Source organism: Heterodontus francisci, chromosome 29, assembly GCF_036365525.1.
Source record: "Heterodontus francisci isolate sHetFra1 chromosome 29, sHetFra1.hap1, whole genome shotgun sequence".
Classification (NCBI taxonomy): Eukaryota; Metazoa; Chordata; class Chondrichthyes; order Heterodontiformes; family Heterodontidae; genus Heterodontus; species Heterodontus francisci.
This window is the reverse complement of record NC_090399.1, coordinates 53,479,861-53,550,004: the sequence shown is the minus strand read 5'-3', so window position 1 is coordinate 53,550,004 and position 70,144 is coordinate 53,479,861. Positions and strand designations below refer to the sequence as shown.

The window sequence follows — 70,144 nt, the reverse complement described above, 5'->3', positions numbered from 1 at the left end:
CCTGGGTTCCTGGAGCGAATTCAGTCACTGAATGTAGTCAAACAACAGGCTGAGATTATAGCAAAAGTTACCAGGAAAGAGGATCTGTTACCAGAGGAATGGAAACAATATCAAGCTGAAAAGGAAAGGAAAAGGAGTAGAAAAGGATTTAAAGGAATGATATCTGATGTGTGCCAATGGATCAATCATAAAACCAATCAGATTGAAAAATCAATTGAAAATTAATATTATCTGGCTATTTCCAACGTGGAGGCAGATGTTTCACTCAGTTGATAAACTAATCTCTTTTTCTACTTCACTGATCTAAATAACTCCATCCAGCTGTTTCCAATATAAAAGCAGATGTTCCCTCAGTTAATAAACAAATCCCTAATTCTAATTCACTGATCTATCCATCCTCATCCTCTTGACCTGTCTGCCTTTAACATCGTTGACCCACACCATCCTCCTCATGTCTGTCCTCTGACATGCAGCTGGGTGGAACTTTCTTCACCTGGTTTCATTCTTATCACCTGCAATAGCTTCTCTTCCAGCTCGTGCACATGTACATGTGGATTCCACCAAGGATCAAGTCTTAGATCACTCCCATTTCTCATCTACATGCTGGCCCTCAGCGACATCATCAGAAAACATGATCTGGTTCCAATCTACGCTGACGACTCCAGCTCAATCTCACCACCACCTTCCTCTAACCCTCCACTGTCTCTGATTTTTCACATTGCTTGTCCAAAATCCAGGGCTGGAGGAGTAGAAATGTCCTCCCATTTTGAATGTTGGGAAGATTGAAGCTATTGATTTTTTGACTTTGGTCCCAGCTCCAATGTCTGTTGCCTAGTTACTGCCTCCATTCCTCTCCCTGGCCACCGCCTGAGTCTAAACCAGATGTTTCATAACCTCGGTGTCATATTTGGCCCTAAGATGAGCTTCTGATTCCAGATCAATCACTAAGACTGTCTAGTTCCACCTCCAGAGCATTGTCCGTCTCAAACTCTGTCACGACTCTTCTGCTGCTGAAACCCTCATCCATGACTTTGTTACCTCCAGACTCAACTATTCCAATACTGTCCTGGCTAGTCTCCCACCTTACACCTTCTGTCAACCTGAACTCATCCAAAACATTCTGATGAAGGGTCACTGACCTGAAACGTTAACTATGCTTCTCTCTCCACAGATGCTGCCAGACCTGCTGTGTATTTACAGCATTCCTTGTTTTTATTTCATCCAAAACACTACTGCCCGTGTCCTAACTCACACCAAATCCCGTTCATCCATCACCCCTGTGCTCACTAATCTACATCGGCTCCCGGTTCAACAATGACTCAATTTTAAAATTGCCTTCCTTGTTTTTAAATCCCTTCATGACCTTCCCTAGCTCGATAACTTCCCACCACCCTCCGAGATCTCTCTGCCCCTTTATTCTGGCATCTTGTGATTCCCCAACTTTAATCACTCCACTATTCCCAGCTGTGTTTACAGCTGCCAAAGCTCTAAGCTCTGCAATTTCCTCCCTAAACTTCTCCATCTCTCCATCTCTCCTCCTTTAAACACTCCTTAAAACCTACCTCTTTGGCCAAACTTTAGTTCACCAGTGCTAATATCTCCTCATATAAAATAAAAACAAGAAATGCTGGAACCACTCAGCAGGTCTGGCAGCATCTGTGAAAAGAGAAGCAGAGTTAACGTTTCGGGTCAGTGACCCTTCTTCGGAACTGACAAATATTAGAAAAGTCACAGGTTATAAGCAAGTGAGGTGGGGGTGGGTCAAGAGATAACAAAGGAGGTCTAGATTGGACCAGGCCGCATGGCTGACCAAAAGGTCATGGAGCAAAGGCAAACAATATGTTAATGGTGTGTTGAAAGACAAAGCATTAGTACAGATTAGGTGTTAATACACTGAATATTGAACAGCAGCAAGTGCAAACCTGAAAAAAAACAGTGGGTAAGCAAACTGAACAAACTAAGATGAAATGAAATAAATGCAAAAAAAATATTGTAAAAAATGTGAAAAAGAATGTAAAAAAAAAGGAAGAAAAAATAACTAAAAATGAAAGTAAAATGGGGGGCTGTCATGCTCTGAAATTATTGAACTCAATGTTCAGTCCGGCAGGCTGTAGTGTGCCTAATCGGTAGATGAGATGCTAATATCTCCTTATGTGGCCTGGTGGCGAATTCTGTTTGATAACAATCTGTGAAATATCTTGGGACATTTTACTCTGTTCAGGATGCTGTACATTTTGGAAGTTAGAATGAGAAGACAGAATATGATGTACGGGGTTTAGGAACAAAGAGGATTATTGCAGGATTATCCCACATGAGCTGCTTTGTTATTGGGCCTAACATTAATTACTTATCAGGATTGTAGAGCAGGCAAGAGTCAGAGAACCACCTTGGGCAATGGCCACCTCAATATGGTAGAGTTTAAGGTTAGATTTGTTGCTGATGTGAGACGTGGGGGGGGGGCGAATGTTCACAAATCTTTGAGGGTGGCAGGACAAGTTGAAAAGCTGTTAAACAAGCATGTGGTATCCTTGGTTTTATTAATATTGAAATCAGTGCAAAAGCAAGGCAGTTACACTAACCCTTTATTAAACACTGGTTAGGCCTCAGCTGGAATATTATGTTCACTTCTAGGGACCAGATTTTAGGAAGGATGTCATGGCCTTGGAGAGAGTGCAGAAGAGATTTACAGGAAATATCCCAGTGATAACTTCAGTTACATGGAAAGACTGGAGATGTTGGGATTGTTCTCCTTACAGCACAGGAGGTCAAGAGGAGAATTGATAGACGTGTTAAAATAAGGAAAAACTGTTCCCTGAAGCAGAAGGGTTACTAACAAGAGAATGCAGATTCAAGGTGATTGGCTAAAGAACCAGAGACAAAATGAGGAAACATTGTTTTTCTACAGTGAGTTATTGTGATCTGGAATGCACTGCCTGAAAGGATGGTGGAAGCAGATTCAATAGTAACATTCAAAAGGGAATTTGTTAAATATTTGAAGGAAAAGTTATTCGCAGGACTCTGTGGAAAGAGAAGGGGAGTGGGATTAATTGGATATTTCTATCAAAGAGCTGGCAGAGGCAGCTTTTCTGTGCTGTATCATTCTATGATATAAATGCAAGTTGTTATTCTAAATAACTCCATCCAGCTGTTTCCAATATATGAAGAACAGATGTTCCCTCAGTTGATAAACTAATCCTGAATTCTCACTGAGTGTTTCAAATCCCTCTATCCCGTTGTTTCCAACACCGGGAACAGATGATCCCTCAGTTGATCAATTAATCCTTCATTAATTTCAATCCCGCTGCTTCTAAAATAGAGGCTGATTTCCCCCCAGTTAATCAATTAATGTCTTATTATACATTACTGATTGAACTAACTCCACCCAGATATTCCAATATCGAGAGCTGATGTACACGTTTATTTTTAATGAAGGAACAGGTTTTATAAATTGTAGCACGGTCAAAAAATCAAGACTAAAAGGAACTTGGAGAATTATTATACAGTTACCGGACTATGACCGACATAATGCTTATTGAGATTTGAAATCTAAATCAATCACTAAATTGAAAAGAAGGCAAAACTTCTCTAAATGTAGTTGAGCCCAGCCTGAGTGTGGAGCTGCTGTGATAAATGCCACCCCACTTGTTCTTTTCCATGGTCAGTGTGAGAGAGAAGTTTTAGTATCAGGTTACCTTTACACTGAGTTGTTTCCATATTTGGGACGACTTTGACTCTTTGTGTCTACAGTCATCCAATGGGGGAGGTCAGCTGATAGCAAAGTACAGAGCATCCAAGATGGCAGGTACCTGAGGTGTCAGAACAAGATAGTGTTGGTGTTCTGTTCAAAATGTCTCCAAATAACAGAGGTGGAATAAAATATTCCTTGTGCTTTTTCACCAGATGAAGCCAGATGGACACTGTGCTTGCAAAGACTTCTTGTCCCTCTCCTGCACAGTTACCTCTGATGTTCCCCAAGGATCTATCCTTGTCCCCCTCCTATTTCTCATCTACATTCTGCCCCTCGGTGATACCATCCAAAAGCACAACGAAGGTTTCCACATGTACACTAACGACACCCAACTCTACCCTACCATCACCTCTCTCGACTCCTCCACTGTTGCTATATTATTAGACTGCTTATCCAACATCAATACTGGAGGTGTAGAAATGTCCTCCAATTAAATATTACATATACTGAAGCTATTGTCTTCAGACTGCTCTCCAAATTCCATTCCCTCGTGACTGACTATATCCCTCTCCCTGGCAATTCTCTGAGACTAAACCAGACTGTTCACAACCTTGATATACTGACCCCGAGATGAGTTTCTGAGCATGTATCTGTCCTATCACTAAGATCACCTATTTTCATCTCCCAAACCATCATGCGACTTTGCCCCTGTCTCAGCTCATCTGCTCCTGGAACACTTATTCATGCTTTTGTTGTGTGACTATTCCAACACCCTTCAGGCCGGCGTCCAACATTCTACCCTCTGTAAACCTGAGGTCATCCAAAACTCTGCTGCTCGTGTTCTTACTCAAACCAAGCCCTATTCCCCTATCATCCCTGTTCTCGTTGGCCTGCCTTGGCTCCCAGTCAATCTACACCTCGATTTTAAAATTCTCATCTTTGTTTTCAAATCCATTCATGGTCTCACCCCTCCTCATCTCTGTAATCTCCTCCAGCCCAAAACCATCCAATATCTGCATTCCTCTCATCTGGCCTCTTGTGCATCCTCGATTTTAATTGTTCCACCATTGGTGGTCATGCCTTCAGTTGTGTCATGGCCACATGGTGAGATTTGAGTTGTTCCCTCTGTTCAACTCCCACCTGACCACAGCATGTGTGTTTTGTATTAAGGTTTAACCCCTTGGTGTTTTATTTGTCAAATGAATAGACAGTGACATATTTTCTTGTAGGTTTAAAACAGAAAATCAATTATTTATTGAGCAATCTGCCTTATCCCAAAATTATCGCAAACATATCCACTCATGCATGCACTAGCACACAAACACACACATACACACAAGCGGGAGAAAGGGATGAGTGAATTTTCTTGGAAATCAATTTCTCGTTGGTTGCAGGCCTGAGGTGATTGTAGATTTCTCTCTTGATTGAAAGTTGAGGTGAAGACGATGGATCACTTGCTGTTCATAGCTATATAGTGTCGATGCAGAATTCTACAGCAAGCCTTCTGGTTTGCTGAAAACAAGCTTCTGGATGCACCTTCCTTGGTGTCCCTCCCTAGGCTGCTTTTTAAGTAAAACTGCGTTACTTCTTGCATCTGGGTAGGAGATGCTTTCATCTCTGCCCCGTGGTCATCGCACAATGGCCCGAGATGTGATTACTTCATACTTTCTTTATCTCAGAAGAAGATATTCAATTCTGGAATATTTTAGGATGGGTATAGGATGGTGCAATCGACATCTCTTAGCTTTGAAGATTTTCTATTATTCATGTTAACTTGAATATACAAAGGCCAAGTGCTTTATTTCTTCAGTCACTATTTTGGAGAATGGTCACTTTTTAAAAGCAAGGTCCATTTTTTAAAAGACAAAATCAGTTTTTAAAACTCTTCAGATTGTGTCCATAATTTGTATCATTGCACTTCTTGTGTGTGTAACAGTTACCTAGGCTCTAAGTTCTGAAATTCCCTCCCTAGACCTCTCCACCACCCTAACTCACTTTCCTCATTTAAGACTCTCCTTAAAACCTATGTCTTTGACCAAGATTTCAGCCATCAGCTGTAATATCACCTTCTGTGGTTTGGTGTCTTAATATTGCTTTATAACGGTCTTGTGAAGTGTCTTGGGAGATTTTATTATGTTAACGATGCTATATAAATATAATTTGTTATTGGTTAGTATATTAATTACATTTTGTGGAGTACAATATTGCAGAGGTATTAGCAGCTATAAAATGTGCCATTAGGGAGTAGCATTCATAAGAACATAACATAAGAAATGGGAGTAGGAGTGGGCTGTACAGTGCATTGAGCCTGCTCCGCCATTCAATATGATCATGGCTGATCTTGGGTTTCAACTCCAATTTTCCACCCGCTCCCCATATCCCTTGATCCTCTGAGAGACCAAAAATCTGTCTATCCCAGCCTTAAATATATTCAATGACGGTGCACCCACTGGGGTAGAGAATTCCAATGATTCACAGCACTTTGTGTGAAGACATTTCTCCTTATCTCAGTCCTAAATGATCCACCACTTATCCCCTGTGTTTTTGATTCCCCTCCCAGGGGAAACAATGTCTCAGTATTTACCCTGTCAATCCCTTTAGAATCTGAAAATTTTCAATGAGTTTCCCTCTCATTCTTCTAAACTCCAGAGAATAAGATCCAATTTACTCAGACTCTCATCATAGAACAACCCTCTCATCCCATGGACCAATCTAATAAACCTTCTCTGTATGGCCTCCAAATGCAAGTATATCCTTCCAGAGACCAAATTGAACACAGTATTCCAGATGTGGTCTCAGCAAAGCCCTGTTCAATTGGAGCAAGACTTCTTTATTCCTGTACTCCAATCCCCTTGCAATAAAGGCCAACATGCCATTTGCCTTCCTAATTGCTCACTGTACCTACATGCTAACTTTCTGTGTTCCTTGCATGAGTACACTCAAGTCTGTCTGAACATCAACATTTACAAGTTTCACACCTTTTAAAAAAATATGCTTCTCTTTCGATTCTTACAACCAAAGTGAATAACCTCACCCTTTCCCACATTATACTCAATCTTCCACTTTGTTACCCACTCACTTCAACTGTCTATATCTGTTTGCAGCTTCTCTGTGTCCTCCTCACAGCCTGTATTGCCACCTAGCTTTGTATCATCAGCAAACTTAAATATATTGCTCTGTCTTTTGTCTGAGTCATTAATATAGATTGTAAATAGCTGAGGCCCCAGCAGTGATCCTTGCGCCACTCCACTAGTCAGAGCTTGCCAACCTGAAAAAGCCCCATTTATCCCTACTCTCTGCTTCCTGTCGGTTAACCGATCCTCTAACCATGCTGATACATTACCCCCAACTCCATGAACCCTTATCTCTTGTATGATCCTTTTGTGTGACACCTTATTGAAAGCTTTTTGGAAATTCAAGTATACTACATCTACTGGTTCCCCTTTTTCTATCCTCCTAGTTACATCCTCAAAAACCACTAATAAATTTGTCAAACAGGATTTCCCTTCCGTAAATCCATGTTGACTTGTTTGAATCATACTATGCTTTTCTAAGTGAATTGGCAAGACTTCCTTAATAATAGATTCCAGCACTTTTCCAATGACTGATAACATGCTAACTAGCCTGTAGTTCCCTGTGTCTTCTCTCCCTCCTATCTGCACTGGGACTATTCTAGAATCCAGGGAATTTTGGAAAATCATAACCAATGCATCCACTATCTCTGCAGCTATTTCTTTTAAAACCGTAGGATGTCGGCCATGAGGTCCTGGGGATTTGTTGGATTTTAGTCCTTTAAATTTCTCCAATACTATTTCTCTGCTGATATAAATTACCTTAATTTCCTCAATCTTATTAGCCGCTAGGTTAACCTTTGCTTCTGGTATGTAATTGTGTCTTGTACTGTGAAGGCAGACACAAAATATTTGCTTAATGTCTGCCATTTTCTCATTTCCCATGATAATTTCTCCTGTCTCTGCTTCTAAGGGACCAATGTTTAATTTAGAAATACGGCACTCAAACAGCCCCTTCGGCCCACCGAGTCTGTGCCCACCATCAACCACCCATTTATACTAATCCTACACTAATCCCATATTCCTACCTCATCCCCACCTGTCCCTATATTTCCCTACCACCTACCTATACTAGGGGCAATTTATAATGGCCAATTTACCTACCAACCTGCAAGTCTTTGGCTTGTGGGAGGAAACCAGGGCACCCGGAGAAAACCCACGCAGACACAGGGAGAACTTGCAAACTCCACACAGGCAGTACCCAGAATTGAACCCGGATCGCTGGAGCTGTGAGGCTGTGGTGCTAACCACTGCGCCACTGTGCCGCCCCATTTTCTTTTTTATACATTTGTAAAAGCTCTGACAATCTGCTTTTATATTCCTGGCTACTTTACTCTCATACTCCATTTTTTTCCCTTTTTACCAACTTTCTGGTGGCTCTTTTCTGGTTTCTAAACACTCACAATTCTCAGACTTACTATTCTTTGCAACATTTTAAGCCGCTTTTAATCTAAAATTATTCTTAATCTCCTTAAGTAAACCACAGATGGATCTTTCTGGCTGAGTTTTTGTTTTCAATAGAATGTATTTTTGTTGAACAGTTTGAATTGTTCCTTTAAATGTTTCCCACTGTTTATTTACTGCCAGACCTTTTAATCTATTTACCCAATCAACCTTAGACAGCTTTCCCGCCGTACCTACGCAACTGGATTTGTTTAAAATTCTTGTTTGCGATTAGGGTATGCCATTTTCAAACTTAATGTGGAATTCAATTGTATTATGATCACTATTTGCCAAGGTGGATCTTTTATTATGACATTACTAATTAACCCTGCCTCATTGCACAATACTGTCACTGGACTAGTAATCCAGAGATAAAAACAAGAAATGCTGGAACCACACAGCAGGTCTGGCAGCATCTGTGGAAAGAGAAGCAGAGTTAACGTTTCGGGTCAGTGACACTTTTTCGGAACTGACAAATATTAAAAATGTCACAGGGTATAAGCAAGTGAGGTGGGGGTGGGGCAAGAGATAACAAAGGAGAAGGTGTAGATTGGACAAGGCCACATAGCTGACCAAAAGGTCATGGAGCAAAGGCAAACAATATGTTAATGGTGTGTTGAAAGACAAAGCATTAGTGCAGAATAGGTGTTAACGGACTGAATATTGAACAACAGCAAGTGCAGACATGAAAAAAAAACAGTGGGTAAGCAAACTGAACAAACTAAGATGAAATGAAATAAATGCAAAATAAAGGTTGTAAAAAATGTAAAAAAGGAAAAAAGAAAAAACAACTAAAAATGAAAGTAAAACGGGGGACCCGTCATGCTCTGAAATTATTGAACTCAATGTTCAGTCCAGCAGGCTGTAGTGTGCCTAATCGGTAAATGAGATGCTGTTCCTCGAGCTTGCGTTGATGTTCACTGGAACACTGCAGCAAGCCCAGGATAGAGATGTGAGCATGAGAGCAGGGGGGAGTGTTGAAATGGCAAGCAACTGAAAGCTCAGGGTCCTGCTTGCGGACCGAGACCAGAGACCCAGGTCAATGCTCTGGGGACGCATGTTCAACTCCCACTATGGCTGGAATTTAAATTCAATTAATAACAAAAATCTGGAATAGAAATCTAGTGTCAGTAATTTGTTATGAAACTATCATCGATTGTCAGAAAAACCCACCTAGTTCACTAATGTCCTTTAGGGGAGGAAATCTGCTGTCCTTACCTGGCCTGGTCTACATGTGACAGTAAACCCACAACAATGTGGTTGACTCTTAACTTCCCTCTGAAACGGCCTAGCAAGCCATTCAGTTGTCAAGGGCAATTGGGGATGGGCAACATATTCTGCCCTTTCCAGTGATGCTCACATCCCAGGAAAGAACAAAACAATACTAGATTTCAAATAGCTTTATCCCTAGTTGGATCCATAACATATTGCTCTTTTTGAAATATTGTGTACCCTGGAATATTTATTTCCCAAACTTGGTCACCTTTTAGCCATGTCTCTGTAATGGCGATCAGATCTGAACCATTTATCTCTATTTGTGTCATTAGTTCATCTGTCTTACTGTGGTGCTGTGGTAAATGCTCACAAGAGACATGCAAATAAAATGTGAATGAAAGGTAGAAGGTGATAGATGACGTAACAGGGTAAAAATTAAACCAGAGGAGGGTATTCTCCGGACAAGATAATTACAGTTGGTTGCTTTGGGAGGGGGAGAGGTGATAACAGGAGTATTCGGAACAGGAATATCAATTTGGAAAAGGGTAGATGTGGAGACTATCAAAAAGCATGTGTGTCATTACGAATACACATGTCATTATGAACTTGTTTGGGCCAAACTGGTCAATGTCCCAATCATAAACACAATAATGAACTAGCAGGGGAAGAACTGTATAGTGTCTATAACAGGTAGGTAGGTGGTAGTGAATATGGGATTACTGCAGGTTTAGTATAAATGGGTGGTTGTTGGTCGGCACAGACTCGGTGGGCTGAAGGGCCTGTTTCAGTGCTGTATCTCTAAATAAAAATAAAAATATAAATAAACATGCCCAACTTTGTCAAGTTTTTCACTTAGATGCAAGATAAGATAAGTGAGAAGTTATACAAGTGAAACCAGCAAAGGGAATAGGATGGGAACCATTTCTACAACATATGAAGCAGACATGCTATTGTTCATTGATCAGGCACTGTGATTTTGGATGCCTGGTGATATTGCAGGTACTTGAAAGGACTATGATATTGTGTGGTGACCAATGACACACTTAATATCAGAACATAACATGCTCGACTGTCTTGAATATTTGTTTTAACTCTCACTACCCCAGGATTGTTGAATCTCATGTTATTACTCCCATTCCAGTATATGAGACTGAGTATGAAACAGACGATCCAACATCAGATATTCCAGACTTTCTTTAAAATAACTCACTGGTCAGGAAAGAAATAGGATTGCGTGGAATATTCTGAACATTATTATTGTCTGTTAACTTCAATGGAGGGTGATACTGGGGGATATAAAACCAGATTTGTGTTCGATCACGTCAGTTTCCTTATTTGCAGGTTAGTTTACAATTGTCCCAATACCATTTGGTAACTTGACCCTAAATTTGACCAGTCTAATGTAATGGGAAGATAAACATCTCATCACAATTACCAAGAATATGGAGACAGTGAAACATAACATAAACTAATTATTAACCAATCTTTAAGGGTATACGGATAGTTAAAATGATCATTGTTATTATTGCTTTGATTAGATTATGCTGTTGCTGTTATTTGTTAAAACGTATAAAGCAGAGATTTGATAGAGTCGATACACGATGGAGAATTGTCATGCAAATCTTAATCTAATGTTAGAAGGTCATTTGCTAATCAAATGCCTGTAGATGTACAATGATTGTTTAATTAAATATGTGAGCAGGTTCACACACATTTGTTCCAAGATCAGGAATCATGTTCTGGGAGAAGCAATGAATGTCTCATGAAGAAAGCATCATCAGTGGGAATATCATCTGGATTCATACCCACTAGAGAAGGGGCTGCAGCATTCAGGATATCTGGAATTTGTGAGCCTGGTCACTTCTACATTTTTACAATTTATTAATGGAAAGAGAAAATTCTGTAAGTTGCCAAACAGACAGTCTGTTCAGATAATCGTCCACTGTAGACTTCTGTATGTGAATTAAAAAAAAAAGCAGAAAACAAAATTAATAGGACAACAGTAAGATAACAGGAAAAGACTCAATTTTCATAGTCAGGGGAGACAAGGCGAAGAAAAAGAAAACTTCCTAAAGGATACTGATCAGACAATCTCTAAACTGTATACAAAGGAGAACAAACTGTTTTTTCTGAGTAGAGGCAACAGGGAGAACACAATTCAGACAAGGCAACAAGTCGCGGTAACAAAGCAAGGCAATGAGGAGAAGCCGAAGATGAAGACTAGGTGGACCACTTGGGTAGATGCTCTCAGACTCTCTCTTTCAGAACAAGATCAACTGCATTCTGAACCGTATTCTGCTGTTGTGAGCAATTTTGTTTAGAGTTGCTACTTATTGTTGTTTGACAAACGAATAAAGTGATTAATAATCTTATTACCAGGCTGTATGGTTGTTGGTTCCAGTCAAGGTTAGAACCAGTTAATGAGGTTATTTCCCTAGATATCGGGGCGAGCCAAAGTAACACATGATAATCTTGAGTTTTAATATAGAGAACCAATTTGACATATTGATAAGCTAATCCCTAATTCTGGTTTAAAGAACTCTGTCCAGCTGTTTCCAATATGGAAGCAGATGTTCCCCCAGTTGTTACATGAATCCAAATACCACGGCACTGATTTAACTAACTCGATCCAGCTGTTTCCAATATAGAGGGCAGATGTTCTCTCAGTTGATAGAATAATCCCTAATGCGACTTTACTGTTTGAACTAACACCATCCAGATGTTTCCAATATGGGGAGCAGATGTTCACTGGCCGATCTTGTGTAGCGTCGTTCACTGTTTGCCACTGTTTGATAATGGTGATGTTACTTGTTGGAAGTAATATCAAGGCTGTTGATTTAGTAACTGAATGGGGCCAATTTCCTGTATAAAGCAGGACAAGCATATGTATTTGTGGAGTGAACTGAGTCAAGACGTGGAATCTCTGGGTGTCTCCTCCATGAACACTGTTTGACGGTTGGCATGCAGAATAACCCGCTACACCGGAAATTGATGTTCAGATTGAAAATTTCCATTTCACTGTTGGACTGTACACAGAACAGTTCATGCTGCAAGCCACTGACCTTTGAGCTAATGGTATTATGAAGACCAATGACCTATGAACTGTCAGTGAACTGTACAGCATCCAATTTAATCAGGTCATTTGTTTATGGGCTCATCACCAGATTGTGAATGGCTTTAAATAGTGGAGGCATCGGGCATTGGTGTTCTTAATTAGAATTGAGGAGATCCAACCCAACACATAGGAATAGGAATAGGCCATTCAGCCCCTCAAGCCTGTTCCACCTTTCACTTAGAACATGTCTAAATTGCAACTTAACTCCATCTTCCTGTCTTGGCTCCACAAGCCTCAATGGCTTTACCTAACAAAAATGAAAAGTGAGAAGCTGAGGCCCCAGCACAGATCCATGGAGGGGTCTCTGGTCACATCCTGTTAACTGGAGTACATACCCTTAATCCTACTCTCTGTCCTGACTCCTAACCAATTCCCTATCCAAGCCAATAGGTTGCCACCAATTCCATCCACTCTCATTTGAGTTAGCGATTTCTTATGTGGAAGCCTAATGAATGTCTTCTGGAAGTCCAGAGAAATAATATCCATAGACAGTCCTTCATTTTCTATGTTAGTTACATCTTCAAAAAATGTAAGTCAGTTCATTAGTCATGACTTACCCTTTATACAGCCCTGCTGACTCTCTCTGATCAGCTCATATTTATCCAAATGCTCAATCCCTCTGTCCCGAATAACAGATGCTAGTAACTTCCCTACACCTGACAGTAGACTAATGCACCTATAATTTCCTACTTTATCTCTTTTACCCTCTTAAATACTGGAGTGACATCACAAATTTTCCAATCTAAGAGGTGAATTCCTGAAAGAAGAGAGTATTGGAAGATGATGACTGGAGCATCTGCAATCTCTGCACCTGCATCATTTAATACCCTGACGTGGAAACCATTAGGTCTGACAGACTGCTGAAAACAGAGATATTTTGTCAAATCTTCTCATCTTGCACTCATCAAGACAAGTTGCAAGAATACCAACGTATGGAAAGCAACAAATTTATACTATATGAGAAGCGAGAGCTGATTGGTTTGCAAGTGGACTCTGATTGGTAGTGGCCATGAAGAATGCAGCAGTTATGGTGACTGACAGTTACCTGCCAAGTTTTGTTCGAAATTTAAACCAGGCAAAGCTTGGTAGTTAACTGTCAGTCACCATAACCGGTTCATGTCGGGGCAGCGAAGTGGCACTGCCATTGCGCGCTGTGTGTTTTCCTGCCATAATCACTTTGTGGGCAAAGTCTCCCGATCGCGGGCAGAAAGGCCGTGCTGCTGGCAGTGAAGGTGGCATGGCTGATGTCCAACGCTGTGCACACAGCAGCCTGCAGTTGATTTTCCCTTCAGGGAAAGCCTCAGAATAAAAAAGAGGAAATCATTTAAAGGGAAAGGTCCAGCCAAGGATACCTGCAGACAGGTAATTTGGCACTGTGACTACCAAATATTCGTCATTGAATTGTAAAGCCCAAGACCTCCTCCATGAATTCCAACTCTTCAGGTAACACATGGAATTGTATTTCCTGGATCTTGCTGGCACTGAGCTGGACAAGCAGGTGATCAAAATAAAAATTGCAGTGGGCAACAAGGAGCTACATTGTATCAACACTTTGGGATTATCTGAAGCAGACCAGCAGCAGCCAGCGAGACTCTGGACTAGACTAGAGGACCAGATGATGGACAACATCAGTTTTCGAATCCATCTACTTGAACTATTGGCGTACAGGCAGCAATCGAAGGAGACCAGTGATCAATTCATAAGCAGATGCTGCAAAAATGGATAAGTCTGATTTTTCAGAAGTGGAGTTATCCGAAAGTTGTCATTGCATTTACCCCGATATAAACTTTTCAGAAAGAGCTATGAGGCAAAGAAAGCTGGTATGATATAGAAAGCTTCCTGAGAAAAGGCAGGGAATTTGAGGACATTGCCACAAGTATGCACTGCATATGAGCACTTGGAACAATGCCCATAGGCGAAGTAACCAGATCAGCTCAGCAAAGCAAGATATGTGGCATGTGCGGACTGGTACACCAACTGAGTAACTGTCCCACTTAAATGGACAAGTGCCAGGTGTGTGGCAATGAAAGGCACTGGGCAAGCCTGTGCAGGGGGTCTGGTACTGGAAAGCTGACCAGAAGTCACAGCGAACCACAACCTGACAAGAAACAAACACCACCTTGTAAGAGAAACAGGGATACATTCATAAGAGGCCAATCCAAACACAGATATGTCCACGAGATCGACATGGATGAGTGTAACATAGAGACCACTGATAGTGAGCAACCTTTTCACACAGTAACAATTGCCCACCAGATGGACTCAGTTATTCAGCAGGAAGCATTCACCATCATTGATGTCATTTACCCAGAGAAAGCGGGACAGCACAAACTGCGACTCAAGATTGATATGGGAGTAAGTGCAAATATTTTGCCACTGAGAATACTGAAGAACATGTACCTAGCAAGATGGAAAGCCCTAATTCAACCGACAAACGCGAGATTCACTGAGTACAATGGTACCCCAATTTAGTGTACGGAAACGCTAAAGCTGGAACATACGTATGGAAACTCTTCCGGTCAGAACAAACATTCTGCATTGTTGATATGAACAGTCCAGTACTTGCAGAGCTACCGGCATGTAGTGTTATGGTCCTGTGGTCTATTTTCTCCAGGGAAAATGTGGTGTGTCTTTAAGGCTGGAAAAGGAGCCATACTGCTTTAAGAACCAACAGGCCTCAAGAGTTAGAGGAAATGCATTTTGGTTGTCGTTGGATACAACCATATGGAGAGAGAACCAACCACTTTCAGAGAATGCATCCTGGTTACCCGGCAACAGCCATTCTAAGACTGGGATGCAAAGGGTGCATTCTCATTACCTTGGAGACAGCCACTTGGACTGAGCATAAAGCGATACATTTGTTACAATTCAATTTTGAACTGGCTGACTTACTACTTTCTTCCAATTTAAGATGTTGGACTATTGCATTAGTTATCTCTACTTTTTTAGCACATGATTTCCATTCAAACTGAATTGTGCTGCCAAATCTTTTAGTTTAAACTTAGTTAAAGTTTTCAAGTCACTGAGGGGCACATTCTCCTTTCCCAGAGTGGCTGCAGCAACTGTGAATGCCATTCCTATGGTGTAGACGCTACGCTTTTACACTAGGAACCTGGTGCTTTTTTTTCTTCTCATTATTTATCCCCTCACAATTAACATTATAAGCTTTGGACTTTGATCCTACAAGAGCCCCCAGTTAATATGTTCTGATCAAGGCGGGAAAAATGTATTGTTAATTCAGTTTATCAAAGACTGTTCATCAACCTCGCCTGGAGAGACTTTGAGTGGCATCTGACTATTCGACTCTGGGACACCTCACTGTCCCGAAAACATCCTACCAGAACGTGACAAGCTGATTTATTTTTATTATTCCTTCTATTCCTAAGAAACAGCTGGAAACCGAATCTTTTTTTCCCCCTGGTTAGGCTTTTTTTAATGTATTTATGTGTCACAGCATATCAATAAAGAGAATAATAAAGTCATGTTGTCTAAAGATGTTAAATGAGTCATCAAACAGAAATACAAGGAAGTTGTAGCATTCAGTCAAGATAGGATAGGCCAGAAGAAGTTAAAGATAGAGAAGGCAAAAACCTTCTGGCTTACAGCACTCAGCAGATCCAAGATAAAGAGGTTGCGCGACTGAACCAGCCGGATCGAGATTTGGAGCTGTGCCACAAACATACGACCTCTCTGTTACAGCAGCAGCAGGTCTCTACCCTAAACACTGGTGCAGCCATGGTTGACACTCAGGAATCTAAAAGCCAGTTGAAACAGCAGAAGGAGGAGAATGAATGTTTAAAAGGAGATTTGGCAGACGCTAGGGGAGCACTCAGAGAAATGATGAGCAGACCTCAACGGGAAGCAGATCACTCTCAATGCTGCCTTCAAATTTATGAATTGCAGGGAAAATTGGGGAGACAATGGGCAATTGTGTCTGCAGCAACTGTGGGAGGCACTGTCCTGGCCCCCTATGAGGACGGTAGTTAGAACATAGATTGGGGAGAGCTGGAGTGGGAAGCTGAGAGTTATCAGATTGAGGATTGAAGATTGAAGATTGAAAGGCAACTGGCAGACCTGGGTGGAATTGCATCCTAAGCGGGACGTGTAAAAGAGAGCGTGGGGCTCGAGGCCCTCACTTACCTGAAGACAGGAGCAGTGGCTGGCTCTGTGTCTCTGAGCTGGAGCCCGCTGTAACTCGAAATAAAGACTTACAGAGACATCACAGGAAATCTGGAAGGTGACTGGTTGGGTAAGTAACAGCTGTTACTGTATTTAAATAATTCAAAAAAAGGGGAAAGTTTTTTTTGTGAAAAAATCTCAAGTGATAAGGTGAGTACTACTAAAGTGTTCTTTGAAAATTTAGTGTCATTTATTAAGGACTTAGATTGTAGTAGGAAGTATTGGAGTAGAACAAGGCCCCTAGTGTAATTAGAATTTTTAATTAAGGGAGTAACTACTTGATCTAAGGCTAAGTCATGGCAGGAGATCTCGCACCCGTGATATGCTCGTCCTGCACTTTGTGGGAAATCAGGGACGCTTCTAGTGTCCCTGACAACCATGTGTGCAGGAAGTGTATCCATCTGCAGCTACTGGCTCTCCGCATTACAGAGCTGGAGCTGCGGGTGGATTTACTGTGGAGCATCTGCGATGCTGAGGACGTGGATGGCATGTTTAGAGAGGTGGTCACATGCAGGTAACTGCTGCACAGGCACAAGAGGGATGGGTGACCACCAGGAGGAGTAGTAGGTGCAGGCAGGTAGTGCAGAGTCCCCTGTGGCCATCCCCCTTTCAAACAGATATACCACTTTGGATACTGTTGGGGGGGATGGCATCCTAGGGGAAAGCAGCAACAGCCAAGTTGACGGCACCATGGATGGCTGTGCTGCACAGCATGGCAGGAAAAGGGGTAGAAGAGCTATAATGATAGCGGTATCTATCGTAAGGCGTACAGATAGGTGTTTCTGTGGCCGCAAATGAGACACGAGGATGTTATGTTGCCTCCCTGGTGCTAGGGTCAAGGATGTCACGGAGCGGCTGCAGGATATTCTGAAGGGAGAGGGTGAGCAGTCAGAGATCGTGGTACACATTGGTACCAACGACATAGGTAGGAAGAGGGATGAGGTCCTGCAACAGGAATTTAGGGAACTAAGTAGCAGATTAAAAAGCAGGACCTCAAAGGTTGTAATCTCTGGATTACTCCCGGTGCCACGTGCTGGTGAGGAATAGGAGGATAGAGTAGATGAATGCGTGGCTGAGGAGATGGTGCAGGAGGGAGGGCTTTAGTTTCCTGGACCACTGGGTCTGTTTCTGGCAAAAGTTGGACCTGTACAAGTTGGACAGGCGACACCTGAACCGGAATGGGACCAACATCCTTGCTGGGAGCTCTGTTAGGGGGGTGGGGGGTAAAACTAATTTAGCAGGAGAATGGGATACAGAGTGGAGGTACAGTGGGGGATGATACACAGTCAAATATAGAAGAGAAACTGAGTCATTCTGGAGGGCAGAGCAAATATAGACCTGTTAAGGCACAAATGGAAAATGCAAGGCTGGATTGCATTTATTTTAATGCAAGGAGTCTTACTAGTAAGGCAGATGAATTAAGGGCATTGATTAGCACATGGGATTATGATATTATTGCTATCACAGAGATATGGATGAGGGAGGGGCAAGACTGGCAACTCAATTTTGGAGGGTATAGAATATTCAGGTGTGACAGGGGAGGGGGCAAAATAGGAGGTGGCATTACACTGTTGATCAAGGAGTCAATTACTGCAGTAAGGAGGGATGATATCTTAGACGGTTCCTCAAATGAGGCCATATGAGTAGAACTTAAAAACAAAAATGGGGCAGTCACTTGGCTGGGAGTGTACTATAGGCCTCCAAACAGTCAGGGAGAAATAGAGGAGCAGAAATGTAGGCAAATCGCAGACAGGTGTAAAAATAATAGGGTAATAATAGTAGGGGATTTCAACGTCCCCAATATCAACTGGGATAGTCTTAGTGCAAAAGGCTTAAAGGGGGCGGAATTCTTGAAATGCACACAGGAGAGTTTTTTGAGCCAGTACGTAGAAAGTCTTACAAGAGAAGGGGCAGTACTGGACCTAATCCTAGGGAATGCAGCTGGACAAGTGGTAGAAGTGTCAGTGGGGGATCATTTGGGGATAGTGACCATTACTGTGTAAGATTTAAGGTAGTTATGGAAAAGGACAAAGACGGACCAGAAATAAAGGTACTGAATTGGGGGAAGGTCGATTTCAATATGATAAAACTGGATCTGGCCAAAGTGAACTGGGAGCAGCTACTTGTAGGAAGGTCTACATCAAACCAGTGGGAGTTATTCAAAGAGGAAATAGTGAAGGTTCAGAGCCAACATGTACCCATTCAGTTGAAGGGTAGGACCAACAAGTCCAGAGAACCCTGGATGTCAAGGGATAAAATAAAAGAAAATAAAAGGAGGCTTATGGCAGACTCAGAGTGCTGAAAACAACGGGGGCACTAGAGGAGTATAGAAAGTGTAGGGGGGTACTTAAAAAAGTAATTAGGAGACCGAAGAGGGGACATGAAAAAAGATTGGCGGGCAAGATAAAGGAAAATTCTAAGGCGTTTTATAAGTATTTTAAGGGCAAGAGGATAACCAGGGAAAGAGTAGGGCCCATTAGAGACCAAAGTGGCAATCTGTGTGTGGAGCTAGAGGACATAGGTGAGGTTTTAAATGATTACTTTTCATATGTGTTCACTATGGAAAAGGATGATATAGGTGTAGAGATCAGGGAGGGGGATTGTGATATACTTGAACAAATTAGAATTGAAAGAAAGGAAGTATTGGAAGTTTTAGTGGGCTTAGAAATGGATAAATCCCCAGGCCCAGATGAGAAGTATCCCAGGCTGTTATGTGAGGCAAGGGAGGACATAGCAGGGGCTCTGACACAAATTTTCAGATCCTCTCTGGCCACGGGAGAGGTACCAGAGGACTGGAGGACAGCGCATGTGGTACCATTATTCAAGAAGGGTAGCAGGGATAAACCAGGTAATTACAGGCCGGTGAATCTAACATCAGTGCTTGGGAAACTATTGGAAAAAATTCTGAGGGACAGTATTAATCTCCACTTGGAAAGGCAGGGATTAATCAGGGATATTCGGCATGGCTTTGTCAGGGGGAGATTGTGTCTAACTAACTTGATTGATTTTTTCGAGGAGGTGACTAGATGTGTAGATGAGGGTAAAGCAGTTGATGTCGTCTACATGGACTTCAGTAAGGCTTGTGATAAGATCCCACATGGGAGATTGGTTAAGAAGGTAAGAGCACATGGGAACCAGGGCAATTTGACAAATTGGATCCAAAATTGGCTTCGTGGCAGGAGGCAGAGTGTGATGGTCGAAGGTTGTTTTTGCGAGTGGAAACCTGTGACCAGTGGTGAATCGGTGCTGGGACCCTTGCTGCTTGTAGTGTACATTAATGATTTAGATGTGAATATAGGAGGTATGATCAGTAAGTTCACAGATGACACAAAAATTGGTGGTGTCTTAAGTAGTGAGGAGGAAAGCCTTACATTACAGGACGATACAGATGGGCTGGTAAGATGGGCGGAGCAGTGGCAAATGGAATTTAATCCTGAGACGTGTGAGGTGATGCATTTTGGGGGGATTAACAAGGCAAGGGAATATACACTGGATGGTAGGAACCTAGGAAGTACAGAGGGACAGAGGATCAGAGGGACCTTGGTGTACTTGTCCATAGATCACTGAAGGCAGCAGCACAAGTAGACAAGGTGGTTAGGAAGGCACATGGGATACTTCCCTTTATTAGCTGAGGCATACAATATAAGAGCAGGGAGGTTATGACGGAGCTGTATAAAACGCCAGTTAGGCCACAGCTGGAGTACTGTGTACAGTTCTGGGCACCACACAATAGGAAGGATGTGATTGCACTGGAGAGGGTGCAGAGGAGATTCATCAGGATGTTGCCTGGGCTGGAGCATTTCAGCTATGAGGAGAGACTGAAAAGGCTAGGGTTGTTTTCCATGGAGCAGAGAAGGCTGAGGGGGGACATGATTGAGGCATACAAAATTATGAGGGGCATTGATAGATTAGACAGGAATAAGCTTTTTCCGTTAGTGGAGGGGTCAATAACCAGGGGGCATAGATTTAAGGTAAGGGGCAGGAGGTTTAGAGGGGATCTGAGGAAACATTTTTTCACCCAGAGGGTGGTTGGAATCTGGAACGCATTGCCTGAAGGGCTGGTAGAGGCAGGAACCCTCACAACATTTAAGAAGTATTTAGATGAGTAGATTAGATTAGATTAGAGATACAGCACTGAAACAGGCCCTTCGGCCCACCGAGTCTGTGCCGAACATCAACCACCCATTTATACTAATCCTACATTCCTACCAAACATCCCCACCTGTCTCTATATTTCCCTACCACCTACCTATACTAGTGACAATTTATAATGGCCAATTTACCTATCAACCTGCAAGTCTTTTGGCTTGTGGGAGGAAACCGGAGCTCCCGGAGAAAACCCACGCAGACACAGGGAGAACTTGCAAACTCCACACAGGCTTGAAACGTCATAGCATATAAGGCTACAGGCCAAGTGCTGGAAAATTAGATTAGAATAGTTTGGTGCTTGATGGCGGCACAGACTTGATGGGCCGAAGGGCCTGTTTCTGTGCTGTATAACTCTATCACTCTAAAGGGTGACAACTTAAGAAGTTTTTTGTGAAACTTAAAGTGAGTAAAATAAAGTTAGTGCCTTTTGATCGAATGTGTGAATGTTGGAAGCTTCGACAAATGAATGTCCTTATCTGTGTAGCTTGTGTTCTGTTGAGCCAACAGTCAGTAACCCTTTCTAATCTGGCTTTAATGTTGAAAGCATGAGTCTGTACTTGTTCTATTTTCACACATGCATATTTTTGTGGGAACCTGGAATCATGTTTTGGTTGTGAACTAGTTGAATCTGTATGTATTCCTTGGAATGGGAATGGGAATTTAACACAGATTTTTGGTACCTTGAATTCATAACCCATTACAGGAATCATTTTTTCTATGTTGTTTGGAATTGAATAAGTATGAAAGTGATTGCCGAGTGTGTTCATTTCAAGGTAAGATTGTACACCCAAAAATGGGATATAAAAGCTGAATTACATTTTTAAAAATTCTGATGTAATTTTTGATTTTGATTTTCAAAGTTGGTTTTGAAACTGTGAAAAGGCAATGAACAATGTTGTAAGAGGTAAGCTTCAGCCTTGAAAGCCGAAAGATGCCTGGCAGAAATCCAATTTAAATTTTAAAACAATGCTTTAATTGGACCAAAGTTTAAAACCTGCTCTTGCTGTTTTTTGTAGTTTAAATTAAAGACATGACTGTGTAAGGAGCAAATGGAATTGGCTATTGGTTTAAGGGAGAGAAGGATAAATAAAGGAGATATGGGAAAGATTCTGTCTGATTAAAGTTTGTGTGAGAAGCTGGTGTTAAGTCTTCTGTTGCAAGAATGTTAAATAGCTTTTTCTTTAGCTTTTGGTTTTATTACAGTCATTTGAAAAGGCACCTGAAGAAAGAACAAGAAAAATGACGTAATTTACCTTTTCTTAAGAAAAGCACGTGCTATTCTGTTCTGTGTGTAGTTAATAAGTATTATAAGTTAAATCTGAATTAAGTTTAAATTGGTAAGGTTAATGGACCTGTTAAGTGGGAAAAACAATAATTTTGTTGGTGGCCACAATGAACTTTCAATTTATTATGTCAAGATTTGAGGGAGTCTTTAATTCCAAATATAAGGTTCACTCATATAACATTGGCAGTTTTGAACTTTAAATGTTTATTGTTATGAATTGGATTTCAGAATCATCCTGGTTGTATCAAAAAAATACTTTGATTTGAAACTTCTTACAAAAGATCTTAAAAAGTTTGCAAACAATTGTAGTTTAATCTAAAATGCTGTGTTCCCTCATGGAGATGATTTCCTTTGAAGTTGATAATGTTACTAATGACTTTATTGTTTTCAAACCCTACGGAGACCAAAAGAATTGGGGAGAAAAGTGGAGTTTAGTTCTTTTTCGATCTGGAATTTTTCTGTTAGAAAAAGTTATGTAAAGTGACGCATCTGAGAATGTTTTGCTCCACCCCATTGGAGACAAGCAAAGAAATTCACCCCACTGTAGTTGTTGTTTTCTTCATTTAATCCGTGACACAATTTTGCAGTGCTGAGAGTAAAATTTATATATTGGACATTATTACATTTTAAATTCTAAATTGACAGATATAATTGGACAAATTAACCCATTAGACTTTGGGGCAAAGCCACAATGGATTCTTTTTTTTAAAACAAGTGACAATGGTTTCAGGACCACATGAGAAATGATGCCACAGCAAGAGATTCAGCAGCTTTAAGAATTTAAGACCTTAACTACAGACATCAAATGTCACAGCATAGTCACAATTTGGACCAAAGGCTTTGGCTTTTCAAAAACTTTTGTTGTTTGTTAACTTCCAAGACAAAATGCTTGAGAAGGAGAGATAGTTGCAAGCACTTCTGTCTTTCATGTAAAACACTATGCAATACCACTGAGCCTGGCCACAAGAAATTGGAATCGATAAACCCAATTAAATTGATATAGGTGATTATTTAAAGCACTCAAAGAGGAATTTATTTGACATTTAAAGGGATAGTCAAAATTTCATTCAACAAAAAAAATGAAAAAGCAGTCTGTCTGGTTTCTAAGTATAAAAAAGCAAAATGTTTCTTTTGGGGAGACAATAAATGAAACATTAACAAAACCTGTCATCCCAGCAACGCTGTTATTTGAATTAGGAATAATTTAAGATGCCAAAAATTCAGTGTAATTTAGCAAGTTACTTTTAAGAAATTAAAGTGTCATCTAAGACAGAGAAAAACAAACAAAATATAGTAAAGCCTGGAATCAAATGGGAATGTTTGATTTCTGTTTTAAAGATATTTTGAATATTGGAATGTAAAGTTTCTCCAGAGCTCAAAATGAAATAGAATTATAATTAATGGGAATTGGCAATTAGATCTGGCTGATGCAAGAGCTAATTAAGGAATTCTGGGGACAACCAATGGTGAATTAGAATTCAAAGCATTAAATTAGTATAGTGTTGAACTTCTAAGAAGTTTAGAACTTTCCAGTGAAAGTCAGGAAATTGTAGGAGACTGGTAATTTGATAGCTTTTACTCGGAGATATTTGTCTCCTTGCCTATGTGTTTTTTTAAAAGAGCTACATTTGAAAGTCTGCCCACTACCCAAGACATTGGGTCCATGCAGGAGGAGGTAAGCAAAGATCTCAGACAGACACCCACCCCCTTTCTTGATCTTTTGATAAGATTGCCTGAGAGTTGAGAATGTGTGGCATGATATTGGGATATCGGTGTAAGTGTGCAGATGTGATTTGCTACACGTGAAGCAACTAACATGCAAAATGCATGATGAAATGCATTGAAGAATGGGTCTCAGACATGTTCACCTACTTGACAAACAGCATGGCATGAAATGGTTCACTTATCCAGTAGAGTGAGACAACATTTTAAATCATCACGATATCGGCACATATTCTACAGAGAAAAATAATTTTACAAGAATCAGGATAAATTAAACACATTGGTAAGGAAGTAAAATTAAAGTTCAGAAAGACAGTTGAAGGGCTAGAAAAAAATTTATATTTAGTAAGAACTATCCACAAGATGGATACAGGTAAAGGGAGAGCTGGAGAATCTTTTAAGTCCATGCTTGATGGATGTATTGTGATATTGTAATGAATGTAATATGATGCTTTTGTAACCCATGTGATTGGGCCATGGATTCATGGATGTTCCCATCACAATCTTTGGGTTGGAATCAAGGAAGGGGAATTGTTGGGTACCTGTACAGCAGCCAACACTAAAACCTGGAATAAAAAGGACCACCACCTCACAGAAACACTTAGTAAGAATGGTGCAGAATAATACTGTAGAATGCAGGAAATACAATGGCTAGACAACCACCAATGGCGGGAGACTGTATGTAATGTAGGCCAACACCCCTGGCTCCAGACTCTGTCTATGTTTATGATACTGTCCCAGGCCATAGTATTAGTAGTAGGACTCTTAATACTTTGCTATTTGCTACTTGTGGGACAAGTGTGTCACAAGATACAAAGCTTAGAGCTCGTGGCTTTTCTTGAAAATAGTAAGATAATTAATGAGTTGTTGATAAGAATATCTCCCCCTCAACCAGGGGGAATATAAGGTTACTAAAGGTTACTAACCAGTGAACTAATTGTTAAAATCCAGCTATTATAAGCTTAATTTTCCATTTTTCTCTTGAAAAGACACCCTGCATCAAGTGCATTTAGTATTTCTTCCTGTATTGGAAGAAACCTCCACTGCTACACTGCTGCTATAAGACCTAAGAAAATCCCTGTTGCTGCTTCCTGCTGTAAAGCCTGACTGGAGCTTTCTGTGTTGCAGCTTTTGGAAGCCTACCCAGACTGATCATCAACATCGCCTGGAAAGAACTGTTCTAGGAAGATCCTATTAACAGTCACCTATCTACTTTGGGACACCTCACCAAAACAAGGGACTTCCTTCCATACCCTCTTTTAAGCCTAAGTGGGTTCATTTTATTCCTTCCATTTTTTTGTAACTGCTGTAAACAAAAATCCCTTTTTGTCAGTTAACCAGTTGTGTGTGTGTGTGTGTGTGTGTGTGTGTGTGTGTGTGTGTGTGTGTGTGTGTGTGTGAGGGCTAGGATAAAAAAGGGCTTTAATATTTCAATTTGCGTATATATTTACTTCCTTATTGATTAAAATTTGGTTTATTATAAATGGATAATTTTTCGTTGTTCATTAGAGAAACCTGGTTGGTGTGCTTTATTCTGGGGAAAAATAGAATATCTGATTGATTGATTGTTTCAGTAATTGGGAAAATGTAAATATATGTTGTGACCTGTGGAGAAGTGGGACTGAATTAACAGTGCACTCCTCCTGCCTCAGTCATAACATCAGCAATACAGACACACCATGGAACATTCTATATAATATGATCCATACATTGCTGAAATTAATCCTTGCTTACTGATGAAGCAAACTGTAGGGGAGAAAAACAATATCTCCCCACGGACACCAGTGTTGGGAGTAAAAATTTTGAAGTCCGTGAATGGTAATTTCAGGAATGAGTAATTTCCCATTGACTTCCTCTTCCAGACCAGTCTGACTTTAAAAAATTCACAGCCATCAATTTCACAGCTGACAGGTGCTTAGAGCAGAGACCGCGCTTCTGAACCTCAGAGGTTCAGGGTTTCTAAGTGGGTTCCCATTTCTATTAAAAGCCTGCCAAAAACACAAGCTTGTCGGAGGTTTGGAAGTGTTGTCTCTGTTCTAAGCACCTGTCAGCTGTGAAACCTATGGCTGCAACTTTTAAAATGGTGCACTGATACGAGTTCCCACTCTCTGCACTGTCAGAGAGAGAGTGTTGGGGGTCGGGGGTTTGGGGATACAGGGTGAGGGGGGAAACATGGAGAGAGAGAAGGACAGGGAGAGAGAGAGGAGTGAGGGTTAGGGTTAGGGTTTATCATCTTGTAACAGGATTGCACCAACCCGCAGGTCACTAGCATCCATCACTACCTTGAAGGGTTTAGTGCAATTTGGAACAGCACTGGTTCATTAGTCAAAATAGCCTTCAGCATTTCAAAAGATGTCTGACATTCCCCTGACCACACTACCTTGGTTTTCTTTTTCTGTAGCAAATCAGTTAGTGGAGCTGCTGCAGTGCTGAAATTTGGTACAAACTTCCTGTAGAAACCACACATCACCAAAAACTTCATGATTTCTTGCTTAGTCATAGGGGTAGGGAACTCCACCAAGTCTTGTATGTTCGCTGTTCTTGGCAACACATGTCTTTGCCCCACTATATGCCCGAGGTAGGTCACTCTCGCTTCTGCGAATTCGTTTTTGGCCAGTTTAACCACTAAATCAGCTGCTTGTAATTTTTTAAACAGAGTTTCCAGTTGTTTCAAGTGGTCCTTCCAAATGTCACTGTATACCAGCACATCGTCAAAGTAAACTACACAGTTAGAATCAGTTACCACTTGATTCATCAGTCTCTGAAAGGCTGCCGGGGCATTTTCTAGCCCAAATGGCATCACTCGGCACTGGAAAAGACTGTTCTGTGTGACAATAGCTGATGTTTCTTTAGCTTGGGGAGTTAAGGAACTTGTCAGTATCCCTTTAACAAATCTACCTTTGTAAGCAACATGGCACTGCCAGCCTTCCAAGCAAGGGATTGGAGAAGATTCTGCCTTTGTTGCTGCATTAACTTTTCTGTAGTCTAAGCAAAGTCTAGTTGAACCATCAGGTTTAGGCAACTCTTACCGTTGGTGAACTCCGGCTTCTTTGACTGGGTTCAGTTAAGTTGTTTTCCAGCATGTATTGGATCTCTGCTTTTACTTGGGCCTGTTGGTCTGGATTTAAGTGGTAAGGATGTTGTTTTATAGGAACGGATTCCCCTACATTCACATTATGTGTGGCTAAGGTTGTACATCCTGGCTTATCCCGACAGATTCTTTTAAATACTGTGAGCAGCCTTGTTAGGTCTTGATGTTTTGCATCTAAATATGAAAGCATAGTGTCCAATCTCCCTAGCCATTCAGTATCAGCTAACCGGATAGTAGGAAGTTGAATTTCAGAATTTCCTAGGCCTCCTTCTGTCTAATCCTCAAGTATCTCTTTCATTCCTCACTGTCCCTCCTACCTGACATACCTGTATTTGCTTATCCTCCTAATATTGTTTTAACATATTGATATGCCGCAGTCGACTTTTTTTTCCAGTGATCTGGGGTTCAATCAAATAATTTACCTTACCAGTTCTCTTGACCACTTCATATGGACCACTGAACAATGCTTTCAATGGTTCACCCTGTAAAGGTAGTAAAACTAACATTTCGGGCTGAATTTTACCGGCCCCTCAACGCTGAGGGTCGCGGTGCAGGAGCCGGTAAAATTCTGCGGGGAGAGGCTCACCTCGACCCGCTACGTCGAGAAGGGCCCATTGAAAATTACTGGCGGTGCAGGGAACTATGTGCGGCCCGCTCCCCGCCACCTGGCAGCGGCACCCAATTAAAATATGTTAAATGGTACTTACCTCTGCAGATTATGCAGCCACCGCCTCTCCATGGACACTTCCTGAATTTTCTTTGAACGGGCGGCCGTCATGTGCCCATTCAGGATCAGAAAAACCAATGGGTCATCAGAGGCAGAAGGGTTCGCTATGGAAGGTAAGTTCCGTTTTCAGAGGTGTCACTCTGCATACTGGAAGGGAGGAGGGAGGGGGGATATTCAGGGGTTTGAACTCTGAATCTTGGAAGAGAGGAGGGAGGGGGATATTCAGGGGTCTCACTCTGCATTCTGGAAGGGAGGAGGGAAGAGGTCTGGGATTAGTGGAGGGAAAGAGTAGGAGCATTAAGATTATATGGATGGTGAGGACAATCAATGCAACTGGTAGCATCTTGATGTGGTCATGCTGTGCCACTCTGAGTGTTGGCCAAGATGGGCAATGCCAAGCCATGCCACATAATTGTTCCATGTTAGCACCTGATGTAGCCGTCAACACCAATCCGTGCCCTCTTAAGAACCTTTCAAGAAATGAAGGATACAACTTTATTTATCACATGGAAATAGGTCTGGCTCTTCCTACATTGTGTGATAAACTTATCCTGAGGATCCGTATGCGCCAGAGGCAATATCAACAGGTAGGATGCGATCCACGTGGAGGCCCCCGGACGTGAGCAGCAGCCCCCAAGGGGAGCTCGCCATTACGATTGCATCTACAGGCCCCACATGACATGCCATCGAATGTCAGAGCACCAGTATCAGAGGAGATTGCACATGTAGAGAGGGTGGTGACATGTCTCTGTGCCCTGCTCAAGGATGACCTGCAGCCCACGGGCTCCTGTAGACATCTCATGCCTTTGTTCCTCATAGTGGCAGTGGTTCTCAAGCCTGACACTTCTGCAGCCTTTTAGGGGCCCAACAGAGACCTTTGTGGGGTTACACAGTCATCAGTGCACCGCTGCATCAGGGAGGACACCAGTGCCCTGCATCAGAGGACCAGTGAGTATGCCCGCTTCAGGACGGACCCTCACAGCCAGGCCCAGAGGGCTATCAGGTTCGGCACCATTGCTGGAGAACCATAGGCCTCAGGGTTCATGGACTGCACCTGTGTGGCCATCAGACCTCCAGCCAGGCTACCGCCTGCAGATGTTGCATTTAAAGCAATCCTCTCAATCTAGGTGCAGCTGGTATTTCATCACCGCAGATGCTTCATGCAAATCTGTGACCGCTTTTCAGGCAGCTGCCATGACACCTTGGTTCTGCGCCAGTCGGAGCTGCCACTGCTGTTCACTGAACTGGTTCAGATGGAGGGGTGGCTTCTTGGAGACAAGGGCTATCCTTTGCAGACATAGCTTCAGATGCCAGTGAGAGACCCCACCACTGCTGCAGAGGACAGAAAAAACGCCATTCACTGAGCTGAAAGATTTGCCATTGAGCAGGTGATCTGCATGTTCTAAATGCATTCTCAATGCCTGGATAGATAGGGTGGTGCCCTGTACAATGGGCCATAAAGGGCATGGCCTTTCTTTCCTGCTCATGGTGGTCTGCACAAATATGCACCCAATAAGGGCCAGACCTGGCATGATGAGGAGAGACGTCAATTGTATTCATCCTCAGTCGATATGAACGATGAGGACCTATAACAGGAAGGTGCTTGGGAGGGCAGATGCCACCCAGGCTCCGCATGCAGGGCTAGCAGGGATGTAGGGATGAACGGCAGTGCCTGAGCAGACAAAGGCTCTCAGCTCCATAGGAGCCGACATGAGCTGTGTAAGCCACACATCGGCCTCGATCACCTGCTGTGCACCAGTTCACCTCTGCTGCACGTTGGTGTAAACAATTAGAGCCAGCAGCTGACTGAGCCACTGTCCATGTCACTGCATCCGTGGAGACCCTCCATCTCAGGGTTTGTTGGAACCCCTCTGCCCTCCCGGGATGGACCAGGAGTAGGGGTATTGTCCATGCCACTGCTCAAGGGATGTGACAGTAGTGGCGAGGGATAGCAGGTCTGATCATATTGATTGATCCTGGGTCACCACGAGGGCCATCGCCACCCTCAATGGATGATGGCAGGCGCTCACATGCCTGCGACATGGCAGCAGTCAGGGCGTGGATAGACTCCCCTATCATCCGCTCAAGGCTGCGCATGGCCTGTGGCATCTCCGCCTGCAGTTGCCATAACTTTTCCATTAGCTCCGGCCTGCCTTGGTCTGTCGACAGCAGAGGGTCATCAGTAACCTGGGGCTCAGCAAGGGCCTGGCCACACACAGGCCTCCGACTGTCAGGGGCCATGGCTGTCTCAGCCTCAGTCAGCTGCTCGGGCATGTGTGCAGTGCTCTCACCCGATTGTGACCCACACTCTAAGGCCGGACAGATGGCCACCGAGGTGACTATCTGCGCTGGTGGAAGGTGCATTCATGTCCTGGGACGCTGGTTCCTTGGAGTCTGGCTCTTCCTCCGAGCTGGTGGATGTCACCGCGCAGCCAGGTTCAACTCTGCTGTTACACCTGGAAGACACAATGAGAAGGGGACATTGTCAGTTCTAATGTAACACACTTCACAATGTCAGCAGTATTGCATTACCAAACCAACAGTCCACAGTGCCTATCTTTCATTTCAATTGGACGTCTGCTCACCTTGGAGCCTGATGTCAATCTGCCTGAATGAGTGAGCCTGCTCCCTTGGTGCCAGCTGCAGGGCCTCCTCCTCGGCATCCGTTGGTCTCAGCAGATTGGCAGGACCTCCTCCATTGCGGAACGACTCCCTCGAGTTGTGGGCCATCTTTGCCTGGAGGGGCAAGGGGGCAGATATTAACAATGGCATGTCAACAGGGTGATACATGTCAAAGGACAGTTGCTGGTCGCAAAGGTGGTGTGTCATTGGTGTGCGCTGCTGAGTGAGCCACTCATGTAGATGCCATTCCCTGAGCACTGGACAAGGGTAAGTGCTGTCATACATTGCACCATTCATGGCACTTGTTTCCTCCCCGCCCAACCTCCCGTTCTGTGGCATGGCAGTGGCATATGCCACTCCATGTGGGTGCACCCAGTTTCAATGGAGCCCTGATAGACATTGGTACTTGCTCTTGTGCTTCTCAGCAGGTCATTCATTCATTATCGGCATGGCACCCATTAGCGCCGGATGTCACCATGGCTGCTCACCTCCTGAGCCACCTCCAACCAGGCTGCCTTGCTCAGGCGTGAGGGACTCTTCCTGCCATCACTGGGGTATAGGACCTCCTGCCTTGCACGCACAGCCTGGAGGAGGGCGGTCAGGGAGGCATCACTGAACCGTGGTGCCACCCTGGCACGCTGCTGTTTCTCCATCATGAAATATTTCTCTAACGTAACACTCTGTGTCAGGTATCTTCTTCGGATGCAGGCACAGCTGCTGCATTGGCTGCCCTTTAAATGGTGCCCCAGCAGATGACTCACAGCCGTGTCGGTGTGCAGCATGGAACCGGCAGTTCTACACCACCTCCCCCCACCCCCACCACGTAATATGGGGTGGCGGTGCGCGGCCTCTATGGAAATGAGCCCCTGCGAGTAATATCGCGGGGGCTCGGTGGCAGCCAGCAAATGCGGCACACCGTGAGTTCAAAGGGTGCCGCTGCGGAGAGCAGCACCCGAATAAAATTCAGGCCTACATCTCCTGGCTGAAATCTTCAGGTCTCAGCATGTTTGTCTGTCCATTTTATCATAGTGGTTCGGGATGCTTTAAAGTGATTCTGAGCCACATTGCTATCAGGAGCCTTTTTCGGAATATAGATACATAATCTAGTGTAGAAGATTCATCCCTCTGTTCTAAAAACCTTTCTTTAATTAGTTTTAGAGGACCTCTTATTTATTTTATTTAGAGATACAGCACTGAAACAGGCCCTTCGGCCCACCGAGTCTGTGTCGACCAACAACCACCCATTTATACTAATCCTACATTAATCCCATATCCCCTATCACATCCTCACTATTCTCCTACAATCTACCTACACTAGGGGCAATTTACAATGGCCAATTTACTTATCAACCTGCAAGTCTTGGGCTGTGGGAGGAAACCAGAACACCCGACGAAAACGCACGCAGTCACAGGGAGAACTTGCAAACTTCGCATAGGCAGTACCCAGAATTGAACCCGGGTCACTGGAGCTGTGAGGCTGCAGTGCTAACCACTGCGCCACTGTGCTACCCTCATGTCCATCTCATGTCCATAAACTAACTCAAAAGGACTAAAACCTGTAGATTCATTTGTTGAATCCCTAGTGGCAAATAATAGAAAGTCTAGCCCTTTATCCCAATCATGGGGATATTCATGACAGTTTGCTCTAATCATTGTTTTGAGTGTTTGATGGTATCTTTCTAAAGCTCCCTGTGTCTATGGGTGGTATGCTGAAGACTTTAACTGTGTTATACCCAAATTACCCATAACCTCTTGAAATATCTTAGACATAAAATTGGAACCTTGATCGGACTGAATTTTAATTGGTAATCCATATCGAGTGAAGAATTGGGTTAACTTCTCTACCACTATCTTAGCAGGAATTGTTCTCAAGGGAATGGCCTCTGGGAACTGACTAATCATATCCATCATAGTGAGTAATATTCGTGTTCCGCTTTTGTTTTCGGCAAGGGTCCTACACAGGCTACTAACACCCTACTAAATGGTTCCCCAATAACTGCTATGATAATTAGAGGTGTCAGTTTTCTCACAATCTGACACATATGGTATGTTTTACAAAACTGCACCACATCCTTGGAAAGATCTGGCCAGTAATAATGCTGACTTATGCATGATTTGGTCTTCCGGATCTCCACAGGTCCCGCTATAGGAATTTCATGCTCTAACCATTAATAATTCCCGCGATACTTAGACGGTCCCACTGTCGGATGAACAGTCATCCATTCTTCAACCGCAGATCAGTGAGGAGGTCTCCACTTCCTCATCAGAGCACCATCTTTAATATAATAGCTTTCTGGAACCCCTTTTGTCTCAGCTTCTGTTCGAGCTGATTGTGCTACTTTATTTAACTCTGGATCAGCTTGCTGACCTGTGATCAGAGAAGAATTATGAAACATTTCCTTTGGATTATCCAAATCACCAAAGAAAGTTTCAGATATTTGGCTATCTGTCTGTGGTGCCAATTTTACCTCCGACATGGAACTGTCTTAGCCATTGCTTGAGTTACAACACACGAAGGAAAATTTCCTGAAGCTTTTCCTGTAACTGTTCTGTCTCTTTAACTTCACTTGCCTTCTCTGTGACTACAGGAGAAGCCTCTACTTTTGCTCCGGCCGAATCATTCCCTAGGAGTAGATGAACTCCATCTACCGGTAAACTATGGACAACTCCTACAGTTCCAGTTCCAGACATTAGGTCACACTCTAGGTGCACCCGATACAAGGTACAGGTATATACTCCCCACCCATACCATACACTAAAACTTTAGCATTCAGTGCGCTCTCTACTGGAAATGTTACGCCTTTCCCCGGCAAAAGTGTTTGGGTTGCTCCTGTATCCTCAAGTATAACAATAGATTTGCCTGCCTCACTTGAGGGATAAGAAGTTACTTTTCCTTTTGACAAGAATTCCCTATAACTCTCAGCTATTTTATTCACAATCCCTGCACTCACATTGGCTTTGGTATTTGGCTGTGAAAGCGACAGTCTGATCTGCTGTACTCTCAGTCAAGGCCCCTTTCTCTGCATTGATTTTGTGTGTCCCAGCAAGTCCCATGGCTTAACCTTGCAACTTCCAGCATTCTGCATGAAGATTTCCTACCTTGTGACAATGGTTGCACTTAGGCTTGCAGACCTCACTTCCACCCTCAACATTATGCTTTCTGACCTGAGGAGTTGATCCTGGGGCATTCCCGGTTGTCCCTTCTTGTCCCCGGCTACTTGCCTTCCTTTCACTCTCCCACCTTCTTTCCTTATCGGGTTTGTGGGAGTGACAGACAAAGGGTTTGGGCTTATACACAAGCTCATAGTCAGCAATGTCTGCTGCTTTTCTGGCCACTAAAACATTCCGATTCTTTCCATGAGTCCATACCAATGGAGGGAGGGAGTCTTTAAATTATCCCAGGAGAATTAGTTCTTTAAGGCTCTGATATGTGGCTTCCATCTTTCGTGCCCATATCCAACAATCAAAATTAATTTACTTTACCTTCTCAACTTCTACAAAGTCTGCCCAGCCAATCTCCGGAGGTTCTGAAATTGGTGTCGGTAAGCTTCAGGGACTAACTCATATGCAGCGAGAATAGCCTTTTTTGCCATCTCATAATCTGCAGAAGCCTCCTCAGAAAGCATGGAATAGACTTCATGAGCTCTGCCTACCAACCTGCTTTGCATAAGCAGTGTACAGCTTTCCTTTGGCCATTTCATTTGTTTGGCTATCTTTTGAAAAGAAATGAAAAATGCCTCCACGTCCCTTTCCTCAAACTTAGGGACAGCTTGTATAAATTTAAACAACTTTCCACTAGGTCTTGGGCTGGAGTCGGATTCTTCCTCACCCTAATCTGCACTGGCATCAAGACCACTCTGTTTTCTTAGTTTCAGCCCTTCTAATTTGAATTAATTCCTGTCTCTTTCTCTTGCTCTTTCCTTTTCCTTTTCCTCAAACGCAAGTTCTTTCATTGTTACTTCTTTTTCAAGCTTAATTTTTCCCAGTTCTTTTTATGCTCAAGCTTTCTTCTTATTATTTATTTTTCCTTTTGAAGCTCCAACTGCTTTATCTGTAACTGAATTTTAGCTAATTCAACTGCACTACCCTCTGATTTGCCTTCTTCTTCCAATTCCAGAAGTTGGGCTTTTACGACAATTATCTCTGTGTTTTTTGCTCCTGATTTCAATTCGAACCCCAATTGTATAGCCAATGCTTAACCTTAGTTAAGTTCATAAGTCACCGAGGGATACATCCTTCATCCCCAGAAAAGTTTCAGCAACCATTACAGACATTCTGGTGGTGTAAACTTTACTCGATTACACAAGAAACCTGTTTCTTTATTTTCCTTTTTAGATTTTAGTTTTAGTTTTAGAGACACAGCACTGAAACAGGCCCTTCGGCCTACCAAGTCTGTGCCGACCATCAACCATCCATTTATACTAATCCTACACTAATTCCATATTCCTACCACATCCCCACCTGTCCCTATATTCCCCTACCACCTACCTATACTAGGTGCAATTTATAATGGCCAATTAACCTATCAACCTGCAAGTCCTTTGGCATGTGGGAGGAAACCAGAGCACCCGGAGGAAACCCACGCAGACACAGGAAGAACTTGCAAACTCCACACAGGCAGTACCCAGAATTGAACCCGGGTCGCTGGAGCTGTGAGGCTGCAGTGCTAACCACTGCGCCACTGTGCCGCCCAATTGTTATTACCCCACTTACAATTGAATGTTTTTGGTGTTGGGTTGAAATCCTGACAAGAGCCCCCAATTAATATGTTACCACCATGGTGGGAGGAGTACACTGTTAATTCAGTCCCACTTCTCCACAGATCACAACATATATTTAAATTTTAGCACTTACTGAAACAGCTACTCTATTTTTCCCCACAATAAAGCTCACCTATCAGGTTTCTGAAATAAACAACCCAAAATTATCCATTTATTATAAACCAAATGTTAACCAATAAGGAAATAAATATATGCATGCACTGAAATAGTAAAGCCCCTTATTTACCCTCACCCTCACACACAAACATGTACATGCACAATGGTTAACTGGGGAAAAAAAGGGATTTTTGTTTACAGCTGTTACAAAGAAATAGAAGGAATTAAAAAAATTATTTAGGCTTAAAAGAGGGTATGGAAGGAAGTCCTTTGTTTCAGTGAGGTGTCCCAAAGGCAAATAGGTGGCTGTCAATGGGATCTTCCTAGAACAGTTCTTTCCAGGCCATGATGATCAGTTTCGGTAGGCTTCCAAAAGGTGCAGCACGGAAAACTCCAGTCAGGATTCACAGCAGGAAGCAGCAACAAGGATTTTCTTAGGTCTCATAGCAGCAGTGTAGCAGTAAAGGTTTCTTCAAATACAGGAGGAAAAAGAAAATCCACTTGATGCAAGATGTTTTTTCAAGAGAAAAAGGAAAATCTAAGCTGGCTGGACCTACTTCTGTTCTCTTGGCAGGTCAATAAGTAAACTAGCTTTTTAACAGTTCAAATTGAAACTAACATTTTTCCAGAAACAAGTCTTGCGACAACCATAAATCTTGGCTTGTCATTTCCTTGTAAGCATTTCTTCAGAGTCACAAGCACAACCCTTGCTGGTTTTACTTGAAAACAGGTGCCTTCCAATAAGACTTGTTTACTAGCCAACATTCTGTCGACTCTCCCTCTTGTTTTTTAAAAGACAAAGTTCAGCAATCTCCAGATGACTCAATGTCCGCAGTTCAAACATAAGTTCTTAAAACATATTTTACAAAAGAAACAGAAGCAATCTCATAACACTGATGATATAGCAGTGATGGGCAGAACAAAGGAATCAGCACATCCTCATGCAAAGTGCGAGAAGTGTGAACACGAATTGCATCAATTTTTTCAGCTCCATTTATACAGATGTAGTCATAAAACTGGATCCTGGCAAAGTAGAGGATATCCAGGACTTGCCAAGTGCAAAAGACAAGGAAATGTATGGAGATACCTCAGTCTATTGTTACGACGGAGGTGAGAGGAGTGCACTGTCTTTTCTAGTTCCGCTTCTCCACAGCTCACAACAAGTATTCAAATGTTTACGCAATTACTGATGCAGTCAATCCTATACTCTACTTTGTGTGCCAGAATAAAATACACCAAACAGGATTCTTTAATAAACAATAAAATTATCAGTTTATTATCAAACAAGACTTATCCAGTAATGACGAAAAGCATTAACACACAGATTGAAATATGAAAGTTCCACTTTAAAACTCCCCACACACACTCACACATACACTGAAAAAATACAGACCTCTCTCTGCAGAGGTCTGTTACAAAATAAAAGGACAAAGAATAATATTTTGGCCAAATACATGCTAATTCTTGAAAAAAAAAAGAGAAGATATGGAAGGAAATCAGTTGTCCCATCTGGTCTGGCATCCAGGGATACACAGACAGGCCACTGGGATCATTTCAGAAGCAATTCATTCTGGAGATATCGAGAAATCATCTGGTCAGCATTTCAGGACATGTGGCATCAGGAGTTTCAGCCAACACACACTTGAATAGCAGGGTTTTCCCAAAGCAAGGAGGCAAAATGAGCTGACACACTGGCCTTCTCAGGGTTTCCTAGAAAGGTGCATGCAAAATGAGGTGGGGTTTCTATTTCCTTGGCAGGCAAAACAGCAACTGTCTTCAAAGCAGTTCACATCTCAACGGAACTGAAAACAATATCCAAACTGCAAACAGAAGGTCATGATCCAGACCTCCATAAACCTTGACATGTTGCTTCTCTGCAAACATCCTCCCCAGGGTCACCAAGGCTTCTGTTGTATATTGAACTTAAAGCACCTAATTTCCAGCAAAGGTTGTATTCAAACAATCTGTGTCCGTTCAGCGAATCGTCAACAACAAAACAAAGTCCAGCATTTGTAAAATCCTTCCAATGAATCCATCTTCACAATTTAAAAATGATACTTCAAAAAAAACTTAACATAGAAGCACCTTCATAACACTATTGTGCTGTTGATTTGAGGTCCAGCAGAGGTTTCACTTGTGCTGTTGATTTGGGTCCAGCAGAGGTTTCTCTTGTGATGTTGATTTGGGTCTAGCAGAGGGTTCTCTTGTGCTGTTGATTTGGGATCGAGCAGATGTTTCTCCTGTGCTGTTGATTTGGGTCCAGCAGGGGTTTCTCCTGTGCTGTTGATTTGTGGTCTAGCAGAGGTTTCTCTTGTGCTGTTGATTGGGAACTAGCAGAGGTTTCTCTTGTGCTGTTGATTTGGGTCCAGCAGAGGTTTCTCTTGAGCTGTTGATCTGGGATCGAGCAGAGGTTTCTCTTGTGATGTTGATTTGGGGTCCAGCAGAGGATTCTCTTGTGATGTTGATTTGGAGTCCAGCAGAGGTTTCTCTTGTGCTGTTCATTTGGGTCTAGCAGAGGTTTCTCCTGTGCTGTTGATTGGGAACTAGCAGAGGTTTCTCTTGTGCTGTTGATGGAAAAGGTGCTGAGGGATAGGATTTCTGAGCATCTGGAAAGACACTGCTTGATTCGGGACAGTCAGCACGGTTTTGTGAGGGGTAGGTCTTGCCTCACAAGCCTGATTGAATTCTTTGAGCAGGTGACCAAGCAAGTGGATGAGGGTAAACCAGTGGATGTGGTGTACATGGATTTTAGTAAGGCATTTGATAAGGTCCCCCATGGTAGACTTATGGAGAAAGTCAGGAGGCATGGGATAGTGGGGAATGTGGCCAGTTGGATTAAGAATTGGCTAACTGATAGAAGGCAGAGAGTGGTCTTAGATGGTAAATACTCAGCCTGGAGCCCAGTTACCAGTGGCGTGCCGCAGGGATCAGTTCTGGGTCCTCTCCTGTTTGTGATTTTTATTAACGACTTGGATGAGGAAGTCGAAGGGTGGGTCAGTAAATTTGCAGATGATACAAAGGTTGGTGGAGTTGTGGATACCGAGGAGGGCTATTGTCGTCTGCAAAGGGACTTGGATAGGTTGCAGTGCTGGGCTGAAAAGTGGCAGATGGAGTTTAACCCTGAAAAGTGTGAGGTCGTCCATTTTGGAAGGACAAACATGAATGCAAAATACTGGGTTAACGGTAGGGTTCTTGGGCATGTGGAGGAGCAGAGAGACCTTGGGGTCTATGTGCATAGATCATTGAAAGTTGCAACTCAAGTGGATAGGGCTGTGAAGAAGGCATATGGGGTGTTAGCGTTCATTAGCAGAGGGATTGAATTTAAGAGCCGTGAGGTGATGATGCAGCTGTACAGGACCTTGGTAAGGCCTCATTTGGAGTACTGTGTGCAGTTCTGGTCGCCTCATTTTAGGAAGGATGTGGAAGCCTTGGAGAGGGTGCAGAGGAGATTTACCAGGATGTTGCCTGGAATGGAGAATAAGTCTTACGAGGAAAGGCTGAACATTCTAGGCCTCTTCTCATTAGAAAGGAGAAGGATGAGGGGTGACATGATAGAGGTTTATAAGATGATCAGGGGAATAGATAGGGTAGACAGTCAGAAACTTTTTCCCCGGGTGGAGCAAAGCGTTACAAGGGGTCATAAATTTAAGGTGAAGGGTGGGAGATATAAGGGGGATGTCAGGGGAAGGTTCTTTACCCAGAGAGTGGTCGAGGCATGGAATGCCTTGCCCGGGGAAGTTGTTGAGTCAGAAACTTTAGGGACTTTCAAAAGGCTTTTGGATAGGTATATGGATAAAGGAGAATGATGGGGTATAGATTAAATTGTCCTTGACAGAGGACAAAGGATCGGCACAACATTGTGGGCCGAAGGGCCTGTTCTGTGCTGTATGTTCTATGTTCTATGTTCTATGTTCTATGCTGTTGATTTGGGACTAGCAGAGGTTTCTCCTGTGCTGTTGATTTGGGGTCGAGCAGAGGTTTCTCTTGTGATGTTGATTTGGGGTCTAGCAGAGGTTTCTCTTGTGCTGTTGATTGGGAACTAGCAGAGGTTTCTCTTGTGATGTTGATTTGGGGTCTAGCAGAGGTTTCTCTTGTGATGTTGATTTGGGGTCGAGCAGAGGTTTCTCTTGTGATGTTGATTTGGGGACTAGCGGAGGTTTCTCTTGTGATGTTGATTTGGGGTCGAGCAGAGGTTTCTCTTGTGATGTTGATTTGGGGTCGAGCAGAGGTTTCTCTTGTGCTGTTGATTTGGGGACTAGCGGAGGTTTCTCTTGTGATGTTGATTTGGGGTCGAGCAGAGGTTTCTCTTGTGATGTTGATTTGGGATCGAGAAGAGGTTTCTCTTGAGCTGTTGATTTGGGATCGAGAAGAGGTTTCTCTTGAGCTGTTGATTTGGGGTCTAGCAGAGGTTTCTCTTGTGATGTTGATTTGGGGTCTAGCAGAGGTTTCTCTTGTGCTGTTGATTTGGAGTAGAGCAGAGGTTTCTCTTGTGCTGTTGATTTGGGGTCGAGCAGAGGTTTCTCATGTGCAGTTGATTTGGGGTCTGGCAGAGGTTTCTCTTGTGCTGTTGATTTGGGGTCCAGCAGAGGTTTCTCTTGTGCTGTTGATTGGGAACTAGCAGAGGTTTCTCTTGTGATGTTGATTTGGGATCGAGAAGAGGTTTCTCTTGAGCTGTTGATCTGGGATCGAGCAGAGGTTTCTCTTGTGATGATGATTTGGGGTCGAGCAGAGGTTTCTCTTGTGATGATGATTTGGGGTCGAGCAGAGGTTTCTCTTGTGCTGTTGATTTGGGGTCTAGCAGAGGTTTCTCTTGTGATGTTGATTTGGGGTCTAGCAGATGTTTCTCTTGTGATGTTGATTTGAGTTCCAGCAGAGGTTTCCCTTGTGCTGTTGATTTGGGATCGAGAAGACGTTTCTCTTGTGCTGTTGATTTGGAGTCTAGCAGAGGTTTCTCCTGTGCTGTTGATTTGTGGTCTAGCAGAGGTTTCTCTTGTGCTGTTGATTTGTGGTCTAGCAGAGGTTTCTCTTGTGCTGTTGATTTGTGGTCTAGCAGAGGTTTCTCTTGTGCTGTTGACTTGGGATCGAGCAGAGGTTTCTCTTGTGATGTTGATTTGGAGTCTAGCAGAGGTTTCTCTTGTGCTGTTGATTTGGGATCGAGCAGAGGTTTCTCCTGTGCTGTTGATTTGTGGTCTAGCAGAGGTTTCTCTTGTGCTGTTGACTTGGGATCGAGCAGAGGTTTCTCTTGTGATGTTGATTTGTGGTCGAACAGAGGTTTCTCTTGTGCTGTTGATTTGGGTCTAGCAGAGGTTTCTCCTGTGCTGTTGATTTGGGATCGAGCAGAGGTTTCTCCTGTGCTGTTGATTTGTGGTCTAGCAGAGGTTTCTCTTGTGCTGTTGACTTGGGATCGAGAAGACGTTTCTCTTGTGCTGTTGATTTGGAGTCTAGCAGAGGTTTCTCTTGTGCTGTTGATTTGGGATCGAGCAGAGGTTTCTCCTGTGCTGTTGATTTGTGGTCTAGCAGAGGTTTCTCTTGTGCTGTTGACTTGGGATCGAGCAGAGGTTTCTCTTGTGATGTTGATTTGTGGTCGAACAGAGGTTTCTCTTGTGCTGTTGATTTGGGTCTAGCAGAGGTTTCTCCTGTGCTGTTGATTTGTGGTCTAGCAGAGGTTTCTCTTGTGCTGTTGATTTGGGACTAGCAGAGGTTTCCCTGGTGATGTTGATTTGGGGTCTAGCATAGGTTTCTCCGGTGATGTTGATTTGGGGTCGAGCAGAGGTTTCTCCTGTGATGTTGATTTGGGTCTAGCAGAGGTTTCTCTTGTGCTGTTGATTTGGAGTCGAGCAGAGGTATCTCTTGTGCTGTAGATTTGGGGTCTAGCAGAGGTTTCTCTTGTGATGTTGATTTGGGGTCTCGCAGAGGTTTCTCTTGTCATGTTGATTTGGGGTCTAGCAGAGGTTTCTCTTGTGCTGTTGATTTGGAGTTGAGCAGAGGTTTCTCTTGTGCTGTTGATTTGAGTTCCAGCAGAGGTTTCCCCTGTGATGTTGATTTGGGGTCTAGCAGAGGTTTCTCTTGTGCTGTTGATTGGGGATCGAGCAGAGGTTTCTCCTGTGCTGTTGACTTGGGATCTAGCAGAGGTTTCTCTTGTGATGTTGATTTGTGGTCGAACAGAGGTTTCTCTTGTGCTGTTGATTTGGGTCGAACAGAGGTTTCTCTTGTGATGTTGATTTGAGGTCGAACAGAGGTTTCTCTTGTGCTGTTGGTTTGGGTCTAACAGAGGTTTCTCTGGTGAAGTTGATTTGTGGTCTCGCAGAGGTTTCTCTTGTGCTGTTGATTTGGGACGAGCAGAGGTTTCTCTGGTGATGTTGATTTGTGGTCTCGCAGAGGTTTCTCTTGTGCTGTTGATTTGGGACAAGCAGAGGTTTCTCTGGTGAAGTTGATTTGTGGTCTCGCAGAGGTTTCTCTTGTGCTGTTGATTTGGGACGAGCAGAGGTTTCTCTGGTGAAGTTGATTTGTGGTCTCGCAGAGGTTTCTCTTGTGCTGTTGATTGGGAACTAGCAGAGTTTTCTCTTGTGCTGTTGATTTGGGACTAGCAGAGGTTTCTCTGGTGATGTTGATTTGATGTCTAGCAGAGGTTTCTCCGGTAATGTTGATTTGGGGTCGAGCAGAGGTTTCTCTTGTGATGTTGATTTGGGGACTAGCAGAGCTTTCTCTTGTGCTGTTGATTTGGAGTCGAGCAGAGGTATCTCTTGTGCTGTCGATTTGGTGCCCAGCAGAGGTTTCTCATGTGCAGTTGATTTGGGGTCTGGCAGAGGTTTCTCTTGTGCTGTTGATTTGAGGTCTAGCAGAGGTTTCTCCCGTGCTGTTGATTTGGGGTGCAGCAGAGGTTTCTCTTGTGCTGTTGACTTGGGAACTAGCAGAGGTTTCTCTTGTGCTGTTGATTGGGAACTAGCAGAGGTTTCTCTTGTGATGTTGATTTGTGGTCGAACAGAGGTTTCTCTTGTGCAGTTGATTTGAGGTCTAGCAGAGGTTTGCTTGTGCTGTTGATTGGGAACTAGCAGAGGTTTCTCTTGAGCTGTTGATCTGGGATCGAGCAGAGGTTTCTCTTGTGCTGTTGATTTGGGGTCCAGCAGAGGTTTCTCTTGTGATGTTGATTTGGGGTCCAGCAGAGGTTTCTCTTGTGCTGTTGATTTGGAATCTAGCAGAGGTTTCTCCAGTGATGTTGATTTGGGGTCTAGCAGATGTTTCTTTTGTGATGTTGATTTGAGTTCCAGCAGAGGTATCCCTTGTGCTGTTGATTTGGGATCGAGAAGAGGTTTCTCTTGTGCTGTTGATTTGGGGTCTAGTAGAGGTTTCTCTTGTGCTGTTGATTTGGAGTTGAGCAGAGGTTTCTCTTGTGCTGTTGATTTGGGGTCTAGCAGAGGTTTCCCTTGTGCTGTTGATTTGGGGTCTAGCAGAGGTTTCTCCTGTGATGTTGATGTGGGGTCTAGCAGAGGTTTCTCTTGTGCTGTTGATTTGGAGTTGAGCAGAGGTTTCTCTTGTGCTGTTGATTTGGGGTCATGCAGAGGTTTCTCTTGTGATGTTGATTTGGGGTCTAGCAGAGGTTTCTCTTGTGCTGTTGATTTGGAGTTGAGCAGAGGTTTCTCTTGTGCTGTTGATTTGGGGTCTAGCAGAGGTTTTTCTTGTGATGTTGATTTGGAGTCTAGCAGAGGTTTCTCTTGTGCTGTGGATTTGAGATCCAGCAGAGGTTTCCCTTGTGATGTTGATTTGGGGTCCAGCAGAGGTTTCTCTTGTGCTGTTGATTTGGAGTTGAGCAGAGGTTTCTCTTGTGCTGTTGATTTCAGTTCCAGCAGAGGTTTCTCTTGTGATGTTGATTTGTGGTCGAACAGAGGTTTCTCTTGTGCTGTTGATTTGGGTCTCGCAGAGGTTTCTCCTGTGCTGTTGATTTGTGGTCTCGCAGAGGTTTCTCTTATGCTGTTGATTTGGGACTAGCAGAGGTTTCTCTTGAGCTGTTGATCTGGGATCGAGCAGAGGTTTCTCCTGTGATGTTGATTTGGGGTCGAGCAGAGGTTTCTCTTGTGCTGTTGATTTGGGGTCTAGCAGAGGTTTCTCTTGTGATGTTGATTTGGGATCTAGCAGAGGTTTCTCTTGTGCTGTTGATTTGGGGTCTAGCAGAGGTTTCTCTTGTGCTGTTGATTTGAGGTCTAGCAGAGGTTTCTCCCGTGCTGTTGATTTGGGGTGCAGCAGAGGTTTCTCTTGTGCTGTTGATTGGGAACTAGCAGAGGTTTCTCTGGTGATGTTGATTTGGGGTGCAGCAGAGGTTTCTCTTGTGCTGTTGACTTGGGAACTAGCAGAGGTTTCTCTTGTGCTGTTGATTGGGAACTAGCAGAGGTTTCTCTTGTGATGTTGATTTGTGGTCGAACAGAGGTTTCTCTTGTGCAGTTGATTTGAGGTCTAGCAGAGGTTTGCTTGTGCTGTTGATTGGGAACTAGCAGAGGTTTCTCTTGAGCTGTTGATCTGGGATCGAGCAGAGGTTTCTCTTGTGCTGTTGATTTGGGGTCCAGCAGAGGTTTCTCTTGTGATGTTGATTTGGGGTCCAGCAGAGGTTTCTCTTGTGCTGTTGATTTGGAATCTAGCAGAGGTTTCTCCAGTGATGTTGATTTGGGGTCTAGCAGATGTTTCTTTTGTGATGTTGATTTGAGTTCCAGCAGAGGTATCCCTTGTGCTGTTGATTTGGGATCGAGAAGAGGTTTCTCTTGTGCTGTTGATTTGGGGTCTAGTAGAGGTTTCTCTTGTGCTGTTGATTTGGAGTTGAGCAGAGGTTTCTCTTGTGCTGTTGATTTGGGGTCTAGCAGAGGTTTCCCTTGTGCTGTTGATTTGGGGTCTAGCAGAGGTTTCTCCTGTGATGTTGATGTGGGGTCTAGCAGAGGTTTCTCTTGTGCTGTTGATTTGGAGTTGAGCAGAGGTTTCTCTTGTGCTGTTGATTTGGGGTCATGCAGAGGTTTCTCTTGTGATGTTGATTTGGGGTCTAGCAGAGGTTTCTCTTGTGCTGTTGATTTGGAGTTGAGCAGAGGTTTCTCTTGTGCTGTTGATTTGGGGTCTAGCAGAGGTTTTTCTTGTGATGTTGATTTGGAGTCTAGCAGAGGTTTCTCTTGTGCTGTGGATTTGAGATCCAGCAGAGGTTTCCCTTGTGATGTTGATTTGGGGTCCAGCAGAGGTTTCTCTTGTGCTGTTGATTTGGAGTTGAGCAGAGGTTTCTCTTGTGCTGTTGATTTCAGTTCCAGCAGAGGTTTCTCTTGTGATGTTGATTTGTGGTCGAACAGAGGTTTCTCTTGTGCTGTTGATTTGGGTCTCGCAGAGGTTTCTCCTGTGCTGTTGATTTGTGGTCTCGCAGAGGTTTCTCTTATGCTGTTGATTTGGGACTAGCAGAGGTTTCTCTTGAGCTGTTGATCTGGGATCGAGCAGAGGTTTCTCCTGTGATGTTGATTTGGGGTCGAGCAGAGGTTTCTCTTGTGCTGTTGATTTGGGGTCTAGCAGAGGTTTCTCTTGTGATGTTGATTTGGGATCTAGCAGAGGTTTCTCTTGTGCTGTTGATTTGGGGTCTAGCAGAGGTTTCTCTTGTGCTGTTGATTTGGGGTCTAGCAGAGGTTTCTCTTGTGCTGTTGATTTGGGGTCTAGCAGAGGTTTCTCTTGTGATGTTGATTTGTGGTCTAGCAGAGGTTTCTCTTGAGCTGTTGATCTGGGATCGAGCAGAGGTTTGTCTTGTGATGTTGATTTGGGGTCCAGCAGAGGTTTCTCTTGTGATGTTGATTTGGGGTCGAGCAGAGGTTTCTCTTGTGCTGTTGATTTGGGGTCTAGCAGAGGTTTCTCTTGTGATGTTGAATTGGGATCGAGCAGAGGTTTCTCCGGTGATGTTGATTTGCGGTCGAGCAGAGATTTCTCTTGTGTTGTTGATTTGGGATCGAGCGGAGGTTTCTCTTGTGATGTTGATTTGGGGTCTAGCAGAGGTTTCTCTTGTGATGTTGATTTGGGGTCGAGCAGAGGTTTCTCTTGCGATGTTGATTTGGGGTGTAGCAGAGGTTTCTCTTGTGCTTTTGATTTCAGTTCCAGCAGAGGTTTCCCTTGTGCTGTTGATTTGGGATCGAGAAGAGGTTTCTCTTGAGCTGTTGATTTGGGGTCTAGCAGAGGTTTCTCTTGTGCTGTTGATTTGGAGTCGAGCAGAGGTTTCTCTTGTGCTGTTGATTTGGGGTCTAGCAGAGGTTTCTCTTGTGATGTTGATTTGGGGTCTAGCAGAGGTTTCTCTTGTGATGTTGATTTGGGGTCTAGCAGAGGTTTCTCTTGTGATGTTGATTTGGGGTCTAGCAGAGGTTTCTCTTGTGCTGTTGATTTGGGGTCTAGCAGAGGTTTCTCTTGTGATGTTGATTTGGGGTCTAGCAGAGGTTTCTCTTGTGATGTTGATTGGGAACTAGCAGAGGTTTCTCTTGTGCTGTTGATTTGGGTTCCAGCAGAGGTTTCTCTTGTGCAGTTGATTTGGGAACTAGCAGAGGTTTCTCTTGTGCAGTTGATTTGGGTCTAGCAGAGGTTTCTCTTGTGCTGTTGATTTGGGAACTAGCAGAGGTTTCTCTTGTGATGTTGATTTGGGTTCCAGCAGAGGTTTCTCTTGTGCTGTTAATTTGGGAACTAGCAGAGGTTTCTCTTGTGCAGTTGATTTGGGTCTAGCAGAGGTTTCTCTTGTGCTGTTGATTTGGGAACTAGCAGAGGTTTCTCTTGTGATGTTGATTTGGGTTCCAGCAGAGGTTTCTCTTGTGCAGTTGATTTGGGTCTAGCAGAGGTTTCTCTTGTGCTGTTGATTTGGGTTCCAGCAGAGGTTTCTCTTCTGCTGTTGATTTGGGTTCCAGCAGAGGTTTCTCTTGTGCAGTTGATTTGGGAACTAGCAGAGGTTTCTCTTGTGATGTTGATTTGGGTTCCAGCAGAGGTTTCTCTTGTGCAGTTGATTTGGGTCTAGCAGAGGATTCTCTTGTGCTGTTGATTTGGGGTCCAGCAGAGGTTTCTCATGTGCAGTTGATTTGGGGTCTGGCAGAGGTTTCTCCTGTGCTGTTGATTTGAGGTCTAGCAGAGGTTTCTCTTGTGCTGTTGATTTGGGTTCCAGCAGAGGTTTCTCTTCTGCTGTTGATTTGGGTTCCAGCAGAGGTTTCTCTTGTGCAGTTGATTTGGGAACTAGCAGAGGTTTCTCTTGTGCTGTTAATTTGGGAACTAGCAGAGGTTTCTCTTGTGATGTTGATTTGGGTTCCAGCAGAGGTTTCTCTTGTGCAGTTGATTTGGGTCTAGCAGAGGTTTCTCTTGTGCTGTTGATTTGGGTCTAGCAGAGGTTTCTCTTGTGATGTTGATTTGGGGTCCAGCAGAGGTTTCTCATGTGCAGTTGATTTGGGTCTAGCAGAGGTTTCTCTTGTGCTGTTGATTTGGGTCTAGCAGAGGTTTCTCTTGTGATGTTGATTTGGGGTCCAGCAGAGGTTTCTCATGTGCAGTTGATTTGGGTCTAGCAGAGGTTTCTCTTGTGCTGTTGATTTGGGTCTAGCAGAGGTTTCTCCTGTGCTGTTGATTTGAGGTCTAGCAGAGGTTTCTCTTGTGCTGTTGATTTGGGGTCGAGCAGAGGTTTCTCTTGTGCTGTTGATTTGGGAACTAGCAGAGGTTTCTCTTGTGATGTTGATTTGGGGTCGAGCAGAGGTTTCTCTTGTGCTGTTGATTTGGGACGAGCAGAGGTTTCTCTTGTGCTGTTGATTGGGAACTAGCAGAGATTTCTCTTGTGATGTTGATTTGGGGTCTAGCAGAGATTTCTCTTGTGATGTTGATTTGGGGTCTAGCAGAGGTTTCTCTTGTGCTGTTGATTTGGGGTCGAGCAGAGGTTTCTCTTGTGCTGTTGATTTGGGACGAGCAGAGGTTTCTCTTGTGCTGTTGATTGGGAACTAGCAGAGATTTCTCTTGTGATGTTGATTTGGGACAAGCAGAGGTTTCTGTGGTGATGTTGATTTGATGTCTAGCAGAGGTTTCTCCGGTAATGTTGATTTGGGGTCGAGCAGAGGTTTCTCCTGCGACGTTGATTTGGGGTCGAGCAGAGGTTTCTCTTGTGCTGTTGATTTGGGACGAGCAGAGGTTTCTCTGGTGATGTTGATTTGTGGTCTCGCAGAGGTTTCTCTTGTGCTGTTGATTGGGAACTAGCAGAGATTTCTCTTGTGATGTTGATTTGGGGTCTAGCAGAGGTTTCTCTTGTGCTGTTGATTTGGAGTCGAGCAGAGGTTTCTCTTCTGCTCTAGATTTGGTGCCCAGCAGAGGTTTCTCTTGTGATGTTGATTTGGGGTCGAGCTGAGGTTTCTCTTGTGATGTTGATTTGGTGTCTAGCAGAGGTTTCTCATGTGCAGTTGATTTGGGGTCCAGCAGAGGTTTCTCTTGTGATGTTGATTTGTGGTCTAGCAGAGGTTTCTCTTGTGATGTTGATTTGGGGTCTAGCAGAGGTTTCTCTTGAGCTGTTGATCTGGGATCGAGCAGAGGTTTCTCTTGTGATGTTGATTTGTGGTCGAACAGAGGTTTCTCTTGTGCAGTTGATTTGAGGTCTAGCAGAGGTATCTCTTGTGCTGTTGATTGGGAACTAGCAGAGGTATCTCTTGTGCTGTTGATTGGGAACTAGCAGAGGTTTCTCTTGTGATGTTGATCTGGGATCGAGCAGAGGTTTCTCTTGTGATGTTGATTTGGGGTCTAGCAGAGGTTTCTCTTGTGCTGTTGATTTGGAGTTGAGCAGAGGTTTCTCTTGTGCTGTTGATTTGGGGTCTAGCAGAGGTTTTTCTTGTGATGTTGATTTGGAGTCTAGCAGAGGTTTCTCTTGTGCTGTGGATTTGAGATCCAGCAGAGGTTTCCCTTGTGATGTTGATTTGGGGTCCAGCAGAGGTTTCTCTTGTGCTGTTGATTTGGAGTTGAGCAGAGGTTTCTCTTGTGCTGTTGATTTCAGTTCCAGCAGAGGTTTCTCTTGTGATGTTGATTTGTGGTCGAACAGAGGTTTCTCTTGTGCTGTTGATTTGGGTCTCGCAGAGGTTTCTCCTGTGCTGTTGATTTGTGGTCTCGCAGAGGTTTCTCTTATGCTGTTGATTTGGGACTAGCAGAGGTTTCTCTTGAGCTGTTGATCTGGGATCGAGCAGAGGTTTCTCCTGTGATGTTGATTTGGGGTCGAGCAGAGGTTTCTCTTGTGCTGTTGATTTGGGGTCTAGCAGAGGTTTCTCTTGTGATGTTGATTTGGGATCTAGCAGAGGTTTCTCTTGTGCTGTTGATTTGGGGTCTAGCAGAGGTTTCTCTTGTGCTGTTGATTTGGGGTCTAGCAGAGGTTTCTCTTGTGCTGTTGATTTGGGGTCTAGCAGAGGTTTCTCTTGTGATGTTGATTTGTGGTCTAGCAGAGGTTTCTCTTGAGCTGTTGATCTGGGATCGAGCAGAGGTTTGTCTTGTGATGTTGATTTGGGGTCCAGCAGAGGTTTCTCTTGTGATGTTGATTTGGGGTCGAGCAGAGGTTTCTCTTGTGCTGTTGATTTGGGGTCTAGCAGAGGTTTCTCTTGTGATGTTGAATTGGGATCGAGCAGAGGTTTCTCCGGTGATGTTGATTTGCGGTCGAGCAGAGATTTCTCTTGTGTTGTTGATTTGGGATCGAGCGGAGGTTTCTCTTGTGATGTTGATTTGGGGTCTAGCAGAGGTTTCTCTTGTGATGTTGATTTGGGGTCGAGCAGAGGTTTCTCTTGCGATGTTGATTTGGGGTGTAGCAGAGGTTTCTCTTGTGCTTTTGATTTCAGTTCCAGCAGAGGTTTCCCTTGTGCTGTTGATTTGGGATCGAGAAGAGGTTTCTCTTGAGCTGTTGATTTGGGGTCTAGCAGAGGTTTCTCTTGTGCTGTTGATTTGGAGTCGAGCAGAGGTTTCTCTTGTGCTGTTGATTTGGGGTCTAGCAGAGGTTTCTCTTGTGATGTTGATTTGGGGTCTAGCAGAGGTTTCTCTTGTGATGTTGATTTGGGGTCTAGCAGAGGTTTCTCTTGTGATGTTGATTTGGGGTCTAGCAGAGGTTTCTCTTGTGCTGTTGATTTGGGGTCTAGCAGAGGTTTCTCTTGTGATGTTGATTTGGGGTCTAGCAGAGGTTTCTCTTGTGATGTTGATTGGGAACTAGCAGAGGTTTCTCTTGTGCTGTTGATTTGGGTTCCAGCAGAGGTTTCTCTTGTGCAGTTGATTTGGGAACTAGCAGAGGTTTCTCTTGTGCAGTTGATTTGGGTCTAGCAGAGGTTTCTCTTGTGCTGTTGATTTGGGAACTAGCAGAGGTTTCTCTTGTGATGTTGATTTGGGTTCCAGCAGAGGTTTCTCTTGTGCTGTTAATTTGGGAACTAGCAGAGGTTTCTCTTGTGATGTTGATTTGGGTTCCAGCAGAGGTTTCTCTTGTGCAGTTGATTTGGGTCTAGCAGAGGTTTCTCTTGTGCTGTTGATTTGGGTTCCAGCAGAGGTTTCTCTTCTGCTGTTGATTTGGGTTCCAGCAGAGGTTTCTCTTGTGCAGTTGATTTGGGAACTAGCAGAGGTTTCTCTTGTGATGTTGATTTGGGTTCCAGCAGAGGTTTCTCTTGTGCAGTTGATTTGGGTCTAGCAGAGGATTCTCTTGTGCTGTTGATTTGGGGTCCAGCAGAGGTTTCTCATGTGCAGTTGATTTGGGGTCTGGCAGAGGTTTCTCCTGTGCTGTTGATTTGAGGTCTAGCAGAGGTTTCTCTTGTGCTGTTGATTTGGGTTCCAGCAGAGGTTTCTCTTCTGCTGTTGATTTGGGTTCCAGCAGAGGTTTCTCTTGTGCAGTTGATTTGGGAACTAGCAGAGGTTTCTCTTGTGCTGTTAATTTGGGAACTAGCAGAGGTTTCTCTTGTGATGTTGATTTGGGTTCCAGCAGAGGTTTCTCTTGTGCAGTTGATTTGGGTCTAGCAGAGGTTTCTCTTGTGCTGTTGATTTGGGTCTAGCAGAGGTTTCTCTTGTGATGTTGATTTGGGGTCCAGCAGAGGTTTCTCATGTGCAGTTGATTTGGGTCTAGCAGAGGTTTCTCTTGTGCTGTTGATTTGGGTCTAGCAGAGGTTTCTCTTGTGATGTTGATTTGGGGTCCAGCAGAGGTTTCTCATGTGCAGTTGATTTGGGTCTAGCAGAGGTTTCTCTTGTGCTGTTGATTTGGGTCTAGCAGAGGTTTCTCCTGTGCTGTTGATTTGAGGTCTAGCAGAGGTTTCTCTTGTGCTGTTGATTTGGGGTCGAGCAGAGGTTTCTCTTGTGCTGTTGATTTGGGAACTAGCAGAGGTTTCTCTTGTGATGTTGATTTGGGGTCGAGCAGAGGTTTCTCTTGTGCTGTTGATTTGGGACGAGCAGAGGTTTCTCTTGTGCTGTTGATTGGGAACTAGCAGAGATTTCTCTTGTGATGTTGATTTGGGGTCTAGCAGAGATTTCTCTTGTGATGTTGATTTGGGGTCTAGCAGAGGTTTCTCTTGTGCTGTTGATTTGGGGTCGAGCAGAGGTTTCTCTTGTGCTGTTGATTTGGGACGAGCAGAGGTTTCTCTTGTGCTGTTGATTGGGAACTAGCAGAGATTTCTCTTGTGATGTTGATTTGGGACAAGCAGAGGTTTCTGTGGTGATGTTGATTTGATGTCTAGCAGAGGTTTCTCCGGTAATGTTGATTTGGGGTCGAGCAGAGGTTTCTCCTGCGACGTTGATTTGGGGTCGAGCAGAGGTTTCTCTTGTGCTGTTGATTTGGGACGAGCAGAGGTTTCTCTGGTGATGTTGATTTGTGGTCTCGCAGAGGTTTCTCTTGTGCTGTTGATTGGGAACTAGCAGAGATTTCTCTTGTGATGTTGATTTGGGGTCTAGCAGAGGTTTCTCTTGTGCTGTTGATTTGGAGTCGAGCAGAGGTTTCTCTTCTGCTCTAGATTTGGTGCCCAGCAGAGGTTTCTCTTGTGATGTTGATTTGGGGTCGAGCTGAGGTTTCTCTTGTGATGTTGATTTGGTGTCTAGCAGAGGTTTCTCATGTGCAGTTGATTTGGGGTCCAGCAGAGGTTTCTCTTGTGATGTTGATTTGTGGTCTAGCAGAGGTTTCTCTTGTGATGTTGATTTGGGGTCTAGCAGAGGTTTCTCTTGAGCTGTTGATCTGGGATCGAGCAGAGGTTTCTCTTGTGATGTTGATTTGTGGTCGAACAGAGGTTTCTCTTGTGCAGTTGATTTGAGGTCTAGCAGAGGTATCTCTTGTGCTGTTGATTGGGAACTAGCAGAGGTTTCTCTTGTGATGTTGATCTGGGATCGAGCAGAGGTTTCTCTTGTGATGTTGATTTGGTGTCTAGCAGAGGTTTCTCATGTGCAGTTGATTTGGGATCGAGCAGAGGTTTCTCTTGTGATGTTGATTTGGGATCGAGCAGAGGTTTCTCTTGTGATGTTGATTTGGTGTCTAGCAGAGGTTTCTCATGTGCAGTTGATTTGGGGTCTAGCAGAGGTTTCTCTTGTGATGTTGATTTGTGGTCTAGCAGAGGTTTCTCTTGTGATGTTGATTTGTGGTCTAGCAGAGGTTTCTCTTGAGCTGTTGATCTGGGATCGAGCAGAGGTTTCTCTTGTGATGTTGATTTGGGGTCCAGCAGAGGTTTCTCTTGTGATGTTGATTTGGGGTCCAGCAGAGGTTTCTCTTGTGCTGTTGACTTGGGAACTAGCAGAGGTTTCTCTTGTGCTGTTGATTTGTGGTCTAGCAGAGGTTTCTCTTGTGATGTTGATTTGGGATCAGCAGAGGTTTCTCTAGTGCTCTTGACTTGGGAACTAGCAGAGGTTTCTCTTGTGCTGTTGATTGGGAACTAGCAGAGGTTTCTCTTGTGATGTTGATTTGGGGTCCAGCAGAGGTTTCTCTTGTGCTGTTGATTTGGGGTCTAGCAGAGGTTTCTCCAGTGATGTTGATTTGGGGTCTAGCAGATGTTTCTTTTGTGATGTTGATTTGAGTTCCAGCAGAGGTTTCCCTTGTGCTGTTGATTTGGGATCGAGAAGAGGTTTCTCTTGTGCTGTTGATTTGGGGTCTAGTAGAGGTTTCTCTTGTGCTGTTGATTTGGAGTTGAGCAGAGGTTTCTCTTCTGCTCTAGATTTGGTGCCCAGCAGAGGTTTCTCTTGTGATGTTGATTTGGGGTCTAGCAGAGGTTTCTCTTGTGATGTTGATTTGTGGTCTAGCAGAGGTTTCTCTTGTGATGTTGATTTGGGGTCTAGCAGATGTTTCTCTTCTGCTGTTGATTTGGGACAAGCAGAGGTTTCTCTTGTGATGTTGATTTTGGTTCCAGCAGAGGTTTCTCTTGTGCTGTTGATTTGGGGTCCAGCAGAGGTTTCTCATGTGCAGTTGATTTGGGGTCTGGCAGAGGTTTCTCCTGTGCTGTTGATTTGAGGTCCAGCAGAGGTTTCTCTTGTGCTGTTGATTCGAGGTCTAGCAGAGGTTTCTCCTGTGCTGTTGATTTGAGGTCCAGCAGAGGTTTCTCTTGTGCTGTTGATTTGGGGTCCAGCAGAGGTTTCTCATGTGCAGTTGATTTGAGGTCCAGCAGAGGTTTCTCTTGTGCTGTTGATTTGGGGTCTGGCAGAGGTTTCTCCTGTGCTGTTGATTTGAGGTCCAGCAGAGGTTTCTCTTGTGCTGTTGATTTGGGGTCCAGCAGAGGTTTCTCTTGTGCTGTTGATTTGGGGTCCAGCAGAGGTTTCTCATGTGCAGTTGATTTGAGGTCCAGCAGAGGTTTCTCTTGTGATGTTGATTTGGGGTCTGGCAGAGGTTTCTCCTGTGCTGTTGATTTGAGGTCCAGCAGAGGTTTCTCTTGTGCTGTTGATTCGAGGTCTAGCAGAGGTTTCTCTTGTGATGTTGATTTGTGGTCTAGCAGAGGTTTATCCTGTGATGTTGATTTGTGGTCTAGCAGAGGTTTCTCTTGTGATGTTGATTGGGAACTAGCAGAGGTTTCTCTTGTGCTGTTGACTTGGGATCGAGCAGAGGTTTCTCTTGTGATGTTGACTTGGGGTCGAGCAGAGGTTTCTCCTGTGATGTTGATTTGGGGTCGAGCAGAGGTTTCTCCTGTGATGTTGATTTGGGGTCGAGCAGAGGTTTCTCTTGTGATGTTGTTTGGGTCCAGCAGAGGTTTCTCTTGTGATGTTGATTTGGGTCCAGCAGAGGTTTCTCTTGTGCTGTTGATTTGGAGTTGAGCAGAGGTTTCTCTTGTGCTGTTGATTTGAGTTCCAGCAGAGGTTTCCCTTGTGATGTTGATTTGGGGTCCAGCAGAGGTTTCTCTTGTGCTGTTGATTTGGGATCGAGCAGAGGTTTCTCCTGTGATGTTGATTTGGGGTCGAGCAGAGGTTTCTCTTGTGATGTTGTTTGGGGTCTCGTAGAGGTTTCTCTTGTGATGTTGATTTGGGTCTAGCAGAGGTTTCTCTTGTGATGTTGATTTGTGGTCTAGCAGAGGTTTCTCTTGTGCTGTTGATTTGGAGTTGAGCAGAGGTTTCTCTTGTGCTGTTGATTTGTGGTCTAGCAGAGGTTTCTCTTGTGCTGTTGATTTGGGACGAGCAGAGGTTTCTCTGGTGATGTTGATTTGTGGTCTAGCAGAGGTTTCTCTTGTGCTGTTGATTTGGGGTCTAGCAGAGGTTTCTCTGGTGATGTTGATTTGTGGTCTAGCAGAGGTTTCTCTGGTGATGTTGATTTGGGGTCTAGCAGAGGTTTCTCTTGTGCTGTTGATTGGGAACTAGCAGAGGTTTCTCTTGTGCTGTTGATTTGGAGTTGAGCAGAGGTTTCTCTTGTGCTGTTGATTTGAGTTCCAGCAGAGGTTTCCCTTGTGATGTTGATTTGGGGTCCAGCAGAGGTTTCTCTTGTGCTGTTGACTTGGGATCTAGCAGAGGTTTCTCTTGTGATGTTGATTTGTGGTCGAACAGAGGTTTCTCTTGTGCTGTTGATTTGGGTCGAGCAGAGGTTTCTCTTGTGATGTTGATTTGTGGTCGAACAGAAGTTTCTCTTGTGCTGTTGGTTTGGGTCTAGCAGAGGTTTCTCTTGTGCTGTTGATTTGGGATCAGCAGAGGTTTCTCTAGTGCTGTTGACTTGGGAAGTAGCAGAGGTTTCTCTTGTGCTGTTGATTTGTGGTCTAGCAGAGGTTTCTCTTGTGCTGTTGATTTGTGGTCGAACAGAGGTTTCTCTTGTGCAGTTGATTTGGGACGAGCAGAGGTTTCTCTGGTGATGTTGATTTGTGGTCTAGCAGAGGTTTCTCTTGTGCTGTTGATTGGGAACTAGCAGAGGTTTCTCTTGTGATGTTGATTTGTGGTCGAACAGAGGTTTCTCTTGTGCAGTTGATTTGGGACGAGCAGAGGTTTCTCTGGTGATGTAGATTTGTGGTCTAGCAGAGGTTTCTCTGGTGATGTTGATTTGATGTCTTGCAGAGGTTTCTCCGGTAATGTTGATTTGGGGTCGAGCAGAGGTTTCTCCTGCGACGTTGATTTGGGATCGAGCAGAGGTTTCTCTTGTGATGTTGATTTGGGGTCTAGCAGAGGTTTCTCTTGTGCTGTTGATTTGGGACTAGCAGAGGTTTCTCTGGTGATGTTGATTTGATGTCTAGCAGAGGTTTCTCCGGTAATGTTGATTTGGGGTCGAGCAGAGGTTTCTCCTGCGACGTTGATTTGGGGTCGAGCAGAGGTTTCTCTTGTGCTGTTGATTTGGGACGAGCAGAGGTTTCTCTTGTGCTGTTGATTTGTGGTCTCGCAGAGGTTTCTCTTGTGCTGTTGATTTGGGACAAGCAGAGGTTTCTCTGGTGATGTTGATTTGGGGTCCAGCAGAGGTTTCTCTTGTGCTGTTGATTTGGCTCTCGCAGAGGTTTCTCCTGTGATGTTGATTTGTGGTCTAGCAGAGGTTTCTCTTATCCTGTTGATTTGGGACTAGCAGAGGTTTCTCTTGAGCTGTTGATCTGGGATCGAGCAGAGGTTTCTCTTGTGATGTTGATTTGGGGTCGAGCAGAGGTTTCTCTTGTGCTGTTGATTTGGGGTCTAGCAGAGGTTTCTCTTGTGATGTTGATTTGGGATCTAGCAGAGTTTTCTCTTGTGCTGTTGATTTGGGACTAGCAGAGGTTTCTCTTGAGCTGTTGATCTGGGATCGAGCAGAGGTTTGTCTTGTGATGTTGATTTGGGGTCCAGCAGAGGTTTCTCTTGTGATGTTGATTTGGGGTCTAGCAGAGGTTTCTCTTGTGATGTTGATTTGGGGTCGAGCAGAGGTTTCTCTTGCGATGTTGATTTGGGGTCGAGCAGAGGTTTCTCTTGTGATGTTGATTTGGGGTCTAGCAGAGGTTTCTCTTGTGCTGTTGATTTGGGACAAGCAGAGGTTTCTCTTGTGCTGTTAATTTGGGAACTAGCAGAGGTTTCTCTTGTGATGTTGATTTGGGGTCTAGCAGAGGTTTCTCTTGAGCTGTTGATCTGGGATCGAGCAGAGGTTTCTCTTGTGATGTTGATTTGGGTCTAGCAGAGGTTTCTCTTGTGCTGTTGATTTGGGATCGAGCAGAGGTTTCTCTTGTGATGTTGATTTGTGGTCTCGCAAAAGTTTCTCCTGTGATGTTGATTTGGGGTCTAGCAGAGGTTTCTCTTGTGATGTTGATTTGGGGTCTAGCAGAGGTTTCTCTTGTGATGTTGATTTGGGGTCGAGCAGAGGTTTCTCTTGCGATGTTGATTTGGGGTCGAGCAGAGGTTTCTCTTGCGATGTTGATTTGGGGTGTAGCAGAGGTTTCTCTTGTGCTTTTGATTTCAGTTCCAGCAGAGGTTTCCCTTGTGCTGTTGATTTGGGATCGAGAAGAGGTTTCTCTTGAGCTGTTGATTTGGGGTCGAGCAGAGGTTTCTCTTGTGATGTTGATTTGGGGTCTAGCAGAGGTTTCTCTTGTGATGTTGATTTGGGGTCGAGCAGAGGTTTCTCTTGCGATGTTGATTTGGGGTGTAGCAGAGGTTTCTCTTGTGCTTTTGATTTCAGTTCCAGCAGAGGTTTCCCTTGTGCTGTTGATTTGGGATCGAGAAGAGGTTTCTCTTGAGCTGTTGATTTGGGGTCGAGCAGAGGTTTCTCTTGTGCTGTTGATTTGGAGTCGAGCAGAGGTTTCCCTTGTGCTGTTGATTTGGGATCGAGCAGAGGTTTCTCCGGTGATGTTGATTTGGAGTCGAGCAGAGGTTTCCCTTGTGCTGTTGATTTGGGGTCGAGCAGAGGTTTCTCTTGTGCTGTTGATTTGGAGTCGAGCAGAGGTTTCCCTTGTGCTGTTGATTTGGGATCGAGCAGACGTTTCTCTTGTGATGTTGATTTGGGGTCTAGCAGAGGTTTCTCTTGTGATGTTGATTTGGGGTCTAGCAGAGGTTTCTCTTGTGCTGTTGATTTGGGATCGAGCAGAGGTTTCTCTTGTGATGTTGATTTGGGGTCTAGCAGAGGTTTCTCTTGTGATGTTGATTTGGGGTCTAGCAGAGGTTTCTCTTGAGCTGTTGATCTGGGATCGAGCAGAGGTTTCTCTTGTGATGTTGATTTGGGGTCCAGCAGAGGTTTCTCTTGTGATGTTGATTTGGGGTCTGGCAGAGGTTTCTCTTGTGCTGTTGATTTGGGGTCCAGCAGATGTTTCTCTTGTGATGTTGATTTGGGATCTAACAGAGGTTTCTCCGGTGATGTTGATTTGGGGTCGAGCAGAGGTATCTCTTGTGATGTTGATTTGGGGTCTAGCAGAGGTTTCTCCTGTGATGTTGATTCGGGTCCAGCAGAGGTTTCTCTTCTGCTCCAGATTTGGTGCCCAGCAGCGGATTCTCTTCTGTTGTTGGTTTGGGGTCTAGCAGAGGTTTCTCATGTGCAGTTGATTTGGGGTCTAGCAGAGGTTTCTCCTGTGCTGTTGATTTGAGCTCTAGCAGAGGTTTCTCTTGTGATGTTGATTTGGGGTCTAGCAGAGGTTTCTCCTGTGCTGTTGATTTGAGCTCTAGCAGAGGTTTCTCTTGTGATGTTGATTTGGGGTCTAGCAGAGGTTTCTCTTGTGCTGTTGATTTGGGGTCTGGCAGAGGTTTCTCCTGTGCTGTTGATTTGAGGTCCAGCAGAGGTTTCTCTTGTGCTGTTGATTCGAGGTCTAGCAGAGGTTTCTCCTGTGCTGTTGATTTGAGGTCCAGCAGAGGTTTCTCTTGTGCTGTTGATTTGGGGTCCAGCAGAGGTTTCTCATGTGCAGTTGATTTGAGGTCCAGCAGAGGTTTCTCTTGTGCTGTTGATTTGGGGTCTGGCAGAGGTTTCTCCTGTGCTGTTGATTTGAGGTCCAGCAGAGGTTTCTCTTGTGCTGTTGATTTGGGGTCCAGCAGAGGTTTCTCTTGTGCTGTTGATTTGGGGTCCAGCAGAGGTTTCTCATGTGCAGTTGATTTGAGGTCCAGCAGAGGTTTCTCTTGTGATGTTGATTTGGGGTCTGGCAGAGGTTTCTCCTGTGCTGTTGATTTGAGGTCCAGCAGAGGTTTCTCTTGTGCTGTTGATTCGAGGTCTAGCAGAGGTTTCTCTTGTGATGTTGATTTGTGGTCTAGCAGAGGTTTATCCTGTGATGTTGATTTGTGGTCTAGCAGAGGTTTCTCTTGTGATGTTGATTGGGAACTAGCAGAGGTTTCTCTTGTGCTGTTGACTTGGGATCGAGCAGAGGTTTCTCTTGTGATGTTGACTTGGGGTCGAGCAGAGGTTTCTCCTGTGATGTTGATTTGGGGTCGAGCAGAGGTTTCTCCTGTGATGTTGATTTGGGGTCGAGCAGAGGTTTCTCTTGTGATGTTGTTTGGGTCCAGCAGAGGTTTCTCTTGTGATGTTGATTTGGGTCCAGCAGAGGTTTCTCTTGTGCTGTTGATTTGGAGTTGAGCAGAGGTTTCTCTTGTGCTGTTGATTTGAGTTCCAGCAGAGGTTTCCCTTGTGATGTTGATTTGGGGTCCAGCAGAGGTTTCTCTTGTGCTGTTGATTTGGGATCGAGCAGAGGTTTCTCCTGTGATGTTGATTTGGGGTCGAGCAGAGGTTTCTCTTGTGATGTTGTTTGGGGTCTCGTAGAGGTTTCTCTTGTGATGTTGATTTGGGTCTAGCAGAGGTTTCTCTTGTGATGTTGATTTGTGGTCTAGCAGAGGTTTCTCTTGTGCTGTTGATTTGGAGTTGAGCAGAGGTTTCTCTTGTGCTGTTGATTTGTGGTCTAGCAGAGGTTTCTCTTGTGCTGTTGATTTGGGACGAGCAGAGGTTTCTCTGGTGATGTTGATTTGTGGTCTAGCAGAGGTTTCTCTTGTGCTGTTGATTTGGGGTCTAGCAGAGGTTTCTCTGGTGATGTTGATTTGTGGTCTAGCAGAGGTTTCTCTGGTGATGTTGATTTGGGGTCTAGCAGAGGTTTCTCTTGTGCTGTTGATTGGGAACTAGCAGAGGTTTCTCTTGTGCTGTTGATTTGGAGTTGAGCAGAGGTTTCTCTTGTGCTGTTGATTTGAGTTCCAGCAGAGGTTTCCCTTGTGATGTTGATTTGGGGTCCAGCAGAGGTTTCTCTTGTGCTGTTGACTTGGGATCTAGCAGAGGTTTCTCTTGTGATGTTGATTTGTGGTCGAACAGAGGTTTCTCTTGTGCTGTTGATTTGGGTCGAGCAGAGGTTTCTCTTGTGATGTTGATTTGTGGTCGAACAGAAGTTTCTCTTGTGCTGTTGGTTTGGGTCTAGCAGAGGTTTCTCTTGTGCTGTTGATTTGGGATCAGCAGAGGTTTCTCTAGTGCTGTTGACTTGGGAAGTAGCAGAGGTTTCTCTTGTGCTGTTGATTTGTGGTCTAGCAGAGGTTTCTCTTGTGCTGTTGATTTGTGGTCGAACAGAGGTTTCTCTTGTGCAGTTGATTTGGGACGAGCAGAGGTTTCTCTGGTGATGTTGATTTGTGGTCTAGCAGAGGTTTCTCTTGTGCTGTTGATTGGGAACTAGCAGAGGTTTCTCTTGTGATGTTGATTTGTGGTCGAACAGAGGTTTCTCTTGTGCAGTTGATTTGGGACGAGCAGAGGTTTCTCTGGTGATGTAGATTTGTGGTCTAGCAGAGGTTTCTCTGGTGATGTTGATTTGATGTCTTGCAGAGGTTTCTCCGGTAATGTTGATTTGGGGTCGAGCAGAGGTTTCTCCTGCGACGTTGATTTGGGATCGAGCAGAGGTTTCTCTTGTGATGTTGATTTGGGGTCTAGCAGAGGTTTCTCTTGTGCTGTTGATTTGGGACTAGCAGAGGTTTCTCTGGTGATGTTGATTTGATGTCTAGCAGAGGTTTCTCCGGTAATGTTGATTTGGGGTCGAGCAGAGGTTTCTCCTGCGACGTTGATTTGGGGTCGAGCAGAGGTTTCTCTTGTGCTGTTGATTTGGGACGAGCAGAGGTTTCTCTTGTGCTGTTGATTTGTGGTCTCGCAGAGGTTTCTCTTGTGCTGTTGATTTGGGACAAGCAGAGGTTTCTCTGGTGATGTTGATTTGGGGTCCAGCAGAGGTTTCTCTTGTGCTGTTGATTTGGCTCTCGCAGAGGTTTCTCCTGTGATGTTGATTTGTGGTCTAGCAGAGGTTTCTCTTATCCTGTTGATTTGGGACTAGCAGAGGTTTCTCTTGAGCTGTTGATCTGGGATCGAGCAGAGGTTTCTCTTGTGATGTTGATTTGGGGTCGAGCAGAGGTTTCTCTTGTGCTGTTGATTTGGGGTCTAGCAGAGGTTTCTCTTGTGATGTTGATTTGGGATCTAGCAGAGTTTTCTCTTGTGCTGTTGATTTGGGACTAGCAGAGGTTTCTCTTGAGCTGTTGATCTGGGATCGAGCAGAGGTTTGTCTTGTGATGTTGATTTGGGGTCCAGCAGAGGTTTCTCTTGTGATGTTGATTTGGGGTCTAGCAGAGGTTTCTCTTGTGATGTTGATTTGGGGTCGAGCAGAGGTTTCTCTTGCGATGTTGATTTGGGGTCGAGCAGAGGTTTCTCTTGTGATGTTGATTTGGGGTCTAGCAGAGGTTTCTCTTGTGCTGTTGATTTGGGACAAGCAGAGGTTTCTCTTGTGCTGTTAATTTGGGAACTAGCAGAGGTTTCTCTTGTGATGTTGATTTGGGGTCTAGCAGAGGTTTCTCTTGAGCTGTTGATCTGGGATCGAGCAGAGGTTTCTCTTGTGATGTTGATTTGGGTCTAGCAGAGGTTTCTCTTGTGCTGTTGATTTGGGATCGAGCAGAGGTTTCTCTTGTGATGTTGATTTGTGGTCTCGCAAAAGTTTCTCCTGTGATGTTGATTTGGGGTCTAGCAGAGGTTTCTCTTGTGATGTTGATTTGGGGTCTAGCAGTGGTTTCTCTTGTGATGTTGATTTGGGGTCGAGCAGAGGTTTCTCTTGCGATGTTGATTTGGGGTCGAGCAGAGGTTTCTCTTGCGATGTTGATTTGGGGTGTAGCAGAGGTTTCTCTTGTGCTTTTGATTTCAGTTCCAGCAGAGGTTTCCCTTGTGCTGTTGATTTGGGATCGAGAAGAGGTTTCTCTTGAGCTGTTGATTTGGGGTCGAGCAGAGGTTTCTCTTGTGATGTTGATTTGGGGTCTAGCAGAGGTTTCTCTTGTGATGTTGATTTGGGGTCGAGCAGAGGTTTCTCTTGCGATGTTGATTTGGGGTGTAGCAGAGGTTTCTCTTGTGCTTTTGATTTCAGTTCCAGCAGAGGTTTCCCTTGTGCTGTTGATTTGGGATCGAGAAGAGGTTTCTCTTGAGCTGTTGATTTGGGGTCGAGCAGAGGTTTCTCTTGTGCTGTTGATTTGGAGTCGAGCAGAGGTTTCCCTTGTGCTGTTGATTTGGGATCGAGCAGAGGTTTCTCCGGTGATGTTGATTTGGAGTCGAGCAGAGGTTTCCCTTGTGCTGTTGATTTGGGGTCGAGCAGAGGTTTCTCTTGTGCTGTTGATTTGGAGTCGAGCAGAGGTTTCCCTTGTGCTGTTGATTTGGGATCGAGCAGACGTTTCTCTTGTGATGTTGATTTGGGGTCTAGCAGAGGTTTCTCTTGTGATGTTGATTTGGGGTCTAGCAGAGGTTTCTCTTGTGCTGTTGATTTGGGATCGAGCAGAGGTTTCTCTTGTGATGTTGATTTGGGGTCTAGCAGAGGTTTCTCTTGTGATGTTGATTTGGGGTCTAGCAGAGGTTTCTCTTGAGCTGTTGATCTGGGATCGAGCAGAGGTTTCTCTTGTGATGTTGATTTGGGGTCCAGCAGAGGTTTCTCTTGTGATGTTGATTTGGGGTCTGGCAGAGGTTTCTCTTGTGCTGTTGATTTGGGGTCCAGCAGATGTTTCTCTTGTGATGTTGATTTGGGATCTAACAGAGGTTTCTCCGGTGATGTTGATTTGGGGTCGAGCAGAGGTATCTCTTGTGATGTTGATTTGGGGTCTAGCAGAGGTTTCTCCTGTGATGTTGATTCGGGTCCAGCAGAGGTTTCTCTTCTGCTCCAGATTTGGTGCCCAGCAGCGGATTCTCTTCTGTTGTTGGTTTGGGGTCTAGCAGAGGTTTCTCATGTGCAGTTGATTTGGGGTCTAGCAGAGGTTTCTCCTGTGCTGTTGATTTGAGCTCTAGCAGAGGTTTCTCTTGTGATGTTGATTTGGGGTCTAGCAGAGGTTTCTCCTGTGCTGTTGATTTGAGCTCTAGCAGAGGTTTCTCTTGTGATGTTGATTTGGGGTCTAGCAGAGGTTTCTCTTGTGCTGTTGATTTGGAGTCGAGCAGAGGTTTCTCTTCTGCTCTAGATTTGGTGCCCAGCAGAGGATTCTCTTCCGCTGTTGTTTTGGGGTCGAGCAGAGGTTTCTCATGTGCAGTTGATTTGGGGTCTAGCAGAGGTTTCTCCTGTGCTGTTGATTTGAGGTCTAGCAGAGGTTTCTCTTGTGCTGTTGGTTTGAGGTCTAGCAGAGGATTCTCCCGTGCTGTTGGTTTGGGGTCTAGCAGAGTTTTCTCTTGTGCTGTTGATTGGGAAATAGCAGAGGTTTCTCTTGTGCTGTTGATTTGGGATCGAGCAGAGGTTTCTCCTGTGCTGTTGATTTGTGGTCTAGCAGAGGTTTCTCCTGTGCTGTTGATTGGGAACTAGCAGAGGTTTCTCTTGTGCTGTTGATTTGGGACTAGCAGAGGTTTCTCTTGAGCTGTTGATCTGGGATCGAGCAGAGGTTTCTCCGGTGATGTTGATTTGGGGTCGAGCAGAGGTTTCTCCGGTGATGTTGATTTGGGGTCTAGCAGAGGTTTCTCCGGTGATGTTGATTTGGGGTCGAGCAGAGGTTTCTCTTGTGATGTTGATTTGGGGTCTAGCAGAGGTTTCTCTTGTGCTGTTGATTTGGAGTCGAGCAGAGGTTTCTCTTCTGCTCTAGATTTGGTGCCCAGCAGAGGATTCTCTTCTGCTGTTGGTTTGGGGTCCAGCACAGGTTTCTCATGTGCAGTTGATTTGGGGTCTAGCAGAGGTTTCTCCTGTGCTGTTGATTTGAGGTCTAGCAGAGGTTTCTCTTGTGATGTTGATTTGGGATCTAGCAGAGGTTTCTCTTGTGCTGTTGATTTGGGTCTAGCAGAGGTTTCTCTTGTGCTGTTGATTTGGGATCGAGCAGAGGTTTCTCCTGTGCTGTTGACTTGGGATCCAGCAGAGGTTTCTCTTGTGCTGTTGATTGGGAACTAGCAGAGGTTTCTCTTGTGATGTTGATTTGTGGTCGAACAGAGGTTTCTCTTGTGCTGTTGATTTGTGGTCTAGCAGAGGTTTCTCTTGTGCTGTTGATTTGGGGTCCAGCAGAGGTTTCTCTTGAGCTGTTGATCTGGGATCGAACAGAGGTTTCTTTTGTGATGTTGATTTGGGGTCCAGCAGAGGTTTCTCTTGTGATGTTGATTTGGGGTCCATCAGAAGTTTCTCTTGTGCTGTTGATTTGGGTCTAGCAGAGGTTTCTCTTGTGCTGTTGATTTGGGGTCTAGCAGAGGTTTCTCTTGTGATGTTGATTTGGGTCTAGCAGAGGTTTCTCTTGTGCTGTTGATTTGGGGTCTAGCAGAGGTTTCTCCTGTGATGTTGATTTGGAGTTGAGCAGAGGTTTCTCTTGTGATGTTGATTTGGGATCTAGCAGAGGTTTCTCCTGTGCTGTTGATTTGGGTCTAGCAGAGGTTTCTCTTGTGCTGTTGATTTGGGATCGAGCAGAGGTTTCTCTTGTGATGTTGATTTGGGATCTAGCAGAGGTTTCTCCTGTGCTGCTGACTTGGGATCTAGCAGAGGTTTCTCTTGTGATGTTGATTTGTGGTCGAACAGAGGTTTCTCCTGTGCTGTTGATTTGTGGTCTAGCAGAGGTTTCTCTTATACTGTTGATTTGGGACTAGCAGAGGTTTCTCTAGAGCTGTTGATCTGGGATCGAGCAGAGGTTTCTCTTGTGATGTTGATTTGGGTTCCAGCAGAGGTTTCTCTTGTGATGTTGATTTGGGGTCGAGCAGAGGTTTCTCTTGTGCTGTTGATTTGGGGTCTAGCAGAGGTTTCTCTTGTGATGTTGATTTGGGGTCCAGCAGAGGTTTCTCTTGTGATGTTGATTTGGGGTCTGGCAGAGGTTTCTCTTGTGCTGTTGATTTGGGGTCCAGCAGAGGTTTCTCTTGTGATGTTGATTTGGGATCTAACAGAGGTTTCTCCGGTGATGTTGATTTGGGGTCGAGCAGAGGTATCTCTTGTGATGTTGATTTGGGGTCTAGCAGAGGTTTCTCCTGTGATGTTGATTTGGGTCCAGCAGAGGTTTCTCTTGTGCTGTTGATTTGGAGTCGAGCAGAGGTTTCTCTTCTGCTCCAGATTTGGTGCCCAGCAGAGGATTCTCTTCTGCTCTTGGTTTGGGGTCTAGCAGAGGTTTCTCCTGTGCTGTTGATTTGAGGTCTAGCAGAGGTTTCTCTTGTGCTGTTGGTTTGAGGTCTAGCAGAGGATTCTCTTGTGCTGTTGATTTGGGACAAGCAGAGGTTTCTCTTGTGCTGTTAATTTGGGAACTAGCAGAGGTTTCTCTTGTGATGTTGATTTGGGGTCTAGCAGAGGTTTCTCTTGAGCTGTTGATCTGGGATCGAGCAGAGGTTTCTCTTGTGATGTTGATTTGGGTCTAGCAGAGGTTTCTCTTGTGCTGTTGATTTGGGATCGAGCAGAGGTTTCTCTTGTGATGTTGATTTGTGGTCTCGCAAAAGTTTCTCCTGTGATGTTGATTTGGGGTCTAGCAGAGGTTTCTCTTGTGATGTTGATTTGGGGTCTAGCAGAGGTTTCTCTTGTGATGTTGATTTGGGGTCGAGCAGAGGTTTCTCTTGCGATGTTGATTTGGGGTCGAGCAGAGGTTTCTCTTGCGATGTTGATTTGGGGTGTAGCAGAGGTTTCTCTTGTGCTTTTGATTTCAGTTCCAGCAGAGGTTTCCCTTGTGCTGTTGATTTGGGATCGAGAAGAGGTTTCTCTTGAGCTGTTGATTTGGGGTCGAGCAGAGGTTTCTCTTGTGATGTTGATTTGGGGTCTAGCAGAGGTTTCTCTTGTGATGTTGATTTGGGGTCGAGCAGAGGTTTCTCTTGCGATGTTGATTTGGGGTGTAGCAGAGGTTTCTCTTGTGCTTTTGATTTCAGTTCCAGCAGAGGTTTCCCTTGTGCTGTTGATTTGGGATCGAGAAGAGGTTTCTCTTGAGCTGTTGATTTGGGGTCGAGCAGAGGTTTCTCTTGTGCTGTTGATTTGGAGTCGAGCAGAGGTTTCCCTTGTGCTGTTGATTTGGGATCGAGCAGAGGTTTCTCCGGTGATGTTGATTTGGAGTCGAGCAGAGGTTTCCCTTGTGCTGTTGATTTGGGGTCGAGCAGAGGTTTCTCTTGTGCTGTTGATTTGGAGTCGAGCAGAGGTTTCCCTTGTGCTGTTGATTTGGGATCGAGCAGACGTTTCTCTTGTGATGTTGATTTGGGGTCTAGCAGAGGTTTCTCTTGTGATGTTGATTTGGGGTCTAGCAGAGGTTTCTCTTGTGCTGTTGATTTGGGATCGAGCAGAGGTTTCTCTTGTGATGTTGATTTGGGGTCTAGCAGAGGTTTCTCTTGTGATGTTGATTTGGGGTCTAGCAGAGGTTTCTCTTGAGCTGTTGATCTGGGATCGAGCAGAGGTTTCTCTTGTGATGTTGATTTGGGGTCCAGCAGAGGTTTCTCTTGTGATGTTGATTTGGGGTCTGGCAGAGGTTTCTCTTGTGCTGTTGATTTGGGGTCCAGCAGATGTTTCTCTTGTGATGTTGATTTGGGATCTAACAGAGGTTTCTCCGGTGATGTTGATTTGGGGTCGAGCAGAGGTATCTCTTGTGATGTTGATTTGGGGTCTAGCAGAGGTTTCTCCTGTGATGTTGATTCGGGTCCAGCAGAGGTTTCTCTTCTGCTCCAGATTTGGTGCCCAGCAGCGGATTCTCTTCTGTTGTTGGTTTGGGGTCTAGCAGAGGTTTCTCATGTGCAGTTGATTTGGGGTCTAGCAGAGGTTTCTCCTGTGCTGTTGATTTGAGCTCTAGCAGAGGTTTCTCTTGTGATGTTGATTTGGGGTCTAGCAGAGGTTTCTCCTGTGCTGTTGATTTGAGCTCTAGCAGAGGTTTCTCTTGTGATGTTGATTTGGGGTCTAGCAGAGGTTTCTCTTGTGCTGTTGATTTGGAGTCGAGCAGAGGTTTCTCTTCTGCTCTAGATTTGGTGCCCAGCAGAGGATTCTCTTCCGCTGTTGTTTTGGGGTCGAGCAGAGGTTTCTCATGTGCAGTTGATTTGGGGTCTAGCAGAGGTTTCTCCTGTGCTGTTGATTTGAGGTCTAGCAGAGGTTTCTCTTGTGCTGTTGGTTTGAGGTCTAGCAGAGGATTCTCCCGTGCTGTTGGTTTGGGGTCTAGCAGAGTTTTCTCTTGTGCTGTTGATTGGGAAATAGCAGAGGTTTCTCTTGTGCTGTTGATTTGGGATCGAGCAGAGGTTTCTCCTGTGCTGTTGATTTGTGGTCTAGCAGAGGTTTCTCCTGTGCTGTTGATTGGGAACTAGCAGAGGTTTCTCTTGTGCTGTTGATTTGGGACTAGCAGAGGTTTCTCTTGAGCTGTTGATCTGGGATCGAGCAGAGGTTTCTCCGGTGATGTTGATTTGGGGTCGAGCAGAGGTTTCTCCGGTGATGTTGATTTGGGGTCTAGCAGAGGTTTCTCCGGTGATGTTGATTTGGGGTCGAGCAGAGGTTTCTCTTGTGATGTTGATTTGGGGTCTAGCAGAGGTTTCTCTTGTGCTGTTGATTTGGAGTCGAGCAGAGGTTTCTCTTCTGCTCTAGATTTGGTGCCCAGCAGAGGATTCTCTTCTGCTGTTGGTTTGGGGTCCAGCACAGGTTTCTCATGTGCAGTTGATTTGGGGTCTAGCAGAGGTTTCTCCTGTGCTGTTGATTTGAGGTCTAGCAGAGGTTTCTCTTGTGATGTTGATTTGGGATCTAGCAGAGGTTTCTCTTGTGCTGTTGATTTGGGTCTAGCAGAGGTTTCTCTTGTGCTGTTGATTTGGGATCGAGCAGAGGTTTCTCCTGTGCTGTTGACTTGGGATCCAGCAGAGGTTTCTCTTGTGCTGTTGATTGGGAACTAGCAGAGGTTTCTCTTGTGATGTTGATTTGTGGTCGAACAGAGGTTTCTCTTGTGCTGTTGATTTGTGGTCTAGCAGAGGTTTCTCTTGTGCTGTTGATTTGGGGTCCAGCAGAGGTTTCTCTTGAGCTGTTGATCTGGGATCGAACAGAGGTTTCTTTTGTGATGTTGATTTGGGGTCCAGCAGAGGTTTCTCTTGTGATGTTGATTTGGGGTCCAGCAGAAGTTTCTCTTGTGCTGTTGATTTGGGTCTAGCAGAGGTTTCTCTTGTGCTGTTGATTTGGGGTCTAGCAGAGGTTTCTCTTGTGATGTTGATTTGGGTCTAGCAGAGGTTTCTCTTGTGCTGTTGATTTGGGGTCTAGCAGAGGTTTCTCCTGTGATGTTGATTTGGAGTTGAGCAGAGGTTTCTCTTGTGATGTTGATTTGGGATCTAGCAGAGGTTTCTCCTGTGCTGTTGATTTGGGTCTAGCAGAGGTTTCTCTTGTGCTGTTGATTTGGGATCGAGCAGAGGTTTCTCTTGTGATGTTGATTTGGGATCTAGCAGAGGTTTCTCCTGTGCTGCTGACTTGGGATCTAGCAGAGGTTTCTCTTGTGATGTTGATTTGTGGTCGAACAGAGGTTTCTCCTGTGCTGTTGATTTGTGGTCTAGCAGAGGTTTCTCTTATACTGTTGATTTGGGACTAGCAGAGGTTTCTCTAGAGCTGTTGATCTGGGATCGAGCAGAGGTTTCTCTTGTGATGTTGATTTGGGTTCCAGCAGAGGTTTCTCTTGTGATGTTGATTTGGGGTCGAGCAGAGGTTTCTCTTGTGCTGTTGATTTGGGGTCTAGCAGAGGTTTCTCTTGTGATGTTGATTTGGGGTCCAGCAGAGGTTTCTCTTGTGATGTTGATTTGGGGTCTGGCAGAGGTTTCTCTTGTGCTGTTGATTTGGGGTCCAGCAGAGGTTTCTCTTGTGATGTTGATTTGGGATCTAACAGAGGTTTCTCCGGTGATGTTGATTTGGGGTCGAGCAGAGGTATCTCTTGTGATGTTGATTTGGGGTCTAGCAGAGGTTTCTCCTGTGATGTTGATTTGGGTCCAGCAGAGGTTTCTCTTGTGCTGTTGATTTGGAGTCGAGCAGAGGTTTCTCTTCTGCTCCAGATTTGGTGCCCAGCAGAGGATTCTCTTCTGCTCTTGGTTTGGGGTCTAGCAGAGGTTTCTCCTGTGCTGTTGATTTGAGGTCTAGCAGAGGTTTCTCTTGTGCTGTTGGTTTGAGGTCTAGCAGAGGATTCTCCCGTGCTGTTGGTTTGGGGTCTAGCAGAGTTTTCTCTTGTGCTGTTGATTTGGGGTCGAGCAGAGGTTTCTCTTGTGATGTTGATTTGGGGTCTAGCAGAGCTTTCTCTTGTGCTGTTGATTTGGAGTCGAGCAGAGGTTTCTCTTCTGCTCTAGATTTGGTGCCCAGCAGAGGATTCTCTTCCGCTGTTGGTTTGGGGTCTAGCAGAGGTTTCCCATGTGCAGTTGATTTGGGGTCCAGCAGAGGTTTCTCCTGTGCTGTTGGTTTGGGGTCTAGCAGAGTTTTCTCTTGTGATGTTGATTTGGGGTCCAGCAGAGGTTTCTCCTGTGCTGTTGGTTTGGGGTCTAGCAGAGTTTTCTCTTGTGATGTTGATTTGGGGTCGAGCAGAGGTTTCTCCTGTGCTGTTGATTTGTGGTCTAGCAGAGGTTTCTCTTGTGCTGTTGATTTGGGATCGAGCAGAGGTTTCTCCTGTGCTGTTGATTTGTGGTCTAGCAGAGGTTTCTCTTGTGCTGTTGATTGGGAACTAGCAGAGGTTTCTCTTGTGATGTTGATTTGGGGTCTAGCAGAGGTTTCTCCTCTGATGTTGATTTGGGGTCCAGCAGAGGTTTCTCTTGTGATGTTGATTTGGGGTCTAGCAGAGTTTTCTCTTGTGCTGTTGATTTGGGACTAGCAGAGGTTTCTCTTGTGATGTTGATTTGGGTCTAGCAGAGGTTTCTCTTGTGATGTTGATTTGGGTCTAGCAGAGGTTTCTCTTGTGATGTTGATTTGGGTCTAGCAGAGGTTTCTCCTGTGCTGTTGATTTGTGGTCTAGCAGAGGTTTCTCTTGTGCTGTTGATTTGGGACTAGCAGAGGTTTATCTTGAGCTGTTGATCTGGGATCGAGCAGAGGTTTCTCCTGTGATGTTGATTTGGGGTCTAGCAGAGGTTTCTCTTGTGATGTTGATTTGGGTCTAGCAGAGGTTTCTCCTGTGCTGTTGATTTGTGGTCTCGCAGAGGTTTCTCTTGTGCTGTTGATTGGGAACTAGCTGAGGTTTCCCTTGTGCTGTTGATTTGGGACTAGCAGAGGTTTCTCTTGAGCTGTTGATCTGGGATCGAGCAGCGGTTTCTCCGGTGATGTTGATTTGGGGTCGAGCAGAGGTTTCTCTTGTGATGTTGATTTGGGGTCTAGCAGAGGTTTCTCCGGTGATGTTGATTTGGGGTCGAGCAGAGGTTTCTCTTGTGATGTTGATTTGGGGTCTAGCAGAGGTTTCTCTTGTGCTGTTGATTTGGAGTCGAGCAGAGGTTTCTCTTCTGCTCTAGATTTGGTGCCCAGCAGAGGATTCTCTTCTGCTGTTGGTTTGGGGTCCAGCACAGGTTTCTCATGTGCAGTTGATTTGGGGTCTAGCAGAGGTTTCTCATGTGCTGTTGATTTGAGGTCCAGCAGAGGTTTCTCTTGTGCTGTGGATTGGGAACTAGCAGAGGTTTCTCATGTGCTGTTGATTTGAGGTCCAGCAGAGGTTTCTCTTGTGCTGTGGATTGGGAACTAGCAGAGGTTTCTCTTGTGATGTTGATTTGTGGTCTCGCAGAGGTTTCTCTTGTGCTGTTGACTTGGGATCCAGCAGAGGTTTCTCTTGTGATGTTGATTTGGGGTCCAGCAGAGGTTTCTCTTGTGATGTTGATTTGTGGTCGAACAGAGGTTTCTCTTGTGCTGTTGATTAGTGGTCTAGCAGAGGTTTCTCTTGTGCTGTTGATTTGGGGTCCAGCAGAGGTTTCTCTTCTAATGTTGATCTGGGATCGAGCAGAGGTTTCTCTTGTGATGTTGATTTGGGGTCCAGCAGAGGTTTCTCTTGTGATGTTGATTTGGGGTCTAGCAGAGGTTTCTCTTGTGCTGTTGATTTGGGGTCTAGCAGAGGTTTCTCTTCTAATGTTGATCTGGGATCGAGCAGAGGTTTCTCTTGTGATGTTGATTTGGGGTCCAGCAGAGGTTTCTCTTGTGATGTTGATTTGGGGTCTAGCAGAGGTTTCTCTTGTGCTGTTGATTTGGGGTCCAGCAGATGTTTCTCTTGTGATGTTGATTTGGGGCCTAACAGAGGTTTCTCTTGTGATGTTGATTTGGGGTCTGGCAGATGTTTCTCTTGTGATGTTGATTTGGGG

At 44.4% G+C, this 70,144-nt stretch overlaps 1 protein-coding gene across 1 annotated transcript; it reads right to left on the bottom strand.

Annotated features, from left to right (window-relative positions):
• Positions 1–41,126: 41,126 nt before the first annotated feature.
• On the bottom strand, positions 41,127–63,050 carry LOC137345846 (serine/arginine repetitive matrix protein 5-like). Its single transcript, XM_068009095.1, has 21 exons — positions 62,889–63,050; positions 62,478–62,665; positions 61,869–62,171; positions 61,438–61,683; positions 59,179–59,367; positions 58,859–59,016; positions 58,180–58,316; positions 56,853–57,026; positions 54,522–54,675; positions 54,254–54,359; positions 52,249–52,534; positions 51,083–51,221; positions 48,741–49,063; positions 47,432–47,570; positions 45,038–45,341; positions 43,562–43,695; positions 42,850–42,973; positions 42,128–42,261; positions 41,809–42,040; positions 41,383–41,718; positions 41,127–41,214 (listed from the first exon to the last, which is right to left on the bottom strand). Exons 1-21 carry the CDS (start codon positions 63,048–63,050, stop codon positions 41,127–41,129), a joined length of 4,056 nt encoding a protein of 1,351 aa, XP_067865196.1.
• Positions 63,051–70,144: the final 7,094 nt, after the last annotated feature.

Coding starts and splice junctions, on each gene's coding strand:
- LOC137345846 (XM_068009095.1), bottom strand. CDS start 63,050: ATGGACCCCAAATCAACATCACAAGAGAAACCTCTGCTGGACCCCAAA. Junction 61,684..61,868: donor ACAGCACAAGAGAAACCTCT/GCTAGACCCCAA, acceptor AACCTCTGCTAG/ACCCCAAACCAACAACAGAA. Junction 54,360..54,521: donor ACTGCACAAGAGAAACCTCT/GTTCGACCACAA, acceptor ACAAATCAACAG/CACAAGAGAAACCTCTGCTA.